The 71,428-nt window shown below is 48.7% G+C and overlaps 4 protein-coding genes across 4 annotated transcripts; all 4 read left to right on the top strand.

Annotated features, from left to right (window-relative positions):
* Positions 1–2,984: 2,984 nt before the first annotated feature.
* Positions 2,985–8,980, top strand: LOC147972541 (uncharacterized). The gene is made up of 3 exons (XM_087523148.1): positions 2,985–3,176; positions 7,527–7,597; positions 8,533–8,980. Exons 1-3 carry the CDS (start codon positions 2,985–2,987, stop codon positions 8,879–8,881), a joined length of 612 nt encoding a protein of 203 aa, XP_087379274.1. The 3' UTR covers positions 8,882–8,980.
* A 26,960-nt stretch (positions 8,981–35,940) lies between these two features.
* Positions 35,941–37,487, top strand: LOC147972540 (uncharacterized). The gene is made up of 3 exons (XM_087524373.1): positions 35,941–36,132; positions 36,269–36,339; positions 37,139–37,487. The coding sequence occupies exons 1-3, from the start codon at positions 35,941–35,943 to the stop codon at positions 37,485–37,487; spliced, it is 612 nt and encodes a 203-aa protein (XP_087380499.1).
* Positions 37,488–48,006: 10,519 nt separating this feature from the next.
* On the top strand, positions 48,007–51,023 carry LOC147972539 (uncharacterized). The gene is made up of 3 exons (XM_087524372.1): positions 48,007–48,189; positions 48,334–48,401; positions 50,663–51,023. The coding sequence occupies exons 1-3, from the start codon at positions 48,007–48,009 to the stop codon at positions 51,021–51,023; spliced, it is 612 nt and encodes a 203-aa protein (XP_087380498.1).
* Positions 51,024–54,665: 3,642 nt separating this feature from the next.
* LOC147972538 (uncharacterized) lies at positions 54,666–56,943 on the top strand. Its single transcript, XM_087524371.1, has 4 exons — positions 54,666–54,854; positions 54,995–55,065; positions 55,855–56,182; positions 56,683–56,943. The coding sequence occupies exons 1-4, from the start codon at positions 54,666–54,668 to the stop codon at positions 56,941–56,943; spliced, it is 849 nt and encodes a 282-aa protein (XP_087380497.1).
* The last annotated feature ends 14,485 nt before the right edge of the window (positions 56,944–71,428 follow it).

Raw genomic sequence — 71,428 nt, 5'->3', positions numbered from 1 at the left:
AATAGAACATATGAGTTCCTCGTCCCATTGACCAGTATGTGGGTTGATCAATTCTTCCACCTTCGATAGTAAAGTTTGTCCCATGGGTGTGACCACTTTCCTTGAAACACTACACAGAATCCAAGGATCTTGCCAAATATTGATCTTTGAGCCATTCCCAACTCTCCACAAACATCCCCACTTAAAAGTTTGGATCCCTGAGACTATATTTTGCCAAGTATATGAATAACCTTTCTTGGAGCCAACCGTTAATATATTTTCATCAGGATAATATTTGCACTTAGTACCTGTGCACACAATGAATCAAGGTTCTGGATAAGACGCCAACACTGCTTTGCTAACATAGCAAGATTAAAGTTGTGCAAGTTTCTAAAACCCATGCCCCCTTTCTTCTTTGGATGCACATCTTCCACCATGCATACCAATGCATCGTTTTCTTAGCTTCCCTATCTCCCCATGAAAAGCTTGGCATTTCATCCGTTATCGATTTGCAAATTCCTTTACGTAGTTTAAATACTGACATGGAATATGAGGGAATAGCTTGTGCTACTGACTTCAACAAAATTTCTTTACCTTGCATGGATAACACTTTTTCCTTCCATCCTTTCAACCTCTGGCATACTCTATCAATGAGGTGTTGGAAACAATCAGTACGGTCAACCCCAACCATAGTGGGTAGACCCATGTATTTGTTTGATAGAGCTTCTGTTAAAATATCCAATTCTCTACAAACATCCTCTCTGACTTGCAAGGTGGAGAACATCGCCCAGAAGTTCTGGTGGCGCCGGGAGCGAGAGAGGGAGGCGGCGGCAGCATCGCAGGGAGGTTCGGACATGGTGGAGCAGCTCTCGCCTCCACCACGCCCAGATCCCCGCACCCCTTCCATCCGAGCGCCAACGTGGATTACGCCGTCCGACCTTGTTGGGCAGAGGAGGATTCAATGGCCGCCAGGGCCATTCCGGAGAGCTTTCCGCCCACGCAGATGCCGGCGGTCGACGTATGTGACTCGCCGCAGCTCGTTCGGGCACGGATGAGCACAGGCACCGGCAGTGCCCAGGCTTCCCTTGACATGTTCGATGAAATGACCGAACAAGAGTCGGTGTGTTTTCTTTCCTCTTGTCTGATCAGATTTTTGCATAGACAAATTTCGGGCATGATGAATGTTTGCAAACCATAATCATGTAGGAGGCATTCTTGTCGAACGTAATCAACGACAATGAAGATCCGACCGAAATGTAGTATGAATTGTAGGCCACCACCGCATCTGAAGTTGGAACGACATCCGATCCTAATCCAAGCAAGATTGACGTGCATGGATTGGATGGATTTGAGGTATGTGGATATGCGGGGCAACACATAAGGGGCTGGCGGGCGCTCTCCGCGTACGCGCCCGCGAGCGTATAGGTGGCCGGATTTGCCAAGTCCTGCTGTAGATGCTCTAAGGGACTAAATTTTAAGGGATTTAGTGCTCTTAGACAATCATTTAGAAGGCCTAACATTTCGACAGTTATTTGGGGGCCCTGTTCCACACCCTCAAATACGGGCCTGTAAGAAATAGTAATCCCTCAAGTTTGATACTGCTCCCAACCCTAGTCGTCCCTCCTTCCAACCCTAGCTGTCACTCCTCCTCACCCCCCTCTTCCCTTCCTCGCCGCTGCCTGAGGCAGCCGTCGGGCAAGCCTGGGGCGCCAAGGATGCTGGCGGCGGGGCCTCGGTTGCCCTGCTTCTGCATGGGGAACCTCATATCTAGAGCGGCGGCTCCATTGGCAAGGCGCGGCTGGCTAGCGGCCGTGCGGGCGGTGGATTTGGTGTCCCGGCCGCGCGGGCGGCGGGATCCGGTGGTCATTGGCGGCCGGCGGCGGCTTCTGCGGTGGTCGGTGCGCAAGATCTAGCGCCTCCCCTCCCCTCCTGTTCAGCCTGCGGGCCAGCCTGGTCGGGTCGCGCTTCCTCTTGGTCACCGGTTCTATACAGGAGGCGTTGCTGGTGGCGGGGATCTAGTTCGGGCGAAATCCCTGGCCGACCGTCACCGGCCGTGCCGACGGCGACACCTGGGGGCGTCGTTCCCCTCCTTGGAGGCGTCGGTATGGACTAATCTCCTCACTTCACCTTCCCATAGGTATCCCGGGCGAAAGCCCTAACTTTGTTGGGCGGCGGCGATGCTCACTGCGTCGTTCCCTTCTTGAAGGCGCCGCTTTGGAAACATTGGGGTTGGGTGGCCCTTGTGGGTGGTGGGCAACGACGGTGGTGCGGCCCTGTCCTAGTATGGATTTACGTCCGTTGCTTGGAGATGGACTCGCGTAGGTGGAGGTCGTCGTCTAGCGTCGTGGTGGCGTCAATGGCGGAGGACCTGCCAAGGCTCGCGTAGGCTGAGGTCGTCGTTTGGCGTCGTGGTGGTGTCGATGGCAGAGGACCTACCATGGTTGTCACCTCAATCTGCTCTGAAGATGGACGAGTGGAAGATGGCGGCGACGACACATGTGAGTGTGTCGGACCGGTTTGAGCCCTGGACCCGGCAGATGGCTCGGTCGGGGTCTCCGGCTTTAGATGTTAGGCTTAGGTGAGAGGTCTGGGTATGTGGCCCAGCTTGCACCCCTTCATTATTTGGATAGAAGTAGCGGCAGATGTTGGCAAGATGGCGGATTCAGGCATTGTTCTATTTTGTAAGGTCCTCGAGAATAATCAATAAAATGGCCGCATGCATCTCCTAGATGCAGAGGCCGGGGGTCATCCTCCTTTTCTAAAAAAAGTTTGATACTATAAAATATGTGAAGCGTAAAAGGGGCAAGAAACGCGACCCAATTTCTCTATTTATGATAGGCTGGTCAGATGCAAGCTGTCACCTTGCCAACTCAGGCAAACATTTACTACACCAGCTATATATAAACAGCATAGGCCACGTCCCATACACCACCTCCAGCCCATCTCCGCTCCCGCTATCTTTCTCCTCGGATCTCATCGCACGACACCAACGAGCAATCTAGTAGATGGATCCCTCGTCCTCCCCTGCCACGCCGCCGGCTACCAAGCAAGCCCCACCCCTGCCTACTGAAAACAAAGTGGCAGAGTACCTGCTTCTGCTAGGGAAAACCGCAGGCCCTGAGGGCGAGAGCGCTCACCCGGAGGACTTTGATCTGGAGGGGGAACATAATCCAGTTCCAGATGAATCAACCGTAGAGGTAAGTAGAAACACCTGTCTCTAAACACTACCGGAATCGCCCCCTATGCCGACGGCCAGGGCCGTCGGCATAGGCCCGAGTCCCGTCGTGGTAGACCTATGCCGACGGCCCCCGTCGGCATAGGGCCGTCGGCAACATATGCGTCGGCACAGCCAGGGAGGCCGTCGGCTTAGAAAAGCCGTCGGCATATATGATACGCCGCCGGGGGCCGTACATCTATGCCGACGGCACCGGCCGTCGGCAACTATCACGCCTAACGCCGGCCGCCGTCAAGTCTGCCCAATGACTGATAGCCACGTGGCACCCCTATGCCGACGGCCTAGCCGTCGGCTTAGTCAAAACCTATGCCGACGGCTAGACCATCGGCATAGGGGTGCCACGTGGCGACCAGCCACTGCTCTAGGACCAGGTCTATGCCGACGGCCGGGCCGTCGGCATAATTTGAAACTAAGCCGACGGCCAGGCCGTCGGCATAGTTCTTCATACAGAGCTCCCAGTAGCTGACACGTGGGCGCCTATGCCGACGGCCTAGCCGTCGGCACAGTTTTAAGCTACGCCGACGGCCAGGCCGTCGGCATAGGAGCCCACGTGTCAGCTACTGGGAGCTCACGCTAGCCCTATGCCGACGGCCTGGCCGTCGGCATAGTTTGCTTTTTTTTTCTTTTTTCTGTTTGTTTTCAGATCAATTCAATTCAAATAGCAGCACATATCAGCAGATATATATGATGAGATAGACATATAAAACACAACGGGATATCATCCGGCACCATCACAACAATATATGCATAAGCATCATCACACACAAGTCTCTAAATTAACATCATCACAACCAACATAAGCATATAGAGAAGCACACAAGTCATCTAAATGATCATCACCACACACAAGTCATCTCAAGCATCATCGCCACACAAGGATCATCGAGCACCGCGGAGGTCGTCACTACCAAGACGGCCAAAGCCCAGGTCGTCAGTGCTAGCGGCAGCGCTACCGCCAAGACCGCCTCCGCCTCCGCCTCCGTGGATCGGAGTGGTCGGGCTCCGTGTCTCCGGAGTGCTGCGAAGACCACCGCCAACGGTAGATCCACCTGTTCCCTGGATGTTGAAAAGACATATGCACGGGATATATGACTGCGTTGAAAGGCATGACATGCTTTGGGTGAATAGATTGGGGATGAACTAACCGGCGAGGGGCCAGCGATCTGTGCCACAAACTCCTCAAAGCTCATCAGCACTGGTTGTGCTGGAGGGCATTGTGCTGGAGGAAACTGAGGACACCTGCCGGCCGCCATATCCTGAAAAGCCTGCTGCATCTGGCTATCCCTCTGCACTTGGTGTTCATAAAGCCTCTGATGCCACGCCATGGTCTCCTGGCGTGTGTACTCCATGTAGGCCTACGGTATGACATGATGGAGCTCATAAAACTACTAAATGCGGAAAATGAAGTGAGAAATGAAGATAAGAGGGAAAATACTTACAAATTGTTGCTCCTGAAAGAGGTACTGTGTACTAGTCACTGGCTGGCTCGTGCGCTGGCTCAGGCTCGGGTCGATCCGAGGAAGCTGTGTGTAGGAGATACTAGGAGTGATCACAGCATCGAGAACCGCCTCCCGACCGTGCTCCTTGGGCCCCATCCTCACCACCGCCATGTCGTCGAGAGGCGCCGCAATGGGGTCAGGTGTGTCAGGATGTAACTCCAGATACGCTTCAGAGTAGGCCTTCTTCCTCTCTGCGGTCTTCTTGCCGTAGTACTTGGGCTTGCCAGGCTTGGGGTCCTTCCGCGTATGGGCGATCTCCCACGCCTGCATGTGTGAGAGCGGCCGCTTCAGTTTCTCCTCCCGCACCACCAAACAGAGGTTAGTCATACATAAGAAAGTGATGGTAAATAGAAGAAGAAGAATGTTTAATGGGGTTAGTCATACATTAACTGCCTTGTGGAGATAGTGGTTTCGGTTTCCCTGAGCATGTACTCCCTCCGTCCCTCGGTTAGCCTTATTTTTGGTTCTCATAGCCGCCCAGGCTCCAGCCTCATCACACCAAAGATCCACCAGTGCCGCCCAGGACTCGTCTTTTCCATAACACCAATTTGGACACACCTACATAATAAAAGCATAATGGCATGTAGGTGTGTCCAAATTGGTGTTATGGAAGCATAAAGCATAAAGCATAATGTACCACAAGGTAATGAAAGCATAATGAAAGCATAATATATGAAAGCATAATGAAAAATCTTTTATACTTACCGCCAAGAACTCGGGCCTCTCCAAGGTAATGCCCATCCTCCGCGCTTCTTCCTTGGTCATCTTCACACCAAGATAGTCGTGGTAGTATGTGGAGATGGCCACATAGTGCACCTCGTACTGCATCTGGCGGGCCTTCTTCTTGCATTGGCGCAGCACAATCTGGTCCGCTCTAGCCCTGTGCTCCGGAAGAACTCGATAGAATTTCTACAATCATGCATGAAACAAGAATGGGAGAAGCCATGAGTTAAATCATTCATGAAACTAGTATGGACTTGTGCTTCTGACGTCCGCTATGTCTGAAGAGAACTCACCCAGAAAGTAGTGATCACGTCCTTGGCATGGGTCTCATGGTCCGCGTGACGGGCCGCTTCCCAGTGGTCCCAGCTCATGGCCAAAACCCGACGGTCCGGCTGCCTGACTGGATCAGGACAGTACAACCCTGGCGAATATAACTTCAGCAAGACGATGATGAGGCCGTTGGGAATACAGACCCCTTTAGAATATATCCAGTTGCTGCAAAAGAATGAACTATTAGCATGTCACAAGAAAAATAAATAACAACCGGAATAAGCATGTGACAAGCAACATAATGAACCACTTACTCTTTTCCCGTGGGCTCAATGAGCCACTTCTGCTCCTCAGTAGCAGGAACCTGCTTTGGTAGCTTTGCGTTGCCACGCAGCCACCCCTTCGTGTCAACCCCCTTCCCGTCACCACCATCATCCCCGCCACCACCCTCCTCCTCGCCTGCCTCCCCCTCCCCAACCTCCTCCCCAACCTCCTCCTCCTCCTCGCCTGCCTCCTCCTCCTCCTCCTCCTCGCCTGCCTCACTAGAGGAGGGTACCTCACTAGAGGAGGGCCTCAAAGACAACACCCCTAAGTCGGTGAGGGTGCGCTCTTTCTGGCCGCGACCCCCTGTAGTGGCTCTCCCCCCAGCACCTCGTCCTTTAGAGGCTCTCCCCCCGCCCCCTCCTCCTCTAGGGGCACCTCTCCCTCGACCTCCCTGTGAGGAGTCATCATCAAGTAGCCGAGGGGGAGGATTACGTGCTCGACCACTCCGACTAGGCAGGCCGACGACCTTGCGTAGGAAACCCACGCCGTCGGCCTTCCCCTTGCCCATGTTCCACGAACCTGCTAGTCTTAGACACCACATAGGGAGGAGAAGAGAGCAAGCCGTTCCCTTCTTCCTCCTCTCACCGAACAGCTCAAGGAGCATCGTGTAGCTACTTGTTCATCTAGTGATCATGCGGAGACCCCACAGAGCAGCAGTAGGAGTGTTATCTCCACGGAGAGCCCCGAAGCTGGGTAAGATTCGCCGGCGTGCATGTCTTCGCCTCATCCCGTTTTCAGGCACCGGCGACGTCTTACTGGCTCCCACAATGATAAGCTACCCGTTGGCATATGTCGCACCTACCACCCGTTGGCAAGATGGTGGATTCAGGCATTGTTCTATTTTGTAAGGTCCTCGAGAATAATCAATAAAATGGCCGCATGCATCTCCTAGATGCAGAGGCCGGGGGTCATCCTCCTTTTCTAAAAAAAAGTTTGATACTATAAAATATGTGAAGCGTAAAAGGGGCAAGAAACGCGACCCAATTTCTCTATTTATGATAGGCTGGTCAGATGCGAGCTGTCACCTTGCCAACTCAGGCAAACATTTACTACACCAGCTATATATAAACAGCATAGGCCACGTCCCATACACCACCTCCAGCCCATCTCCGCTCTCGCTATCTTTCTCCTCGGATCTCATCGCACGACACCAACGAGCAATCTAGTAGATGGTTCCCTCGTCCTCCCCTGCCACGCCGCCGGCTACCAAGCAAGCCCCGCCCCTGCCTACTGAAAACAAAGTGGCAGAGTACCTGCTTCTGCTGGGAAAACCGCAGGCCCTGAGGGCGAGAGCGCTCACCCGGAGGACTTTGATCTGGAGGGGGAACATAATCCAGTTCCAGATGAATCAACCGTAGAGGTAAGTAGAAACACCTGTCTCTAAAATATCACTCTGTTCTTTCCTTACGGGTGGTGCAAGAATTTCCAGACCCATCCATTTCATGGTTAGTATTTCGATTTGGAATTTAACGTGCATGGGCGTCCAATGTTTGCAGGTCGCCATGGATGGGCAGGATGATTCTTCTGACAGGACTCTGGTGGTGACTACTGGTCTGATAGAGTCCAGGTACTTGTGCTACCCGGCCCTAGCGTTTCATTTTGCATACATATGTTCTAGATTAGACATGGATTACAGAAAGGAAAGGTATGTATTAGGCCCCATAGACGTAAGCACGACCCTTACAAAATGATTAATCAGAATTGTCTGATTAGATGCATGCATAATCGTCTGCTTTAACTATATAGTATATTTCTTGTCAAATCATTGAATTTTGAGCTGTCCCTTGTATTCAGCTGATAGCTTTAGTAATCGCCTTAACTTGGGGTAATCCCATTAGCGATTCCGTTCGTACTAGTCCTATATATACTTAAGTAATTGATTCACACAACTTCTACTTATCTAAACATGCATACATGTCACCCCATCAAAAGCTCACGTTAACGAGCATAGATTTTTTTTCATTATTTAGTTGGTCCCCACTAAGATTTATTTTAGCATGCGCACATCGCATCACATTACACATGCCAGCTCATCAAATTTCCACCACAACATGCAGGTATTTTTTTTATACAATGCTACTTATATTCAATAAATATGTTTTTACAATACCATAAATATGTATTTTTAGTTTGAGTTCATATATTATTAATTCAAATATTCATGTTTCATACAACCAATTTTTTTTAAAAAAATATTGCAATCGATTTCCGCAGCAAAGCGCCGAATACCATCTAGCTTATATAAGTGTGGAAAAGTGTTCTGCATTGGTAGGAGTAGATCAATAAGTAGGATCATCTCCTTATAATCTTCAAGTTCTTAATCGACACAGAAACAACGAGTTGCTAATTAATTTCAGTGTCTAGCTTCCGTCCTGATGGCATCAATGGTATTTATGCATATGTTGTGAATTTCGGCACTTTAGCTTTGGTGTTTGGATATTTTTTTATATTTAGTGTGGATATTAAATATTGTTTATTTGGTTTTGTGCTTGGATACCATAGTGCTGATGAAGCGCAAGACATGGAAGAAGAAGTTAATATGCTGGACAACGAAGAAGGAGATGAACCACTAAAGGAATACTTTTACGGGCCAGTGATAATCACGGAACCAGTGCGGCGGTGTAACCGGAGAAATGGCCGTTGGTGGGTTTGCAGCAAGATTGCACACCCAGGCTGTACTATGTGCTTGCATCACATGAAGAACCGCCCTGAACACTTACATTCCAATGAGCTGCAAGCTAGCACTCTCAGGTCTGAAGCTGTAGACTGGGAGAAGACAGCCGGTCCATCTTCGCTGGAGGCACTTTCTGGCCCATCTGCTGTGCGAGATGACGATGTCGGCCCCGCTTAGCTCATTTTGACATTGCTCTTGCTAGTAGTGTTGCTTCTTAGCAACATGAGTAAATGTTGAACAGATGGTGGCATGAAATCTGATTGTGCGTCCCCCCACCCCCCCCTTGTTTCTCCTTGTTTCTTTTTTGTTTGTTTGTTTGTTCTGAACTAGTACTTCGTAATGGTTCCAACATTGTCATTACTAGTACAGACAACAACGAACTTGACAACATCACATGCGGACGAGAAAAAATAATCATTTTTGTTGTGGTATCTCATTGTAAACAGAGATTTACGACTCTCCATGTGTGTTGAGGTCCTCATTCCGCATATTCTTCTTCCTGAACTATGTGCCATGTGGGTCATATTCAACTAAACAAACAATGCTTCATGTCCAATATAACAATGTTTATTTATAAAGTACAACATCACATATGTTTACAAATATTCACAAATAGTTGTATGCTCTCGGCCAATATATAACATATTTAAAATCATAGCTATGAAAGAAACTTCCCAACAAGCATACATAAGATCGTAGCCATCTATGAAAGTTCAATGCCAACATATATAAGATCATAATCATATTGGAAAACTCACAGCCATATATGAACATGCCAATGTTCTAAAAATCTAATAAGTGGTACAAAGGAAAGAAAATAAAACTATTGCTTTGTTGGTTGTGTCATTGCCGTTGCAAGTATTAGATTCAAACTATTATTCTCGCCTCCCTCTTCGAAACGAGTCACGGGGTTGCAAAGCACTATGTCGCCCTAGCCCAATAGAGTATCTCAGCTCTATACCAGCTCAAATAAACATGGCCAAGAATATAATATATACGTGAAAATGAATAAAACCAGTGTGAAATGATTATATGGATAACATTCACTAGTAGAAAACAAGGCTTCGATCATAGCGCAATATACATATTAGTCCTGGTTGCATTACGAACCGGGACTAATGTGAGCATTAGTCCCGGTTCGAGCGGCTAAAGGCATTAGTCCCAGTTTGAGACACGAACTGGGACAAAAGGGCATCGCACCCTTTAGTCCCGGTTTGTGTCCCGGTTTTGAGACACGAACCGGGACTAAAGGGTGCGATGCCCTTTTGTCCCGGTTCGTGTCTGAAACCGGGACTCAAGGGCACATTTCTCAAACTCTAACCCCCCCCCCCCCCTTATAGCCATTTCAGTTTTGAAAAAAAAAGATAAAAACTTCAAAAAATAAAATCCTCCGTGATGTAGTTATATTACTACATCTACTAGTTAGGAAAATTAAAAAACTTAAATTTGGACATGTTTTGCAAAAAAGTGTAATGAAAAAGTAAAACGGCTATAACTTTTGCATACAATGTCGAAAAAATGTATAATATATCAAATTCTACATCCTGTTTGCAAATTTATAGAATCCTCAAATTCTAAAAGGAAAAAAAAAAGATATTCTCAAATTTTAGTTTTTTAAAATTCATTGGTCAAATCTGGTCAAACTATGATCAAACTACTTATTCAAGAAGTATTAGTGTTACTACATAATTATTCAAAAATATTAGTGTTACTAAATAATTATTTCATTTTTTTGAATTTTGGTCAAACTAGTTATTCAAGAATGAATAGTGTTACTAAATAATAATTATTTTTTAAATAATAGTTTCAAACTCATACAGTGAAATGTGTGAATTCATGTTCAAGCTAAACTGCTGAGGTTTAATAGTATTGACATCTTACTATTGTCTGGAAAATAACAAGTGCAGACTTGAAAACGAGGGGGAATAGAACCCGGTAGTTAAGCTTGCTCAGGCTGGAGTCGTGAGAGGATGGGTGACCGGCCGGGAGGTTAGATGATTTGGAATGATGAGGGGTGATTAGAGATTAGAGGTTAATTTAAGCAGTGATGAGGGATGATTAGATATTAAACTATAAAATAATTCAGAAATTTAAAAATTCAAAAAAAATTCAAAAAAAATCGTAAAATTTCCTTTAGTCCCAGTTGGTGTTACCAACCGGGACTAAAGGTGGAGCTCTAGATAGCAGCCACGTGGAGTGCCTTTAGTCCCGTTTGGTATAGAAACCGGGACTAAAGGGGGGAGGGGCTTTAGTACCAACCCTTTAGTTCCGGTTCCAGAACCGGGACTAAAGGCCCTCTAGAACCGGGATAAATGGCCCTTTTTCTACTAGTGATTGCATAGGCCGTGGTATAGGAGAGGGCGAGAGTGAAATCAACATATTAGCATCTGAAGACTGTTTATTCAACTTTTTATTGACTCGAGAGACCAAAAGGGAAATCCCTGTTAGAGTTGTGTCGAATATTGTGTACAAGTTAGGTTACAGTTGAACTCTGAATTGTATTGTGTTTGGATAGAAAATGGAGTCGTGTCCTAGTAGGACACTTGTATCCTAGGCCTCTCATATATATCGGGGCTAGACACACGATGTAACCTATGCCAACATAATAGCACCGGAACGTAGAGGAAGCCGGCGGCATGTGTCAGTGTCCAGGGCGACCGGGTGCGGTATTGTGATGGTGTCACGGGGAGGAGCGCCCGTAGTCAAGCCCCGAGAATGTAGCCATATCGGTGATCCTCGTTAACAAATCTCGGTGTCATGCTCGTGTGATTGCTTGGTCCTCGGATGATCGACGGTATGCCTCAGATTTATTCTAACAAGTGGTATCATGAGCAAGGTTACGAGGAGGCTGCGGATGTTGATCTAAAGGAAGTATCGAGTTCGAGATGCAGCCGGTTGCGGCGTGATTGTCGACGAGATTGGAAGAAGCAATTGAAAGCAGCGGCTTGGTTGATAAATCGCAGCAGTGGTTCTCAGCGGCGTCAGCGGGATTGGAGTCGCGAGCAGCGATCGGATCGAAGCAGGCAGTCGATGGCAGCAGACGTGTGGCGGCGGTAGAACCGAAGCGCAAGGGTTCGCTAGGGCGTCCTCAAGGGTTGGCCGACCCAGGCCAACGTGGATGCATGAGGCCCACGTGTAGGTGTGCCGCGTGCGTCGCGCAAGGAAGCTGCTAGGGCGAGATGCTGTACCAAGGCAACACGAGAGATTTGTTTTGAAGACAAAAAAAGAGAGGACCGGGTCCTCGTGTAGGACACGGAAAGAGGCAGCAGCAGAACGAATCGGCAAAGGAAATCCATTGATACATGATTCAGGTCCATTGGAAAATAGCAAGGCTGTGGCAAAGCAACTGTTCGCTAGCATTGGGAAGTTGAGCCAAGCGATATCACGTGAAGGCCAAAGTTTTGGTTGGGATTGCTATTAGTACGCGAAGATTCTGTTGGTGTACTTGGGGCATCGTGTGGAAAGGTTGGATAATTTTTTCATAAGGTCAGTCATATGAAGAACCATGGCGTCAACGGGTACCAGGTTTGAGGTGGAGAAATTCACGGAACTGAAAACCTTGGGTTATGGCAGATAAGGGTGAAAGTTTTGATGGCACAACAGTGATGCTTGAAGGCGTTGCAGGAAGTCAGGTCAGCTAAAATGGAATTATTATGTGATGGATGGAAATTCGGGGAAGACGGTTTGGGAGCCTCGAGCATGTCATGCAGTCGAACAAGTTCGGCTTGGTCGGACTAGACAGACTGACGGATCGACGTGAGTCGGTTGGTACAGAAGACGGTGATGGGATCGGCGACGACAACATAGGAGCGTGATGCTGATGGTGACCGACTTCTGGGGCGTGGAAACACGTGACGCGGGCCTAAGGGCTTGTGTGGCTTCGACAAGACTATGGCGGCGGGTTGATTCAAGACGGTGCACACGGAGCTTGAAGTCGACAGGGCGCGAGGGTGGAGTACTGATCATATACCATGGAGTCATATTGAAGGTGGAGCTGGATTGAGGGGCTACCATGTAAGGATCCAGGGAATCGAAGTCTATTCAGCAACAAGAAAAAGCGAGTGACACGTAGTTCGGACTGAAGCCCAGTGGTCTGATGGAAGCGTGAAACTCGTCATCGGCCAGCGATGACCGATGGTACTCTGCAGTGGAGGTTGAGTGGTGTGGGTTCGCGATCCTTGAGACTCGACCGGAACAGCAGAGGCTCGACGCGGTAATAGTGGCGAGGCGTGCGGTACGCACGGGACGTGGAGACGGGCCAGGGCTCTGGTGGTCATACATGTGGTGAGACAACTGCAAATTTGACTCGGGATGACTACATGCAATGGTGAAATTCCTTCAAGTTTCAGACAGGCGGTTGTCGGAGTAAATAACCATGGGTAGCCTAGCCGGCTCCCCTGGCCCTTCTAAAAAAATTACGAGCTGATTCGACCCTCAAGAATCCAAGACACGGGGCCGCCTTCCCCTTGCCGGCTGTCTCCCAGGCCGGCTGTCGGAAGGCGGCCCGACCTCAGCCCTCATGAAGAAAGCCGCGGGAGGGCCGGCTCCGAGAAGCCGGCCGCGAGAAGGCCGACTCCAAGAAGCCGGCTCCCACAAAGCGGTCAAGATCGTATCCTCGAAGTCTGCATCCACATAACGGCGATGTGACGGGGCGTGGCTACAGTGAAGCCTACCACCCCCGAATCCCGGAGCACGCTTGGCGCAGTGCGCCGTACGGGTGGCCATGACCCGTCCGGCGCGGCACTGTTGCCACGTTGACCCTGATGTCATCCATGACAGGCTGCCAGCGCGGCCCATGGGCGGTGGGCCCCTTCGGGCAGAGAGACACCCGAAGGCGGCCAGGCCTCCCCCAGTCGGCCCAAGATAGAGCCGGCTCCCCACAGCCGGCTTGCCACCTTCCTCGAAGAAGACGCCCCATTAAGGAGACAAGACGCGGTGAGGCTACAACGATCACCCACCGGACGGCGGCATTGTAGCCACGCCCACCTCGGCGAAGCCCACCAAGATTGAGCAACAGTAACCAGCCCCCGACAAGGCCCTGGACAGTGGGGCCTACCTGTCGACCAAGGAGCCGGCAGCCAGCGGGACCCACCAGCCGGCGGGCCCCAGCAGTCGGCGCAGAAGCCGGCGAGTGTAGACACAGACGGCTGGGCCCCACGCCCAGCCGGATTACCATTTTACCCCCGGGGGGTAGGCCTATATAAACCCCCCGGGGCACCCATGCAAAGGGTTGATCCCTGCTAGTCTTAGACACCACATAGGGAGGAGAAGAGACCAAGCCGTGCCCTTCTTCCTCCTCTCACCGAACAGCTCAAGGAGCATCGTGTAGCTACTTGTTCATCTAGTGATCATGCGGAGACCCCGCAGAGCAGCAGTAGGCGTGTTATCTCCACGGAGAGCCCCGAAGCTGGGTAAGAATCGCCGGCGTGCATGTCTTCGCCTCATCCCGTTTCCAGGCACCGGCGACGTCTTACTGGCTCCCACAATGATAAGCCACCCGTTGGCATATGTCGCACCTATCACCCGACATTTGGCGCCCACCATGGGGCCAGGTGCACCGTCGTCCGGAGACCTGCTCTGGACGGGAACCCTCTTCCTCCCCCGCGAGCGTAGCCAGCCCGGCACGCCCGATGGCGCTTGCCACGACGCGCTGCAAGGCGTCACCAACGTCTGTGCGGCGAGCGGCCTCACCGATCTCCTTGACAAGACCCTCATCTCTGACGAGCTCGCCTCCGACGCGGGCACCGACCACCTCGTCAACCTCCTCGGCCAGCTCCACGTATCCGGTGAGCCTGCTGTGGACTTGGAGTCGGTTGGCTCCACCGATCCGATGCCTGTTGACTCCGACACGGCCTCACTCGACACTTTCCCCACCGATGTCACGATCTACAACGTCCCGCTTCCCCGGGCCGATGGCTGCGACGCTTTCACCACCGAGGTGATGGTCATCGGCCACGGCGGCGCTTCTGACGAGAGCGCCCACGACGCCCCGCACGCGGCGGTCCACGACTTGTCCATCCCCCTCCCGGCCGATGCCGACGCTGAAGCACTGGAGGCTCGCCGCCTCGCCCTCCTCGCCGAGGGCCGGAAGTTGGTTTCCATGAGACGCCTCGCTGAGGCCCACCGACGCGAGGCCGACCGCGCCGCCTTTGGCACGCCGCCCCCAGGCGGGCCCAGCCGGGCCGGCGTTGTCAGACAGCGCGACGCTGTCGTCGCCGATACGCTAGGAGTCGACAGCCCAGTCTACGCCACTCCACTCGAGAACCTGCGCGCCGCCCAAGCGGCCATAGACGAGCTAGATGGACTGGGGGCCGAAGAACTCCCCCACATGACCCGACGCATCCAGCAGCTAATCGATGCAGCCACGCAGCGGCACGAAGCCGATGCCCCCGCGGAAAGCCCTCCCCCGCGCCGAGATCACGGCGTGACGTCCCGGACGCCAACTACGGGTAAAACCCGCGCGCGGCACGAGAAAGAGCCGACTGCCAGCCGAAGCCGAACCCGAGTCTCCATCGAGCGAGACGCAGAAGTCCACCCCCGGGGCGTGGAGTGGCGGGGAAACCCGCCTCCGCCTCGGCCCCGTGGAGAGAGATATCCCACCCCACCGCCTGTTGCGCATCCGACTTTCAGCGGCCGGCTAGGTCGCCGCGAAGGAGTCGGCGAGAACGACGCCCGCCATCGGATCGACCGCCTGGCGCGATCCCTGGCGCTGGAAGAAGAAGACGATGTCGGCCCGCCTTGCTTCGGCCCCCGCATCCGCGACGAGCCTTTCCCCAAAGGGTTCTCGCTCCCAAGAGACACGCCCAAGTACAACGGCTCCGTGAAGCCGGAAGATTGGCTGATCGACTACTCCACGGCGGTTAGCATAGCCAACGGCAACAGGCGCGTTGCCGTGAAGTACGTGCCCCTCATGCTACAGGGTATGGCGCGGACCTGGCTCAACAGCCTCAAGCCATACAGCATAAACAGCTGGCTAGACTTCACAGAAGCTTTTGTTCGCAACTTCACCAGCACCTACAAGCGGGCTCCCAAGCCCAGATAGCTCTCCTTGTGCGTACAGGGCCCCGCCGAGTCCACTCACGACTACCTCACGCGTTGGGCCGAGCTCCGCAACTCTTGCGAAGGGGTACACGAGGTGCAAGCCATAGAATACTTCACTGTCGGGTGCCGAGAAGGCACCCTCCTCAAGCACAAGCTCCTCTGCGACGAGCCGACTACCCTCGACGAGCTTCTGGTCATAGCGGGCAAGTACGCCACTGCCGACTCCTCAATGAAGACCGAACTCCGGGTAGACGCGTCCGGGAAGGTACTCAACCCGGCGCCCAAGACGCCGGCTGGGGACTCCAGCCGACGCCCACACGAGAACGACCACAAGCATAAGGGCCCCGTGCCGCCCTCCACCAGTCAGCAGGTGGCCACAGTCGAAGACGAGCAGCCCGATGGGTGGCCAACACCCAAGAAGCAGAGGGGCGGCAAGCCGGCTTGGCAGCCGGCCTTCTCCTACGAGCAGACTCTCGACGCCCCGTGCAAGTTCCACAGCAGCGCGAAGCCGTCCAACCACATGACCCGGAAGTGCCACTGGCTCACCCGAATCTCCAAAGGCGAAGGGCTCGCGCCGCCTCCGCCTGCCGGTCCGCCGCCTCCGGCTCCGCAGCCACCGACCGCTCGGCCCGCAGTCGGAGCCGTGCACGATGAGTTCCCCGACGAGCATGCCGCCTATGTCATCTTTACAAGCCAGCCCGAAGACCGGCGCAGCAAACGCCGAGAGCACGAAGAAGTCAGCATGGTCGCTGCCAACCCCGCCGAGCACATGCACTGGTCAGAAAAACCTATCAGCTGGAGCCAGGCCGACCACCCAGAGGCGATGCCGTCTCCCGGCTCTTATGCATTGGTTTTGGATGCCACCCTTGCAACGGATAGACGCGCTGCCCGTTTCTCCCGCGTGCTGATAGACGGCGGGAGCAGCATCAACATCCTGTACCGTGACACCCTGGAGAAGCTGAATGTCAAGACGAAGCAACTCATGCCTACTCGGACTGTGTTCCATGGCATCGTACCCGGCCTGTCCTGCGCCCCCATTGGCAAGATCAAGATTGATGTACTTTTTGGGGACAAGGAGCATTTCAGCCGGGAAGCGATCTGGTTTGAAGTGGTGGACCTGGAGAGCCCCTACCATGCATTGCTTGGCCAACCTGGCTTGGCCAGGTTCATGGCAGTTCCCCACTATGCATACCTCAAGATGAAGATACCGAGCACCAAAGGCATAATCACCGTAGCTGGCGATTACAAGAAGTCCTCTGAGTGCGCAGAAGCCAGCAGCCGGCTGGCCGAGTCCCTTGTGATTGCCGAAGAAAAGAAGATGTTGGACCGAGTCGTGGCCATGGCCGGCAAGCAGTCGGCCTTGTCCCTCGATCCCAAGGAGCATGATGCTCAAGGATCTTTCCAGCCGGCCAAGGAGACGAAGAAGATACCTCTTGACCCCGAGCACCCAGAGAGGTTTGCCGTCATCGGGGCGAACCTAAACAGCAAATAGGAAGGCGAGCTCGCCGATTTCCTCTGTGAGAATCGGGACATCTTTGCATGGTCCCCCAAGGACATGCCGGGTGTTCCGAAGGAATTCGCCGAGCACAAACTACACGTTCGAGAAGACGCAAAACCAGTCAAACAACCCCTCCGCCGACTGTCGGAGGAGAAGAGAAGGATTGTAGGAGAAGAGATAGCCCGGCTTCTGGCGGCCGGCTTCATTATGGAAGTTTTCTTTCCAGAGTGGCTCGCCAACCCGGTCCTCGTGTTAAAGAAGAACAACAAGTGGCGCATGTGCATAGACTACACGAGCCTCAACAAGGCCTGCCCCAAAGATCCCTTTGCCCTGCCAAGGATTGACAAAGTGATAGACTCCACGGCCGGATGCGAGCTGTTGAGTTTCTTGGATGCTTACTCAGGATACCACCAGATAAAGTTAGATCCGGCAGACCGCCTGAAGACCGCCTTCATCACGCCATTCGGAGCCTTCTGCTACCAGACTATGACATTCGGCTTGAGAAATGCCGGTGCCAGTTTTCAGCGTTGCATGCAGAAGTGCCTCCTCAAGCAACTCGGCAGAAATGCCCACGTCTACGTAGACGACATTGTGGTGAAGACGGAGAAGCTCGGCACCTTGCTGGAAGACCTCAAGGAAACATTTGAGAACCTACGCCGGTTCCAAATCAAGCTCACCCCCGAGAAATGTGTGTTCGGAGTGCCAGCCGGCCAGCTCCTAGGCTTCCTGGTCTCCGAACGCGGCATCGAATGCAACCCAGTAAAGATCAAGGCCATTGAGAGAATGGCGATTCCCACCAAACTTTGATACGTCCAGAAGTTTACCGGATGCTTGGCCTCCCTGAACCGCTTCATCAGCCGGCTCGGAGAGAAAGCTCTTCCCCTCTACCACCTCATGAAGAAGACCAACCACTTCGAGTGGAATGACCAAGCCGGCCAAGCTTTTCACGAGCTGAAGAAGATGCTGGCCACGCCGCCTGTCCTGGCGGCGCCGACTGAGAAGGAGCCCATGCTCCTCTACATTGCCGCAACCAGCCGGGTGGTCAGCACCGTCATCGTAGTCCAACGCCCAGAAGAAGGCCGAGCCCAGCCGGTCCAGAGGCCGGTGTACTATTTGAGCGAGGTGCTGTCTACCTCGAAGCAGAACTACCCGCACTACCAGAAGATGTGCTACGGCGTGTACTTCGCCGCCAAGAAGCTGAAGCCCTACTTCCAAGAGCATCCCATCACGGTCGTATGCATCGCCCCGCTGGCCGAGATCATAGGCAGCCGGGATGCATCCGGCCGGGTGGCGAAAAAGGCCATCGAGCTGGCCCCCTACACGATCTTCTACCAGCCTCGCACCGCCATCAAGTCCCAAGCATTGGCCGACTTCCTCGTCGACTGGGCCGAGACCCAGTACCTACCGCCAGCTCCTGACTCCACTCATTGGCGCACGCACTTCGATGGGTCCAAGATGCGCACCGGCTTGGGATCCGGCGTCATCCTCACCTCTCCCAAAGACGACAAGCTCAGATACACGGTGCAAATTCACTTTGCCGCCTCCAACAACGTGGCCGAGTACGAGGCGCTCATACACGGGCTCTGGCTTTCCAAAGAACTCGGCATTCGCCGTATCCTATGTTATGGCGACTCGGACTTGGTGGTCCAGCAATCATCCGGCGACTGGGATGCGAAGGACGCAAATATGGCAAGCTACCGCTTCCTCGTTCAGCAGATCAGTGGGTATTTTGAACGATGCGAGTTCCTCCACGTACCACGAGCCGACAACGAGCCAGCTGATGCCCTGGCTCGAATAGGCTCCACTCGGCAAGCAATACCAACCGGTGTCTCTCTACAACGCCTCCTCAAGCCGTCTATCAAGCCGTCTCTAGAGTCCGATTCCATCTTCCTGCCGCCTGACCTCGACGCAGCCGGCTCGAAGAACCAAGCAGGTGACCCGGGGACTTCGATAGTCGGCCGGGGGACATCAGCAAGCGGCTCGGGGACTTCCGTAGTTACGCCCAACCCGGGGACTGCCACACCCGGCTCGGGGACTGCGGTAGTCGTCCCGGAGACTACACCAACACAACAGGCGGCGGCCGACTCCAGCATTTCACCGCCCAGCCCGCCCGCCCTGGTCGCAGTAGCCGTGTTGGCAGTAGAAGAAGTCGCAGCTCCATCATGGGCTCAATCCATCCTCAACTTCCTAATAAACCAAGATCTGCCAGCTGACGAAACAGAGGCAAGACAAGTCCAACGCCGAGCCGGGGCATACACAATCGTCAACAGAGAACTCGTCAAGCGCAGTGTCACTAGAGTCCTCTGTAGGGGAATGTTGCAGAAAACAAAAATTTTCCTACTCGTTTCACCAAGATCCATCTAGGAGTTCATCTAGCAACGAGTGATCGGATTGCATCTACATACCTTTGTAGATCACGCGCGGAAGCGTTCAAAGAACGGGGATGAGGAAGGCGTACTCGACGTGATCCAAATCACCGATGACCAAGCGCCGAACGGAGGGCACCTCCGCGTTCAACACACGTACGGGACGGGAGACGTCTCCTCCTTCTTGATCCAGCAAGAGGGAAGGAGAGGTTGATGAAGATCCAGCAGCACGACGGCGTGGTGGTGGATGCAGGGCGTCACAGTAGCAGGGCTTCGCCTATACTACGAGAGGGAGACGTAACGGGGAGAGAGGGAGGCGCCAGGGGCTGGGGTATTAAGTCCCTCCTCTCCCCCACTATATATAGGGGTGCTAGGGGGGGCGCCGGCCCTAGTAGATGGAATCTACTAGGGGGGAGGCGGCGGCCTAGGGTGGAGGGCTTGCCCCCCAAGCAAGGGGCGCCCCCTCTAGGGTTTCCCCTCAACCCTAGCCGCATGGGCCCTAGGGGGTGTGGCACCCCAGCCCACTTTGGGCTGGGTTCCCTCCCACTTCAGCCCATGGGGCCCCCCGGGATAGGTGGCCCCACCCGGTGGACCCCCGGGACCCTTCCGGTGGTCCCGGTACAATACTGGTGACCCCGAAACTTGTCCCGATGGCCGAAACAGCACTTCCTATATATAATTCTTTACCTCCGGACCATTCCGGAATTCCTCGTGATGTCCGGAATCTCATCCGGGACTCCGAACAACATTCGGGTTACTGCATATACATATCTTCACAACCCTAGCGTCACCGAACCTTAAGTGTGTAGACCCTACGGGTTCGGGAGACAAGCAGACATGACCGAGACGACTGTCCGGTCAATAACCAACAGCGGGATCTGGATACCCATGTTGGCTCCCACATGCTCCACGATGATCTCATCGTATGAACCACGATGTCGAGGATTCAATCAACCCCGTATGCAATTCCCTTTGTCAATCGATATGTTACTTGCCCGAGATTCGATCGTCGGTATCCCAATACCTCGTTCAATCTCGTTACTGGCAAGTCACTTTACTCGTACCGTAATGCATGATCCCGTGACCAGACACTTGGTCACTTTGAGCTCATTATGATGATGTATTACCGAGTTGGCCCAGTGATACCTCTCCGTCATACGGAGTGACAAATCCCAGTCTTGATCCATGTCAACCCAACAAACACTTTCGGAGATACCCGTAGTCTACCTTTATAGTCACCCAGTTACGTTGTGACGTTTGGTATACCCAAAGCACTCCTACGGTATCCGGGAGTTACACGATCTCATGGTCTAAGGAAAAGATACTTTGACATTGGAAAACTCTAGCAAACGAACTATACGATCTTGTGCTATGTTTAGGATTGGGTCTTGTCCATCTCATCATTCTCCTAATGATGTGATCTCGTTATCAATGACATCCAATGTCCATAGTCAGGAAACCATGACTATCTGTTGATCAACGAGCTAGTCAACTAGAGGCTTACTAGGGACATGTTGGTGTCTGTTATTCACACATGTATTACGATTTCCGGATAATACAATTATAGCATGAATAAAGACAATTATCATGAACAAGGAAATATAATAATAATGCTTTTATTATTGCCTCTAGGGCATATTTCCAACAGTCTCCCACTTGCACTAGAGTCAATAATCTAGTTACATTGTGATGAATCAAACACCCATGGAATTCTGGTGTTGATCATGTTTTGCTCTAGGGAGAGGTTTAGTCAACGGATCCGCTACATTTAGGTCCGTATGTACTTTACAAATCTCTATGTCTCCATCTTGAACATTTTCACGAATGGAGTTGAAGCGACAATTGATGTGCCTTGTCTTCTTGTGAAACCTGGGCTCCTTGGCAAGAGCAATAGCTCCAGTGTTGTCACAGAAGAGCTTGATCGGCCCCGACGCATTGGGTATGACTCCTAGGTCGGTGATGAACTCCTTCACCCATATTGCTTCATGTGCTGCCTCCGAGGCTGCCATGTACTCCGCTTCACATGTAGATCCCGCCACGACGCTTTGCTTGCAACTGCACCAGCTTACTGCCCCACCGTTCAAAATATACACGTATCCGGTTTGTGACTTAGAGTCATCCAGATCTGTGTCGAAGCTAGTGTCGACGTAACCCTTTACGATGAGCTCTTCGTCACCTCCATAAACGAGAAACATTTCCTTAGTCCTTTTCAGGTACTTCAGGATATTCTTGACCGCTGTCTAGTGTTCCTTGCCGGGATTACTTTGGTACCTTCCTACCAAACTTACGGCAAGGTTTACATCAGGTCTGGTACACAGCATGGAATACATAATAGAACCTATGGCTGATGCATAGGGGATGACGCTCATCTCTTCTATATCTTCTGCCGTGGTCGGACATTGAGCTGAGCTCAATTTCATACCTTGTAACACAGGCAAGAACCCCTTCTTAGATTGATCCATATTGAACTTCTTCAATATCTTATCAAGGTATGTGCTCTGTGAAAGACCTATGAGGCGTCTTGATCTATCTCTATAGATTTTGATGCCTAATATATAAGCAGCTTCTCCAAGGTCCTTCATTGAAAAACTCTTATTCAAGTAGGCCTTGATGCTCTCCAAGAGTTCTATATCATTTCCCATCAAAAGTATGTCATCTACATATAATATGAGAAATGCTACAGAGCTCCCACTCACTTTCTTGTAAACGCAGACTTCTCCATAAGTCTGCGTAAACCCAAACGCTTTGATCATCTCATCAAAGCGAATGTTCCAACTCCGAGATGCTTGCACCAGCCCATAAATCGAGCGTTGGAGCTTGCACACCTTGTCAGCATTCTTAGGATCGACAAAACCTTCCGGCTGCATCATATACAATTCTTCCTTAAGGAAACCATTAAGGAATGCCGTTTTGACGTCCATTTGCCATATCTCATAATCATAGAATGCGGCAATCGCTAACATGATTCGGACGGACTTCAGCTTCGCTACCGGTGAGAAAGTCTCATCGTAGTCAACCCCTTGAACTTGTCGATAACCCTTAGCGACAAGCCGAGCTTTATAGATGGTCACATTACCATCCGCATCTGTCTTCTTCTTAAAGATCCATTTATTTTCTATGGCTCGCCGTTCAACGGGCAAGTCAGTTAAAGTCCATACTTCGTTTTCATACATGGATCCTATCTCGGATTTCATGGCTTCTAGCCATTTGTCGGAATCCGGGCCCGCCATCGCTTCTTCATAGTTCGAAGGTTCACCGTTGTCTAACAACATTATTTCCAAGACAAGGTTGCCGTACCACTCTGGTGCGGAACGTGTCCTTGTGGACCTTCAAATTTTAGTAGGAGCTTGATCAGAAGTATCTTGATCATTATCATTAACTTCCTCTCTAGTCAGTGCAGGTACCTCAGGAACATTTTCTTGAGTTGCGCCATTTTCCGGTTCAAGAGTTAATACTTCATCAAGTTCTACTTTCCTCCCACTTACTTCTTTCGAGAGAAACTCTTTCTCTAGAAAGGACCCATTCTTGGCAACAAAGATCTTGCCTTCGGATCTGAGGTAGAAGGTGTACCCAATAGTTTCTTTTGGGTATCCTATGAAGACGCATTTTTCCGACTTGGGTTCGAGCTTTTCAGGTTGAAGTTTCTTAACATAAGCATCGCATCCCCAAACTTTTAGAAACGACAGCTTAGGTTTCTTCCCAAACCATAATTCATACGGTGTCGTCTCAACGGATTTCGACGGAGCCCTATTTAAAGTGAATGCGGCAGTCTCTAAAGCATAGCCCCAAAAAGATAGCGGTAAATCGGTAAGAGACATCATAGATCACACCATATCTAATAGAGTGCGATTACGACGTTCGGACACACCGTTACGCTGAGGTGTTCCAGGCGGCGTGAGTTGTGAAACTATTCCACATTTTCTTAAGTGTGTGCCAAATTCGTGACTCAAGTATTCTCCTCCACGATCTGATCGTAGAAACTTGATTTTCCTGTCACGTTGATTTTCAACCTCACTCTGAAATTCCTTGAACTTTTCAAAGGTTTCAGACTTGTGTTTCATTAAGTAGACATACCCATATCTACTCAAGTCATCAGTGAGGGTGAGAACATAACGATAGCCACCGCGAGCCTCAACACTCATTGGACCGCATACATCAGTATGTATGATTTCCAATAAGTTGGTTGCTCGCTCCATTGTTCCTGAGAACGGAGTCTTGGTCATCTTACCCATGAGGCATGGTTCGCACGTGTCAAATGATTCATAATCAAGAGACTCTAAAAGTCCATCTGCATGGAGCTTCTTCATGCGTTTGACACCTATGTGACCAAGGCGGCAGTGCCACAAGTATGTGGGACTATCATTATCAACCTTACATCTTTTGGTACTCACACTATGAATATATGTAGCAATACGCTCGAGATTCATTAAGAATAAACCATTTACCATAGGAGCATGACCATAAAACATATCTCTCATATAAATGGACCAACCATTATTCTCGGATTTAAATGAGTAGCCATCTCGAATTAAACGAGATCCCGATACAATGTTCATGCTCAAAGCTGGCACTAAATAACAATTATTGAGGTTTAAAACTAATCCCGTAGGTAAATGTAGAGGCAGCGTGCCGACGGCGATCACATCGACCTTGGAACCATTCCCGACGCGCATCGTCACCTCGTCCTTTGCCAGTCTCCGTTTATTCCGCAGCTCCTGCTGTGAGTTACAAATGTGAGCAACGGCACCGGTATCAAATACCCAGGAGTTACTACGAGTACTGGTAAGGTACACATCAATTACATGTATATCAAATATACCTTTGGTGTTGCCGGCCTTCTTGTCCGCTAAGTATTTGGGGCAGTTTCGCTTCCAGTGACCCTTCCCTTTGCAATAAAAGCACTCTGTCTCAGGCTTGGGTCCATTCTTTGACTTCTTCCCGGCAGCTTTCTTGCCGGGCGCGGCAACGTCCTTGCCGTCCTTCTTGAAGTTCTTCTTACCCTTGCCTTTCTTGAACTTAGTGGTTTTATTGACCATCAACACTTGATGTTCCTTCTTGACTTCTACCTCCGCTGATTTCAGCATTGAGAACAACTCAGGAATGGTCTTTTGCATCCCCTGCATGTTGAAGTTCATCACAAAGCTCTTGTAGCTTGGTGGAAGCGACTGGAGGATTCTGTCAATGACCGCATCATCCGGGAGATTAACTCCTAGCTGAGACAAGCGGTTATGCAACCCAGACATAGTGAGTATGTGCTCACTGACAGAACTATTTTCCTCCATCTTACAGCTGAAGAACTTATCGGAGACTTCATATCTCTCGATCCGGGCATGAGCTTGAAAAACCATTTTCAGCTCTTCGAACATCTCATATGCTCCATGTCTCTCAAAACGCTTTTGGAGCCCCGGCTCTAAGCTCTAAAGCATGCCGCACTGAACGAGGGAGTAGTCATCAGCACGTGTCTGCCAAGCGTTCATAACGTCTTGGTTCTGTGGGACGGGAGCTTCACCTAGCGGTGCTTGTAGGACATAATCTTTCTTGGCAGCTATGAGGATGATCCTCAGGTTCCGGACCCAGTCCGTATAGTTGCTGCCATCGTCTTTCAGCTTGGTTTTCTCTAGGAACGCGTTGAAGTTGAGGACTACGTTGGCCATTTGATCTACAAGACATATTGTAAAATCTTTTAGACTAAGTTCATGATAATTAAGTTCATCTAATCAAATTATTAATGAACTCCCACTTAGATTAGACATCCCTCTAGTCATCTAAGTTTTACATGATCCGAGTTAACTAGGCCGTGTCCGATCATCACGTGAGACGGACTAGTCAACGTCGGTGAACATCCTCATGTTGATCGTATCTTCTATATGACTCATGCTCGACCTTTCGGTCTTCTGTGTTCCGAGGCCATGTCTGTACATGCTAGGCTCGTCAAGTTAACCCTAAGTGTTTTGCATGTGTAAAACTGTCTTACACCCGTTGTATATGAACGTAAGGATCTATCACACCCGATCATCACGGCGTGCTTCGAAACGACGAACTTTAGCAACGGTGCACAGTTAGGGGAGAACACTTCTTGAAATTGTTATGAGGGATCATCTTATTTACTACCGTCATTCTAAGTAAACAAGATGCAAAACATGATAAACATCACATGCAATCAAATAATAAACGTGACATGATATGGCCAATATCACATAGCTCCTTTGATCTCCATCTTGGGGCTCCATGATCATCTTGTCACCGGCTTGACACCATGATCTCCATCATCATGATCTCCATCATCGTGTCTCCATGAAGTTGCTCGCCAACTATTACTTCTACTACTATGGCTAACGTGTTTAGCAATAAAGTAAAGTAATTTACATGGCGTTTCTCAATGACACGCAGGTCATATAAAAGAATAAAGACAACTCCTATGGCTCCTGCCGGTTGTCATACTCATCGACATGCAAGTCGTGATTCCTATTACAATAGCATGAACATCTCATACATCACATATAGATCATTCATCATTCATCACAACTTTGGCCATATCATATCACAAACCACTTGCTGCAAAAACAAGTTAGACGTCCTCTAATTGTTGTTGCAAGTTTTACGTGGCTGAATTAGGGTTCTAGCAAGAACGTCTTCTTACCTATGTTAAAGCCACAACGTGATTTGTCAACTTCTATTTACCCTTCATAAGGACCCTGTTCATCGAATCCGCTCCAACTAAAGTGGGAGAGACAAACACCCGCCAGCCACCTTATGCAACTAGTGCATGTTAGTCGGTGGAACCGGTCTCATGTAAGCGTACGTGTAAGGTTGGTCCGGGCCGCTTCATCCCACAATGCCGCTGAAGCAAGAAAAGACTAGTAGCGGCAAGAAAGTTGACAAATCTACGCCCACAACAAATTGTGTTCTACTCGCGCAAGAAGAACTACGCATAGACCTAGCTCTGATACCACTGTAGGGGAACGTTGCAGAAAACAAAAAATTTCCTACTCGTTTCACCAAGATCCATCTAGGAGTTCATCTAGCAACGAGTGATCGGATTGCATCTACATACCTTTGTAGATCACGCGCGGAAGCGTTCAAAGAACGGGGATGAGGAAGGCGTACTCGACGTGATCCAAATCACCGATGACCAAGCGCCGAACGGACGGCACCTCCGCGTTCAACACACGTACGGGACGGGAGACGTCTCCTCCTTCTTGATCCATCAAGAGGGAAGGAGAGGTTGATGAAGATCCAGCAGCACGACGGCGTGGTGGTGGATGCAGGGCGTCACAGTAGCAGGGCTTCGCCTATACTACGAGAGGGAGACGTAACGGGGAGAGAGGGAGGCGCCAGGGGCTGGGGTATTAAGTCCCTCCTCTCCCCCACTATATATAGGGGTGCTAGGGGGGGCGCCGGCCCTAGTAGATGGAATCTACTAGGGGGGGCGGCGGCCTAGGGTGGAGGGCTTGCCCCCCAAGCAAGGGGCGCCCCCTCTAGGGTTTCCCCTCAACCCTAGCCGCATGGGCCCTAGGGGGTGTGGCGCCCCAGCCCACTTTGGGCTGGGTTCCCTCCCACTTCGGCCCATGGGGCCCCCCGGGATAGGTGGCCCCACCCGGTGGACCCCCGGGACCCTTCCGGTGGTCCCGGTACAATACCGGTGACCCCGAAACTTGTCCCGATGGCCGAAACAACACTTCCTATATATAATTCTTTACCTCCGGACCATTCCGGAATTCCTCGTGACGTCCGGGATCTCATCCGGGACTCCGAACAACATTCGAGTTACTGCATATACATATCTTCACAACCCTAGCGTCACCGAACCTTAAGTGTGTAGACCCTACGGGTTCGGGAGACAAGCAGACATGACCGAGACGACTCTCCGGTCAATAACCAACAGCGGGATCTGGATACCCATGTTGGCTCCCACATGCTCCACGATGATCTCATCATATGAACCACGATGTCGAGGATTCAATCAACCCCGTATGCAATTCCCTTTGTCAATCGATATGTTACTTGCCCGAGATTCGATCGTCGGTATCCCAATACCTCGTTCAATCTCGTTACCGGCAAGTCACTTTACTCGTACCGTAATGCATGATCCCGTGACCAGACACTTGGTCACTTTGAGCTCATTATGATGATGTATTACCGAGTGGGCCCAGTGATACCTCTCCGTCATACGGAGTGACAAATCGCAGTCTTGATCCATGTCAACCCAACAAACACTTTCGGAGATACCCGTAGTCTACCTTTATAGTCACCCAGTTATGTTGTGACGTTTGGTATACCCAAAGCACTCCTACGGTATCCGGGAGTTACACGATCTCATGGTCTAAGGAAAAGATACTTTGACATTGGAAAGCTCTAGCAAACGAACTATACGATCTTGTGCTATGTTTAGGATTGGGTCTTGTCCATCTCATCATTCTCCTAATGATGTGATCTTGTTATCAATGACATCCAATGTCCATAGTCAGGAAACCATGACTATCTGTTGATCAACGAGCTAGTCAACTAGAGGCTTACTAGGGACATGTTGGTGTCTGTTATTCACACATGTATTACGATTTCCGGATAATACAATTATAGCATGAATAAAGACAATTATCATGAACAAGGAAATATAATAATAATGCTTTTATTATTGCCTCTATGGCATATTTCCAACATCCTCCAGCGATGCGTCGAGCAAGAGAAGGGCATTGCAATTCTAGAGACATCCACCAAGGAGAATGCGGCCACCATACGGCCTCAAGATCACTCGTCGCCAAAGCTTTCCTCCATGGTTTCTTTTGGCCGACTGCTTTGGATGACGCCAAGGAGTTAGTTAAACATTGCAAAGGGTGCCAACTCTTCAGCTCCAAGCAACACATGCCGGCTTCAGCACTCAAGACCATTCCCCTCACTTGGCCCTTCGCCGTTTGGGGACTGGACATGGTGGGCCCATTCAAGACGGCGCGCGGCGGCATGACACATCTGCTTGTCGCCGTGGACAAATTCACCAAATGGATTGAGGCAAAGCCGATCAAGAAGCTAAATGGGCCGACTGCCGTGACATTTATCGCAGATATAACAACTCGGTACGGCTTGCCACACAGCATCATCACCGACAATGGCACGAATTTTGCCAAGGGAGCCTTGGCACGTTTTTGCGCGACGCAAGGCATCCGGTTGGACCTAGCGTCCGTTGCCCACCCGCAGTCAAACAGTCAGGTCGAGCGAGCCAACGGCCTCATCCTTTCCGGCATCAAGCCCCGACTGGTCGTACCACTGGAGCGTTCAGCCGGCTGTTGGCTCGATGAGCTGCCGGCCGTCCTCTGGAGTCTGCGCACTACACCAAACAAGTCAACCGGCTTCACTCCTTTCTTCCTCGTATATGGTGCCGAGGCGGTCATCCCAACTGACATCGCGTTCGACTCGCCTCGGGTAACCATGTACACGGAAACCGAGGCCAAGGAAGCACGAGAAGATGGCGTCGACCTGCTGGAAGAAGGCCGGCTGTTAGCCCTTAGCCGGTCCACCATCTATCAGCAGGGCCTGCACCGCTACCACAGCCGGAAGGTCAAGCCAAGATCCTTCCAAGAGGGCGATCTGGTGATCCGGCTGATCCAGCGAACAGCCGGCCAGCACAAGCTCTCGGCCCCTTGGGAGGGCCTCTTCGTTATCAGCAGAGCTTTAGGCAACGACTCCTACTACCTGATCGACGGCAGAAGCCGAAGGCATGAAAGAGAGACGACTCCGGCAAAGAGTCGGAACGACCATGGAACGCCAACCTCCTCCGAAGATTTTATAGTTGAAATGCAGTATGTATCACGCTAACTTTTGTACTAAGTACAAGACAATAGGGCCCCCGAGGAGAGCTCGGGGACTGCCATCTTTTATCTATGGATGAAGAGTATCATGCTCATGACCTTGTCATTACATTCACTTTTTCCGTCCGGCACCGGGTTCGACTAGTCGGCCCGGGGACTGGCCGCCTGGAGTTATATTAGAAGTCCTACCCGCAGTCAGACAAGTAGTGTGCCGGCTCCCAAGCCTTCTCTTGCCAAAAGTCACAGATCGAAGAACCGGCTGTCCGGCTGGCAAGAGTTAAAGGCAGGAAAGGACGCCCACACGAAAAACGGCTAGGGACTAAACGGACTAATATAACAAAAGCCGGTTTTTCTCCCACCACCGACCGACTACCAGAGTAGCCGGCCGGCCGGCTTCCATTCACCTCGCTTCAATCTAAGAAAGCTCGAGTACTTGCCTTCCCAAAAGGGGAAGGCGGCAAAGGAAACAGCCTAAGGATAAAAAAACATACATGAATGGAAACCAAACACGCACACAATATTTACATAAAAGACCTTCAAAAGGCCAGCATTCAACATAGTTCGAATACACCCCCAGTGGGTGGAACTGCGCAAGTTTAATAAAATTGTTCAAAAGACAACAAGTAGGAAAAAATAAGGACGGTAGACTAAGCCAAGGGAGCGACTAGCGAGTCGGGCAGGTCGGTGGAGACGGCAGTGCCGGCTGGAGGAGTGGCCGGCTAGCGAACCTCGGCATGATCACCGCCTCCCGCAGAGGGCGCGCTAGCACGCGCCTTGTTGCCGGAGGCACGATCAGGCTGAGGCTGGCTGCCCGCTTCACCAGTCGGCTCAACGTCTTCGCCTTCCTCTCCTTCGTCGTCTTCGCCTTCATCGCTGGAGGCGATCTCCTCTGCCGAGTCTTCACCCGCTGCCGGGTCCAGCCCAAACCACTCCTCCGGCTGGGCAACGCCGTCATCATTAATTTCAGGAGCGAAGACGCTGATGTCAGTACACTCGGCGATCGTCGAAGCGCGCTGGGCGATAGCTGGCCGCACCTCCTCCATCTCTTCTTCGGCCTCCAGCCGCCAGGTGCGCAGCTGGTCCAGGTTCAGCCCCGGATACCAGGCTCGTACGAACTCCAGCGCCTGCCCAGCTCCAAGCCGGGCTGCCGACGCCTTCCAGGCCTCGAAGCGGCCAACCGCAACCTCCAGCCAGTTGGCAGTCCGACTCGGGGTACGGGGAATCGTCTCGCTTGGCAAGAGGGCGGCCAACACTTGCGCCCCGGCGCGCTGGAGGCGGCGGAGCATATGGTGAGCCGGCTGCAGCCGGGCTTGGACCGCCAAGAGCTGCTCCTCAAGCGTCCGGCTTGCGTTCGGCGCGATTTCAGCCCCCGCCTGCCGGCGTGCCTCGCGATGGGCCTCGATGGATTGGGTGGCGAAGACGGAGTAGCCGGGAAAGTAGTCTGCACAGAGAACAAAAAGCATCATAAGTCAGAACACAAATCAGGGATCAAGGGGCAAGCAGGGAGTGAAGAAGGCGGCTTACCGTCGATCAGATCCTCGATACGACTGAAGCCCTCGCTCAGCGCCTGCTTCGCTTCAGCCCAGCCCGCCGCTTCGGTCTCGAACTCGGCCTTCAGGGCGTCCTCGCTGTCCTGCGCCTTCTTCAGGGCCGCCTTGTGGCTCTCCTCCTGGCCGGCCAACTTCTTGGCCAGGCGGTCACGCTCTAGGACCAAGGCGTTGTACTCGGCTTCCTTGGCGCGAAGGGCGGCCTGGGCCCCGCTGAGCTGCCCCCTCAAGTCGGCATTGGCTCCTGCAAGCATGAAGACAAAGGAAAAATTAATAAGGAAGAAGTCGTCAAGAAAGATACGACCGGCTGCTCAGCAGTCGGCCCGAATCTCGGGGACTACACCCAGTGGGTGCACTAACGCGCCCCCACAGGAGATGAACGAGACAAACACGCACTCCAGCTACTGGTCAGGTCCTCGGTTCTCCGGCCCAGCTCCTGAGCCTGGGAGTTGAAGGCGGCTGCGCGGAGGTTATGATACTCCTGGAAGATTATACAGGAGGCAAGGATAAGTTAAGTTGTCAGGACCTAGTAAGTTCCAAGCCGCCTGCGCAGCAGCCGACTCGGAACTCGGGGACTACACCCAGTGGGTGCGCTGACGCGCCCCCATGGAAGAAATCAAAAGAGCAAAATAACCAAGGCTAGAAAACTCACCCGGATGACGGCCCGCGTCGCGAGGAACTCCTGGGTGTATCGCTGCAGCGAGGCAGCCTGAGCTTGGAGCCGGTTCCGGACCTCCTGGGCCGCCGCGTTCAGCTTGCCCGTCCCCCCGCTGGGAGTCCACTCGGACGTGCTGGCGCTGGCCGCCTCCAGGGCCTCCGCCGTCTGGCTAGCGCCCGCTGCTCAGTGCGGTTCCGGGACGGAGGCGCCACCCCCTGCGTGCCGGCGCAATGCCGGCTGCACCTCGAGGCCGGCCCCTGCCTCCAGCTCACCCCCGGACGGCTGCTCTAGCACCGCAGCTGATTGGCCGCTTTGGCCCGCTCTAGTCGGCGCCGTCTGCGGCGCCCCCTCCACGAAGATCGCGTCGTCCTCCCTCCTCTCCATCACCGGCGGGCCTTGGTCGACCTCCTCCGACGGGGGCACGGGAATGTCGGGGGCCATGGCGCGGAGGGGAACGACAAGCAGCGGAGGCTGGTTGTGCGAGGCCTCCGCCTCCGTCTCCGCGGCTGCCGCCTTCGCCCGGGCCTTGGCCGCCGCGTCGGCCTGCTCCTTCGTCGCCTGGGCGGTCCTTCGTTCCGCCGCCTCCCGCTCCCCCCGCGCCTCCCGTGCGTTCCGCTCCGTGGCCTCCCTAAGGTCGGCGCGGGGATCCACGCGGCGGGAGCTTGAGGACCCTCTAGTCGGCCAGACTACGGAGCCGCCAGGACCTCGCTCAAGGGAAAGCGGCGCCCTGCCCGGCAAGCAAAGAAAGGTTTAGAAGAGCTTCAGTCGAAAAAGACAACAACAAAAAAAATATGCAAGACATTCGACGACTTACGCCGAGATCGCCTGCGGTTGTTTCACCGCCTTGCGGAAGCGGGCCACCTTCGCGGCCGCCTCATCCCGCTTGGTCGCCGCCGTGGAAACCTTGGATTTCTTCAGCCGGCTGCCGAAGAAGGTCGACGCGGCCCGGCGCTTCTGCGCGCCGCCATGGGCAGCCGACACGGCAGACGAACCCGCGCCTTGATGATCAGGCGCCGGCTGGCGGTGCGAGGCGGCTTCGACCTCGTCGTCATCCGGCCAGTCTTCGAAGCTGGCCCCGAGTCCCGCGCCTCCGGCCTCGTCGCCTTCCCCCACGATGGCGTCTTCCATGGCAGCCGCTCCCAGGTCGGGATCGTCGGTGTCGTTCACCGTGCGGTCGGGGAGGAGTTGGCGCTCTACCCCCGCGGCCCCGGCTGTCGGCAGAAGAAGAGGGTTCTGCTAAAGGCAAACCAATTGATCAAGAGTCGGCTATCATGAGGCCGGATACAAAAAGGAAGAAAAGAAGAAAGAGCTTACGGCAGGCGGAGGGTTGGCGCGGGAATATGTCTCCTTGCCGTATCGCCAATCCTCGGCGAGCTTGCATTTGGAGATGTAGTTCACCATGTAAGACACCTCTGCATGAGGCATCTCCCTGGTGCTCAGCCGGCACGGGTCAAAGCAGCCGCTCATCTGGCAAATCATGTGAGGCCGGCCTTGGAGCGGAAGTACCCGGCGCTCCACGAAGGCGGCCACCAAGTCGGCTCCGGTCAGGCCCTCCGACTGGATCATCACCCGAAGCCGGGAGACGGCTGCGTTCCCGGCCTGGGACAATGACCTGGCCCGGTAGCTCCACGAAGGTTGCCTCCCTGTCGGCGGGCCGGCTACGTAAGCCGGCAGGTTGACGTAGTCGCCTTGCTGGGCGACGTTCTTCACGTAGAAGTAGGACTTCTGCCAGAGCTTCACCGACTGGATCAGCGGGATGGACGGGAACGGATTGTTCTCGCTCGCCCGCCTCATGGCAATGAAGGCTCCACGGGGGGCGGGCACGCCCGCGACGACGGTGCCAAGCTTGCTTTGGAAGAATTCCCCCCCCCCCCCCGAGCTCGAGCGTGGGGAGAACCCCAAGAAAGCCCTCGCACAGGGTGACGAAAGCCGACAGCAGCATCACCGCATTGGGCGTAAGGTGATGCGGCTGGAGGTGGTAGAATTCGAGTAAGGCTCGAAGGAATCCGCTCGCCGGGAGGCCGAAGCCGCGTAGGCAGTGCGAGCGGAAGATCACCCGCTCGCCCTCCTCCGGTGCCAGCGAAATCTCCCTCGCCGGCGCTTGACGAACCCGCACTAAGTTCTCGCCCGGCAGGCGCCGCGTCCGGCGGAGGAACTCGACATGGTCCTCGTGGACGTTGGAGCCATCCCACGAGCTCGACAGTGCCATGGGAGCGATGCGGCGGGGAGCAAGACGAAGCGACGGCGGAACGGCGCGGCAAAGGGTTGCTGCGGCGGGGAGCAAGACGAAGCGACGGCGGAACGATGCGGCAAAGGGTTGCTGCGGCGAAGAGAAGAAGAAGGAGGGCAAGAAGGGGCGGAGTGAGGGAGGGCGTGCGAGCCTCTGCCGCTCCCCCTCCTCCTCCTACTTATAGACCCGCGCGGCGGAGCCGAGGAGGCGCGGCATGGGGGAGCGTGGGGATCAACTGCGCCCACACCCCCACGTCCCGCAATTATTATGCCCTGATGGCATAATAAAACCGCCGCGGGAAGGCGAGCGGTCCATGTGGGCCGCAGAAGATCTGCGCTCGGGCCGAGGCCTACGAGTGGCGGGCCCGGGCCTGCGGCGGCGTCCCGTCGCGCGCGTGCGTTGGCAGGATTTCCTTGCCACGTGACCCGTGTTCCCGCCTACAAGAAACGGAGCTTCCCGAAGACGGTGCGCACAAGCAAAGCTGGCCCCTCAGGATAGGAAGCTGACCTAGCTTCTCGTCCCTTTGTCAGCCTCGAAGCTTGATCAGCTTCGGGGACTACTGTCGGAGTAAATAACCATGGGTAGCCTAGCCGGCTCCCCCTAGCCCTTCTGAAAAAATTACGAGCCGATTCGACCCTCAAGAATCCAAGACACGGGGCCGCCTTCCCCTTGCCGGCTGTCTCCCAGGCCGGCTGTCGGAAGGCGGCCCGACTTCAGCCCTCATGAAGAAAGCCGCGGGAGGGCCGGCTCCGAGAAGCCGACCGCGAGAAGGCCGACTCCAAGTAGCCGGCTCCCACAAAGCGGTCAAGATCGTACCCTCGAAGTCTGCATCCACATAACGGCGATGTGACGGGGCGTGGCTACAGTGAAGCCTACCACCCCGAATCCCGGAGCACGCCTGGCGCAGTGCGTCGTACGGGTGCCCATGACCCGTCCGGCGCGGCACTGTTGCCACGTTGACCCTGATGTCATCCACGACGGGCTGCCAGCGCGGCCCATGGGCGGTGGGCCCCTTCGGGCAGAGAGACACCCGAAGGCGGCCAGGCGTCCCCCAGTCAGCCCAAGATAGAGCCGGCTCCCCACAGCCGGCTTGCCACCTCCCTCGAAGAAGACGCCCCATTAAGGAGACAAGACGCGGTGAGGCTACAACGATCACCCACCGGACGGCGGCACTGTAGCCACGCCCACCTCGGCGAAGCCCTCGTCACCAAGATTGAGCAACAGTAACCAGCCCCCGACAAGGCCCTGGACAGTGGGGCCTGCCTGTCGACCAAGGAGCCGGCAGCCGGCGGGACCCACCAGCCGACGGGCCCCAGCAGTCGGCGCAGAAGCCGGCGATTGTAGACACAGATGGCTGGGCCCCACGCCCAGCCGGATTACCATTGTACCCCCGGGGGTAGGCCTATATAAACCTCCCGGGACACCCATGCAAAGGGTTGATCCCTGCTAGTCTTAGACACCACATAGGGAGGAGAAGAGAGCAAGCTGTTCCCTTCTTCCTCCTCTCACCGAACAGCTCAAGGAGCATCGTGTAGCTACTTGTTCATCTAGTGATCATGCGGAGACCCCACAGAGCAGCAGTAGGAGTGTTATCTCCACGGAGAGCCCCGAAGATGGGTAAGATTCGCCGGCGTGCATGTCTTCGCCTCATCCCGTTTCCAGGCACCGGCGACGTCTTACTGGCTCCCACAATGATAAGCCACCCGTTGGCATATGTCGCACCTACCACCCGTTGGCAAGATGGCGGATTCAGGCATTGTTCTATTTTGTAAGGTCCTCGAGAATAATCAATAAAATGGCCGCATGCATCTCCTAGATGCAGAGGCCGGGGGTCATCCTCCTTTTCTAAAAAAAAGTTTGATACTATAAAATATGTGAAGCGTAAAAGGGGCAAGAAACGCGACCCAATTTCTCTATTTATGATAGGCTGGTCAGATGCAAGCTGTCACCTTGCCAACTCAGGCAAACATTTACTACACCAGCTATATATAAACAGCATAGGCCACGTCCCATACACCACCTCCAGCCCATCTCCGCTCTCGCTATCTTTCTCCTCGGATCTCATCGCACGACACCAACGAGCAATCTAGTAGATGGATCCCTCGTCATCCCCTGCCACGCCGCCGGCTACCAAGCAAGCCCCACCCCTGCCTACTGAAAACGAAGTGGCAGAGTACCTGCTTCTGCTGGGGAAAACCGCAGGCCCTGAGGGCGAGAGCGCTCACCCGGAGGACTTTGATCTGGAGGGGGAACATAATTCAGTTCCAGATGAATCAACCGTAGAGGTAAGTAGAAACACCTGTCTCTAAAATATCACTCTGTTCTTTCCTTACGGGTGGTGCAAGAATTTCCAGACCCATCCATTTCATGGTTAGTATTTCAATTTGGAATTTAACGTGCATGGGCGTTCAATATTTGCAGGTCGCCATGGATGGGCAGGATGATTCTTCTGACAGGACTCTGGTGGTGACTACTGGTCTGATAGAGTCCAGGTACTTGTGCTACCCGGCCCTAGCGTTTCATTTTGCATACATATGTTCTAGATTAGACATGGATTACAGAAAGGAAAGGTATGTATTAGGCCCCATAGACGTAAGCACGACCCTTACAAAATGATTAATCAGAATTGTCTGATTAGATGCATGCATAATCGTCTGCTTTAACTATATAGTATATTTCTTGTCAAATCATTGAATTTTGAGCTGTCCCTTGTATTCAGCTGATAGCTTTAGTAATCGCCTTAACTTGGGGTAATCCCATTAGCGATTCCGTTCGTACTAGTCCTATATATACTTAAGTAATTGATCCACACAACTTCTACTTATCTAAACATGCATACATGTCACCCCATCAAAAGCTCACATTAACGAGCATGGAATTTTTTTCATTATTTAGTTGGTCCCCACTAAGATTTATTTTAGCATGCGCACATTGCATCACATTACACATGCCAGCTCATCAAATTTCCATCACAACATGCAGGTATTTTTTTTATACAATGCTACTTATATTCAATAAATATGTTTTTACAATACCATAAATATGTATTTTTAGTTTGAGTTCATATATTATTAATTCAAATATTCATGTTTCATACAACCAATTTTTAATCGACACAGAAACAACGAGTTGCTAATTAATTTCAGTGTCTAGCTTCCGTCCTGATGGCATCAATGGTATTTATGCATATGTTGTGAATTTCGGCACTTTAGCTTTGGTGTTTGGATATTTTTTTATATTTAGTGTGGATATTAAATATTGTTTATTTGGTTTTGTGCTTGGATATCATAGTGCTGATGAAGCGCAAGACATGGAAGAAGAAGTTAATATGCTGGACAACGAAGAAGGAGATGAACCACTAAAGGAATACTTTTACGGGCCAGTGATAATCACGGAACCAGTGCGGCGGTGTAACCGGAGAAATGGCCGTTGGTGGGTTTGCAGCAAGATTGCACACCCAGGCTGTACTATGTGCTTGCATCACATGAAGAACCGCCCTGAACACTTACATTCCAATGAGCTGCAAGCTAGCACTCTCAGGTCTGAAGCTGTAGACTGGGAGAAGACAGCCGGTCCATCTTCGCTGGAGGCACTTTCTGGCCCATCTGCTGTGCGAGATGACGATGTCGGCCCCGCTTAGCTCATTTTGACATTGCTCTTGCTAGGAGTGTTGCTTCTTAGCAACATGAGTAAATGTTGAACAGATGGTGGCATGTAATCTGATTGTGCGCCCCCCCCCCCCCCCCCCCCTGTTTCTCCTTGTTTCTTTTTTGTTTGTTTGTTCGTTCTGAACTAGTACTTCGTAATGGTTCCAACATTGTCATTACTAGTACAGACAACAACGAACTTGACAACATCACATGCGGACGCGAAAAAATAATCATTTGTGTTGTGGTGTCTCATTGTAAACAGATATTTACGACTCTCCATGTGTGTTGAGGTCCTCATTCCGCATATTCTTCTTCCTGAACTATGTGCCATGTGGGTCATATTCAACTAAACAAACAATGCTTCATGTCCAATATAACAATGTTTATTTATAAAGTACAACATCACATATGTTTACAAATATTCACAAATAGTTGTATGTTCTCGGCCAATATATAACATATTTAAAATCATAGCTATGAAAGAAACTTCCCAACAAGCATACATAAGATCGTAGCCATCTATGAAAGTTCAATGCCAACATATATAAGATCATAATCATATTGGAAAACTCACAGCCATATATGAACATGCCAATGTTCTAAAAATCTAATAAGTGGTACAAAGGAAAGAAAATAAAACTATTGCTTTGTTGGTTGTGTCATTGCCGTTGCAAGTATTAGATTCAAACTATTATTCTCGCCTCCCTCTTCGAAACGAGTCACGGGGTTGCAAAGCACTATGTCGCCCTAGCCCAATAGAGTATCTCAGCTCTATACCAGCTCAAATAAACATGGCCAAGAATATAATATATACGTGAAAATGAATAAAACCAGTGTGAAATGATTATATGGATAACATTCACTAGTAGAAAACAGGGCTTCGATCACAGCGCAATATACATATTAGTCCTGGTTGCATTACGAACCGGGACTAATGTGAGCATTAGTCCCGGTTCGAGCGGCTAAAGGCATTAGTCCCGGTTTGAGACACGAACTGGGACAAAAGGGCATCGCACCCTTTAGTACCGGTTTGTGTCCCGGTTTTGAGACACGAACCGGGACTAAAGGGTGCGATGCCCTTTTGTCCCGGTTCGTGTATGAAACCGGGACTAAAGGGCACATTTCTCAAACTCTAACCCCCCCCCCCCCCCTTATAGCCATTTCAGTTTTGAAAAAAAAAAGATAAAAACTTCAAAAAATAAAATCCTCCGTGATGTAGTTATATTACTACATCTACTAGTTAGGAAAATTAAAAAACTTAAATTTGGACATGTTTTGCAAAAAAGTGTAATGAAAAAGTAAAACGGCTATAACTTTTGCATACGATGTCAGAAAAAATGTATAATATATCAAATTCTACGTCCTGTTTGCAAATTTATAGAATCCTAAAATTCCAAAAGGAAAAAAAAATATTCTCAAATTTTAGTTTTTTTAAAATTTTTGGTCAAATCTGGTCAAACTATGGTCAAACTACTTATTCAAGAAGTATTAGTGTTACTACATAATTATTCAAAAATATTAGTGTTACTAAATAATTATTTCATTTTTTTGAATTTTGGTCAAACTAGTTATTCAAGAATGAATAGTGTTATTAAATAATTATTATTTTTTAAATAATAGTTTCAAACTCAAACAGTGAAACGTGTGAGTTCATGTTCAAGCTAAACTGCTGAGGTTTAATAGGATTGACATCTTACTATTGTCAGGAAAATAACAAGTGCAGACTTAAAAACGAGGGGGAATAGAACCAGGTAGTTAAGCTTGCTCAGGCTGGAGTAGTGAAAGGATGGGTGACCGGCCGGGAGGTTAGATGATTTGGAATGATGAGGGGTGATTAGAGATTAGAGGTTAATTTAAGCAGTGATGAGGGATGATTAGATATTAAATTATAAAATAATTCAGAAATTTGAAAATAGGAAAAAAATTCAAAAAAATTCAAAAAAAATCGTAAAATTTCCTTTAGTCCCGGTTGGTGTTACCAACCGGGACTAAAGGTGGAGCTCCAGATAGCAGCCACGTGGAGTGCCTTTAGTCCCGTTTGGTATAGAAACCGGGACTAAAGGGGGGAGGGGCTTTAGTACCAACCCTTTAGTTCCGGTTCCAGAACCGGGACTAAAGGCCCTCTAGAACCGGGACAAATGGCCCTTTTTCTACTAGTGATTGCATAGGCCGTGGTATAGGAGAGGGCGAGAGTGAAATCAACATATTAGCATCTGAAGACTGTTTATTCAACTTTTTATTGACTCGAGAGACCAAAAGGGAAATCCCTGTTAGAGTTGTGTCGAATATTGTGTACAAGTTAGGTTACAGTTGAACTCTGAATTGTATTGTGTTTGGATAGAAAATGGAGTCGTGTCCTAGTAGGACACTTGTATCCTAGGCCTCTCATATATATCGGGGCTAGACACACGATGTAACCTATGCCAACATAATAGCACCGGAACGTAGAGGAAGCCGGCGGCATGTGTCGGTGTCCAGGACGACCGGGTGCGGTATTGTGATGGTGTCACGGGGAGGAGCGCCCGTAGTCAAGCCCCGAGAATGTAGCCATATCGGTGATCCTCGTTAACAAATCTCGGTGTCATGCTCGTGTGATTGCTTGGTCCTCGGATGATCGACGGTATGCCTCAGATTTATTCTAACAAGTGGTATCATGAGCAAGGTTACGAGGAGGCTGCGGATGTTGATCTAAAGGAAGTATCGAGTTCGAGATGCAGCCGGTTGCGGCGTGATTGTCGACGAGATTGGAAGAAGCAATTGAAAGCAGCGGCTTGGTTGATAAATCGCAGCAGTGGTTCTCAGCGGCGTCAGCGGGATTGGAGTCGCGAGCAGCGATCGGATCGAAGCAGGCAGTCGATGGCAGCAGACGTGTGGCGGCGGTAGAACCGAAGCGCAAGGGTTCGCTAGGGCGTCCTCAAGGGTTGGCCGACCCAGGCCAACGTGGATGCATGAGGCCCACGTGTAGGTGTGCCGCGTGCGTCGCGCAAGGAAGCTGCTAGGGCGAGATGCTGTACCAAGGCAACACGAGAGATTTGTTTTGAAGACAAAAAAAGAGAGGACCGGGTCCTCGTGTAGGACACGGAAAGAGGCAGCAGCAGAACGAATCGGCAAAGGAAATCCATTGATACATGATTCAGGTCCATTGGAAAATAGCAAGGCTGTGGCAAAGCAACTGTTCGCTAGCATTGGGAAGTTGAGCCAAGCGATATCACGTGAAGGCCAAAGTTTTGGTTGGGATTGCTATTAGTACGCCAAGATTCTGTTGGTGTACTTGGGGCATCGTGTGGAAAGGTTGGATAATTTTTTCATAAGGTCAGTCATATGAAGAACCATGGCGTCAACGGGTACCAGGTTTGAGGTGGAGAAATTCACGGAACTGAAAACCTTGGGTTATGGCAGATAAGGGTGAAAGTTTTGATGGCACAACAGTGATGCTTGAAGGCGTTGCAGGAAGTCAGGTCAGCTAAAATGGAATTATTATGTGATGGATGGAAATTCGGGGAAGACGGTTTGGGAGCCTCGAGCATGTCATGCAGTCGAACAAGTTCGGCTTGGTCGGACTAGACAGACTGACGGATCGACGTGAGTCGGTTGGTACAGAAGACGGTGATGGGATCGGCGACGACAACATAGGAGCGTGATGCTGATGGTGACCGACTTCTGGGGCGTGGAAACACGTGACGCGGGCCTAAGGGCTTGTGTGGCTTCGACAAGACTATGGCGGCGGGTTGATTCAAGACGGTGCACACGGAGCTTGAAGTCGACAGGGCGCGAGGGTGGAGTACTGATCATATACCATGGAGTCATATTGAAGGTGGAGCTGGATTGAGGGGCTACCATGTAAGGATCCAGGGAATCGAAGTCTATTCAGCAACGAGAAAAAGTGAGTGACACGTAGTTCGGACTGAAGCCCAGTGGTCTGATGGAAGCGTGAAACTCGTCATCGGCCAGCGATGGCCGATGGTACTCTGCAGTGGAGGTTGAGTGGTGTGGGTTCGCGATCCTTGAGACTCGACCGGGACAGCGGAGGCTCGACGCGGTAATAGTGGCGAGGCGTGCGGTACGCACGGGACATGGAGATGGGCCAGGGCTCTGGTGGTCATACATGTGGTGAGACAACTGCAAATTTGACTCGGGATGACTACATGCAATGGTGAAATTCCTTCAAGTTTCAGACAGGCGGTCAAGGAAGAGCGGTGATGTTGAGTTCAAGTAACTCTTATATGTGGCACCCAATATATGAGTTGTTCACTTTCACGCAGGTCAGTGATCAGTGTGTGATAATGTTGACGGATACTCTGGAAGTTAGGAGCACAAACTAAAGTAACAAGGAACTTAATTTTGCTCGAGTGTTGACAGCGGTCAAGAAAAGAAGGGACTACAAGTTGCAGGTGGAGTCATATGGAGTCTTTGGAGTAGCAGCGGTACTCATGGGATAAGCTCAAGTCCAATGTATATGGAAGTTTGACGCATTGACGAATTCAAGGTGGTGGAGAATATTCGCCAAGGTGGAGTTTGTTAGAGTTGTGTTGAATATTGTGTAGAAGTTAGGTTACAGTTGGACTCTAAGTTGTATTGTGTTTAGATAGGATATGGAGTCGTGTTCTAGTAGGACACTTGTATCCTAGGCCTCTCATATATAGCGGGGCTAGACACACGATATAACCTATGCCAACATAATAGCACCGGAACGCAGAGGAAGCCGGCGGCATGTGTCGGTGTCCAGGGCGACCGGATGCGGTATTGTGACGGTGTCACGGGGAGGAGTGCCCGTAGTTAAGCCCCGATGATGTAGCCATATCGGTGAACCTCGTTAACAAATCTCGGTGTCGTGCTCGTGTGATTGCTTAGTCCTTGGATGATCGACGGTATGCCTCGGATTTATTCTAACAATCCCTATGTTGTTCTTTCTTTAGTATGAGGAAAGGAGGAATGATTAAACATATTTAAAAGCACATATTGACAAAGTACAGGAAAAACTCCAAAGGTTAAAGTAAAAATAAATAAAAAGGTTATTTCTCATGAGAAAAGGAGCAAATCAATGAATCATATATAAAAACTAAAACCAAAGTAAAAGTTTAATGTCTTACACCTTTAATTAGAAATAGAATGGAGTTTATTTCATATAAAAAATAGCAATTATCTGATACACCAGTCAATTTTCTTGGGGTTTGTGACCAATTGAAGAGAGAGAGAGAGAGAGAGAGAGAGAAGTAGGTCGATTCGTTGTTGGATAATGCTCACACAAGAAATAGTACTAGTCTGAACTTTTCTAGGGGAATTGCTAGTGCTAGGATACTAGCTAACACTTAAAGCATCTCTAGACAATCCCTCAAACCCGCTAGAGAAGTAAAAAATTGGTTATAAGGGCCTAAACCGGACTTAGCTGATCTTTTAAAGGCTTTAGAGGAGTATATTTTGTACTCCTCCCGTTGGCTGGTCCTTAAATTTACTCGCATGTTGCCGTTTATCCCAAAACATATCCACATCTCCGAGCCACCCCTCTCCATTCCCCGCACCGCATCTTTGCCGCTGCCACCAAAATCCACTCCGCCGGCCCTCCCGCAGCCTTCCGGAACCCACTTCACCACCGCCACCGCAGCCAATGGCGATATCCATTTCTCAAAGGCAGCTACCGCCGATTTGCAACGCCCCCTCCCTATCATGCTCCTTCACCGACCTACCGCCACCGCCGCAGAAGAAGTACCATGGCATGTGATAGCGATCGTGGGGGACTTGGGTGTCCGAGATCAAGGAAACAGACACCGGTAGTAGGTACTGGCTAGGGTCCTTCCAATCGGCGGAGATGGCGTTGGGGGCATACTGCATCAAGGCATGAGGCCCTACTGCAGCAATGCGAACCCGAACTTCCCCTTTGTCTGCCCCAACATCCTGACGGCCGTAAACCTCGAACCTCGATTGGTCTCCCACCGCGTGTTGCGGGAAAACCGGGAGGCTTTCGAGGAGCTTGAGGCGGAATGCCCCGACAAAGCATACATGGTCGAGATCCATCGAAGGAATCTGGAGCTCGTCGCAAAGAAGCGCCAGTGTCTCAAACTTTACAATCAAGGGATGGCCGATGAGGACTAGGCCCGGCCGTCCATTCAGGGCGGCGGAGTGGACGTGTTCGACCTCTCATTACGACTTTGACTTCGGCAGAGATCGGGCGATGCTCGAGGCCAAAATAGCAGCGGAGGAGGGCATGTAAAATTATTAGTGTTTTTATTATTTTGTTGAATCGAGTAGCATAAATTCGTAATACGCAATTTAGTATGAACCTTATGCAATGTAGTATGTGGTATCTATTATGCAATGTAGTATGGTTTTGCAAGTCGTATTATGAAAAATTGTCTGGAACCTTTTTTAGGGAGCAAAATTTAGGAGATCGACTAGGATCCTTTTTTTAGCGGAGCAAATTTCAGGAGTTAAAGGATAGGTGACTTATATAAGAGTTTTATAGGGAAAGTAATTTTAATATTTTCACAAGTCAGGGATAAGCCAATGATCTTGGGCATATGGCTGACTTAAATCCCAAGAGCAGAGTTTGCGTCTTTTTCATTTCGATTTGAATCAAGTGTTCTCAAATAATTAGTATATTATTCTAAAGGAGTACTATATTGAGTCGTAATTAGCATCACTGGATACCAAGTAACATGTGTATGCTATACTCATCCTGATGTTTACTTATATATGTGATGATTCAACACGATTCTTTTGCCTCTGTATTCTTATCATACTTTCCATTTCACATTCTAAGTTGTTTACCGTTTTCAAACTTTCTGGAGAATGACATCTACAAATACTAAGTGATACTGTATATAATGTGCTCTTTAGTATGGCGTCAAAACAACTGAATTTTCGTTCATGAACTATTTTCTTTATTATACTTTTCTACTTGCTCACTAAACAATGCATTGACATCCAGTTTCTTTCCCATTTCTGTCCTTTCGTCGCTGATCCTTGGATTATTTTGTGCAATGTCCTTTTTTGTCATTTAGGCCTTGCTCGGTTCAGTGTGAATCCGAGTGGATTGAAGAGGTTTGAAGGGGATTTAAACCACTTGCAAGTCAAAATATGTCCCAATCTTTGCCAATCCCCTCCAATCCTCTTGGGGAGAGGATTAACCGAACAAGACCTTAAGAGTTCTATTTTGCTCTGTTCCTGTAGTAACCATTTGGGACTCGGATACAAAGTATTTGGCCTGGGAGGTTGAGTTTATAGGGACATGCTATCTTACTTGCCATTGCCAGCCTATACCATGCTTGTGTCATGGCAGTATTAACCCTCCATCAAAATTTGCTTAAAATGTAAATGGAATCAGCTCTAATATAGGGGGTTATTTTGAAAATAGAACATCTGGATATGAAATAGCGAATTTATCTTGTACTGATTTACAACATGTGATTCAGTACTTCCTCTATCAGGTGTCCATTTTATTTCTTCACATCTTTTTGGTTTTTGTGCTGCCCCGGTTTGAGCCAACAGGAAGAATAGGAAGCAGAGTGTGTAGGTCATGGATTTGTGCAGCTAGCTAGCATTAATAATCTTGTATTTCATGGATTTGTGCAGCTAGCTAGCATTAATAATCTTGTATGCCTGATGCTTAGAGAAGTAGTGTTCCATTCATCTAAAAAGAGATCGAGTAGTACTTTGATTTTTCTTCACCTAATGATTTGTTTTGTTTTTTTTCTTCTTATGAATACTTAGCTGGGCAGTGTTTCATTCATTTGAAACTCAAGATTTGATAGTGGCAACCTGAAAGAGGTAGCGTTGCATGGGCATAACTCACAATTTGACAAATAATTAAATTCCCTATATTTAAGTGTTTCTTTCTTATTTGTATGCCTAGTTCTTGAACTGAACCTCTATCCTTTTCTACAAATTAGGATAGTTAATAATCGGTTGCTTATTTATTTTCTGGGTTTTATATTACTAATGTGGAGAAATACTAGAATGCGAGGAAGTGAGATGTTTGGAACATGCCAATGGCCCTGCATAGATGTCCTGTTCCCCGGGATCTTCTTCTCAGCCATTCATCTATACATTAATGTGATGTTGATCTATGATTTGTTCGTCCAACAGAAATGGGAGTTGATGCGACACCATTTAGTATTCACCATGGGAACCTTATAGAGAATATGTGGATGCTGTTTATTTTCCCACTAGGTGATTTATCGTGTTCTTAGGTTAAAATCGATTCATAGAAGGGAAAGAAAGCTTCAACTGATTGCAAAGGTATGATTGGATTGAGCCTTGATTGATTTTTTTCAATAATATATGTGGCTTCCCTCTGATATATTGACCTTGGGAGGAGATGTTAATTTGCTGGTGTTAATGTTTGCAAAGATGCATTATGCTCTAAATTTTCAGTACAAATTTGGTTGATATTCAGACTCTTGCGTTGTTGCTATCTTACAAAAGGATCTAATTTTATTGCTTGAGAAGTCTTGAATTAGACAACTAGATCTTGCTTGCATTTTTGTTGCCATAGTTGTTGTCAAAGTCCTTAAATGCATATAAACAAAGAAATCTTATGTTTATGCTGGTATAACTAACGTGCACCAATTGATTTGGTACAGGAAGACCTATTCAAGGAATGACAACCAGAAAATACGCTGAGTACTATCTTTTGTCTACCATACTCTATGAGAATAGATTAGGATGAGCCAACTAAATCATGTGCTATGTATTTACTGGTGGTATACATATCCAGTCTATATCTGAATCTATGAACTATTATATCGCTGATGTCAGGTTATGCCTATATAGCATGCATTCGTATGCTTATTTATATAAGCTCAATGTATTCTGTGTATTCTTCTTCTTCTTTGACTTAGCACATCTGCTCATTTCCGAATACATTTTCATGTGACCACCAAATGTTATAAACCAGAATTCTCTTGTTGAGGATGCTTATGTCTGAGCTGTCCATCATCTTTGTCAATATATTCTACCCAATATGTTGTCCACGTCTAAAACCCATCTTAAATTTCATATCTTTTTTATAGATAATGAATTGGTGTATGGCACTGAAGTGAACAAATATCATTGTTATTTATTATATTTGCAATACTCCTTTGACTATATTTACTGGTGGTGTACATATCCGGATTGGATATGACAGTGCCCGGCAGCATCGCTGTCGGGTGCGGCAAGCCGCACTTCCTACCTAGTATTTAGCATAGTAAAACAAATTTGAGTGGCATAACCACAAATTTGGTGCACACAAACACAAATTGAATTTAACTGAGTATGTAAAACTTACTTAATTGAAGTTCGGTGCCGATTCAGAATATTTTACATAGAAATTGAGATGAACTTAACCAAAATTTAGACTAAACTAACCGAAACTTAATACTCGCTATCGTATCTTCCTCGATGCTCTTCCATGCCACTCCGCTCGGCTGAGCCCACTAATCATAGGGCCGGGGCTGTCATCGCCATCGTAAGAGGTAGAGTCGCCAGACAGAACGATGACCCCCCCCCCCCCCCCCCCCCCCCCCCCCCCCGCGGCCGCCCCCTCCCTTCCCGTCCACTAACTGCTCGAAGAGCTGACAGCCTGCCCTCGACTACCTCCGAGCAGCAGCAGTGGAGCTCCGCCATGTAGTTCTTGTCCGCTTGCTCATCCGCTATGCGCTAGTGGTTCTCACGGTCCTCCCTTCTCCCCCATGCGAAGACCACCCGCTGGTTGGCAGGCCCCAACCATAGCAGCTCCCCAAAACAAAAGTTCCGGCGACCGTCGGTTCCGTGCAGGTGGATTGACATTATGTCGTACTACCGGGCCGCCTGCTCAATGGACTGGAAGGAGCCGATCCAGATTTTCTTGTGGGTGTGCCATTCGTTTATCTCGGCCACCCAGGTTTCCTACGTCGAGGCACGCCGATGTACTGCCTCTGTGGCGGCGGCAGCGAGAGGTAGGGCCGGGAAGCCAGGCATGTGGCCGCGGGAGGAAGAAGATACGTCGGTGGAGCGAGATGAAGAGGCTGCGCCGACGGTGCGGGAGGAAGTAGTTGTCTGTTCTCAGGAGCGCTCGTGGCGGCACAGATCCGCGCCGCAAATGGGCGGTGGGGAGCGGCGGCGGTGGGATCCAGTCATATTGGCGGTGGGCCGACCCTGGAGTGGATGCGGGTGTGGTCGAGTTGCCGAGATTGAGGGAGGAGAGGCGGACTTGATATTACTTCGAGCCCTAACAATTGGACAGTTATTTGTGGCCCCGGTTCCACACCCTCAAATGCCGGCCTGTAAGAAATAGTAGTCCCTAAAGTTTGACATATAATATGAAGCGTAAAAGAGGCAAGAAACGCAACCCAATTTCTCTATTTATGATAGGCTGATCAGATGCGCGCTGTCACCTTGCCAAGCCAGGCAGACATTTACCACACCACCGTTATATGAACGGCACAGACCACGTCCCGTACACCACCTCCAGCCCATCTCCGCTCTCGCTGTCTTTCTCCTCAGACCGATCTCATCGCACGGCGCCATCGGTACTAAGCAGCAGTCGAGTAGATGGATACTTCCTCCCCTGCTACCCCGCCCGTTACACCCCTGCCTACTAAATACGAAGTGGCAGAGTACCTGCTTCTGCTGGGGGAAACCACCGGCGCCAAGCCCGAGAGCGAGAGCGCGCTCCCAGAGGACTTTGATCTGGAGGAGGAACATAATCCAGTTCCTGGTGAATCTACCGTAGAGGTAAGTAGAAGCACCTGTCCCTAAAATATCTCTCTGTTCTTTCCTTACGGGTGGTGCAAGAATTTTCAGACCCGTCCATTTCTTGGTTAATTAGGATGTCCATTTGGAGTTTAACATGCATGGGCGTCAATGTTTAATTTCCAGGTGACCATGGATGGAGAAAAGTCTTCCGGCAAGACTTTGGTGGTCACTACTAGCCTGATAGAGTACAGGTACTTGTGCTACCCTTAGCGTTTCATTTTGCATATATATCAGAATTGAGTTTTGATTTAGCTATATATATCATAACCGTCTGCTTAGATTAGACATGGCCACATGGATCAGAATTGTCATTAGATGCGTACATCATAACCGTCTGCTTTAGCGCTATATATATATATATATATATATATATATATATATATATATATATATATATATATTTCTTGAGTTTTGATTTGTCCCATGTATTTAGCCGATAGCTTTAGAAAATCTCTAGCCGCGTCCCTAACAGGCCCTCTCCATGAGTTTTTTTCGCGCCGGCGACCAAAAATCGGCCCAGTCATGCCTCCAGGAGCCCGTTTTTTACTGGTTTGGGCCGAAACTGGCACCGGCGGCCCCAGGCCAAACCCGGCGCGCTGGGGGCGCCTGAGGACGCCGAGGCGAGCGGTTTTGGCGCGAAAGAGCCGCGGGATCGCCGCGTCAGCGACACGCGTCTCGTCTTCCCCCAAAACGCCTCGGTTTCCCATGGGGAATCAATGGCAAGGCTGCCGCCGGTCATCCTTGCCATTGATTCATCTCAGGCGGCGCGTCACGGGCAGGCGCGGCGACGCCTCCCCTCCCGCCATGCGTACACACGGCGCGGGGCTATAAAACCAGCGGCTCCCTCTCGCCGCTGGACACACCAGTCCGAACCCAAACCAGCCGCCGAGCTCTGCCTCTCTCCCATCCACCGCCAAGATCTACCTATCTCCCCTTCCCTCCCCTTCCCTTCCCTCTCAGCGATGGCCGAACGCTTCCCTAGCGACGCGGCGGCGGCCAATGGCTTCGGCCGCCGCTCGCTCCACGAGTGGGAGGCATACCTCCTCTTCGAGGCCAACATCCAGACGCCGCCGGACATGCGCGCCGGGCCGACGGGGTGGAGCCTCAGCAACGGGGGCGTCCCCATCCCCCCGGTGCACGACGTCGACGCGCGCCCCGGCATCTTCGCCGCTGAGGTTGACCGCGTGCGTCAAGGAAGAGGAGCCCGGGCTCACCGGCGGCGTTAAGGAGGAGGAGCTCGACAACACGGCGGCCCTCAAATGGGCGCGTGAAGACTGGGCACGCACGGAGCTGGAGCGCCAACGCCTCGCCTAAGAGCGGTTCGAAGCTCGTCGCCATTGCCGAGACAAGGGAGGCGTCGTTGTCCTCGATGACAGTGACGACGACGCGCCGCCGCCACTGGTCCGCCAGGGCGACGCCGGGCAGGGGTCCAGCAGGGGCGACCACGTCAAGAAGGAGAAGGCCGCCGCCGCCGACGAGGATGGCGGCGACTTCATCGCGCTCAGCGACTTCTTCGCCTCTTAGTTGGGTTTTTTTAAATAACTTTATGTAACGTTGAACATGTCGAATATATGTCAAGTTTGCCGAACTTTAGCCGAACGTTTTGTTCAATTTGCCAAACTTTGCCAAATTTCATTTTTTAAACCCGCGTATGGGGGCAACCCTGCCGCTCGCCCCCACGCCGATTTTAGCGCCAGCTCGCCCCCAGGCGGCGATTTTACGCGCCCCCTGGGGGCCAACAGCTGGAGATGCTCTTAGTACTTCGCCTTAACTTGGGGTAGTCCCATTAGCGTTCTGTTGGTATACTAGTCCTATATATACTTAATTGATCCACGCTGCTTCTGCTTACCTAAACATACATGTTAACTCATCAAAAGCTCACCTCAGCAAGCATGGAAAAAAGTTTTTCAATATTTAGTTGATCCACACTACTATTTATTTTAAGATGCATACATCCCATCTCATAACACATGCCACCCCATCAACATGCCGGGAATTTTTCCAATATATAGTGCTACTTATATATGTTCTAACTATACAATAATCATGTGCAATATATGATATGTATTTCAGTTTGAGGTCATATATTATTAATCCAAATATTCATGTTTCATACAACCAAATTTTATTGGAAAAAAATATTGCAATCGATTTTTGCAGTAATGCACGGAATATCATCTAACTTATATGAGTGTGGAAAAATGTTTTGCGTTGAGTACAAGTCGATTAATATGTAGGATCATCTCCTTATAATCATCAAGTTCTTAATTGACATAGAACAGTGAGTCACTAATTAATCTATGCGTCTAGCTTCCATTCTGATGGCATCAATGGTATGCTTATGCATATGTTGTGAATTTCTGCACTATAGCTTTTGTGTTCGGATATATTTTTTATATTTAGTGTGGACATTATTATATTGTTTATTTGGTTTTATTCTCGGATATGATAGTGCTCATGAAGCGCAAGACATGGAAGAAGAAGTTGATACGCTAGACAAGGAAGAAGGAGATGAACCACTAAAGGAATACTTCTACGGGCGAGTGGTAATCACGGAACCAGTGTGGCGGTGTAACTGGAATAATGGCCGTTGGTGGGTTTGCAGCAAGATTGCACACCCAGGCTATGCCGTGTGCTTGCATCACATGAAGAACCTCCCTGAACACTTAAAAAAGGAATTACATTCAAGTGAGCTGCAAGCTAGCAGTCGGATGTCTGAAGCTGTTGATTTGAAGGACACAGCCGGTCCATCTTCGCCGGAGGCACTTCCGGGCCCATCTGCTGTGCCAGATGATGATGCCAGCCCCGCTTAGCTCATCTTCATTGATATTATGGTTGCTAGGAGTGTTGCTTCTTAGCAACATTAGTGAGATCGATCGACAAATGTTGAACAGATGGTTCCGTGTAATCTAATTGTGCTTTGCCCCCTTTGTTTGTTTGTTCTGAACTTGTACATCGTAATGTCGTTGCCACCATTGTCGTCACTAGTACAGAACACAAAACAAATGCAACAACGAACGCAACCAACAAAGCAATATTTGGTTATGTCATTGCCGTCACAAGTATTAGATTCAATATATCATTCTCGCCTCTATCTTCAAAGCGGGTCATGGGGTTGCAAAACAGTATGTCGCCCAAGCTCACAACAGTGTCTCAGCTCTATACCAGCTCAAATAAACATGCATGAGAATATAATATATACATGAAAATAAATAAACTGAATAAAACCAGTGTGAAATGATTATATAATAACATTACAGAGGCTGCGGTATAGGAGAGGGCGAGAGTGAAATCAATAGTAGTCATATATTAGCATCTCAAGACTGCTTATTCAACTTTTTATTGACTCGAAAGACCAAAAGGGAAACCCCTATTCTGTTCTTTCTTTAGTATAAGAAAAGGAGGATCAGTTAAACATATTTAAAAGCACATATTGACTAAGGACAAAAATAAACTCCAAAGGTTAAACTAAAAATAAGTAAAAGGTTATTTCACATGAAAAAATGAGCAAATCAAAGAATCATATATATAAACTAAAACCAAAGTAAAAACAAGTAAAATATTAAAAATTTACACCATTAATTATAATTAGAGTAAAGCTTATTTCACATGATAAAAACTATAGCAATTATCTGAGACACTAATTGTTTTTCTTGGGGCTTGTGACCAAATGCAATTTTGAGAGAGAGAGAGAAAGAGAGAGAGAGAGAGAGAGAGAGAGAGAGAGAGATGGATCGATTCGTTGTTGAAATTGCTAGTACTAGGCTACTACCTAACACTTACAACATCTCTAGCCGATCCCTAAAAAGGCTTTACAAAAGTAAAAATTTGGTTTTATGGGCCTAAACCAGACCTAGACGATCTCTTAAAGACTTTAGAGGAGTATATTTTGAACTCCTCATGTTGTCCCACCTTTAAATTTACTTGCCTGGTATCGTTTCTTCGGGAAAAAAAAGGTATCCACCCCCACACCGCATCTCTGCCACAGTCCCCAAAATCCACTCCGGTGGCCCTCCCGAAGCCACCGCTCCGCCACCGACGCAACCAATGGCGGGATCCATCTATCATAGGTTGCTGCAGACGATTTGCTGCGTGATCCACGACATAGTGCCCGGTGTAGCCAGGGCAACGACAGCACCCCCTCCCCTTCTCGCTCCGTCACCCACTTACCACCACTATAGAAGAAATACCACAACGTGCGATAGCGACTATGGGGGATTGGGTGTCTGAGATCAAGGAAACGGACATCGGTACTAGGTACCGGATAGGGTCCTTTCAATCGGCAGAGCTGGCGGTGAGGGTGTACGACATCAAGGCGGTGACACTCTACAACAACAACGGGAATCTGAATTTCCCCTTCATCCGCCCCAACATCCCAACGATCGTCAACCTCGAGGCCCGATTTGTCTCCTGCCGCGCATTGCGTGAGAACCGGGAGGCCTTCAAGCGGCTTGAGGCAGAGTGCCCCAAGGAAGCGTACATGGATGAGATCCGCTGGAAGCATCTGGAGGTCGTCGCCGAGGAGTGCCGATGTCTTGAGGTTTAAAAGCAGGGGATGGTCAATGAGGACGAGGCCGTGCCATCTAGTCGGGGCGGCAGAGTGGATGTGATTGAGCTCTCGTCATATGGCTCTTGCTCCGGCATGGATTGGGTGATGCTCGAGGCAGAAATTGCATTGGAAGAGAGCAAGTAAAATCAGTAGTTTGTTTTTATTATCTCATTTGAATCGAGTAGCTTAAATTTGTATTATGCAATGTCGTATGAACCTTATGCAGTGTAGTATGAACCTATGCTATCTATTATGCAATGTAGTATAGTTATGCAATTTGTATTATTCAAATTTGTGTGGAACTGTTTTTAGCGCGTGAAATTTAAGAGATCGACTAGGAACCTTTTTTTTAGCGGAGCAAATATAAGGAATTAAGGGATATGGTGCCATATATAAGGGCATCTCCAATGCTGACAACCAAATCGGATACCGTATCCGTCCGTGGACCGGAGTGACCAGTCCACGGACAGTGATGTTGTAGCCGGCTATCCAAAGCTAGCCGCAAAACTTCTGCCTCTTTTGTAAGTTCGCGAGCTCAAAATAACCACATACCAAATAGTAGTTCTAATTTAAATATTAGAATTCATTTTTTTAAATTAACGTAGTTTCAACTTGAAATCAACTAATACGTTTTCCACGAATCTGCGGCCGTGTCATATGCAAGCATCGGCAATGCATCCGTGCACTTCTAGTAACTAGATAATCTAACCCTTCCTACGGCATCCTTCTTCAAGATGTAGTCATCAAAGGACCAGACGCCATGGTAGAGGTGATCAAAGACATCTTTTTGCATCCGAAAGCTCCGACAAAAATTGTCAGTGAATAGGACACTGGGGCAAAATAGTCAACTACCAACGTCAAATGGCCCGTGTCTGATTGAACACTCGATGAACCTTGATGGATCCCTTGAAATTGAGAACATGCTCTTCTGCTTGCTCCGCGTCTGCAAGGACCACCTGCATCATTATGATTTCATCCATGCAGTCTTGCTCGTCGGACGACTCAACGTAGTGCTCGTATATGTACTCCATGTCCGAATCCATTGCTGTAAACAAGGGACAAGAAAATTAGCGCGAGTGTTTCAGCAAACACTTGCCGGGCGTGGTGACTTCCATAGGGGCGGACGGTACCTACATGGTGGGCGGACAAGAGGTGTGGACTGGCGGCGGAGGACAGAAGACATGGAGGCCTGGTGTAGTGTTGGAGATGTCGTGGATATTGCGGAGTTCTGGTAGGTGCTTGGCAGACGACCAAGTGAAAGAGCATCGGCGTAGGCAACAGAGAAAGAGGATATAGATAAAGAGGGAAGGATGGAGACATGGGGTCCGGGCTGGGTTTTGGATGGGCGGGGGTGTCAGTGTCCTACATGGCTAGTGTCCAGACTCCCGCAAAGCACCCTAATTTGCTTTCGGTCTATAGAAAAACGGACATCCAGGCTGGTCCGTGAACCGATGCGGGATGCCGTTGGATAGCAAATTGCGTTCGGACAGCTCGGTCCGGAGTCTGGATGATTGTGGGAGATTTGAAGATCCGCTTTGGACATGACCTAAGGGCCTAAATTTTGAGGGACCGATTAGAGATGCCCTTAGACAATCATTTCGAGCCCTAACACTTGGACAGTTATTTGGGCGCCCTGTTCCACACCCTCAAATACGGGTCTGTAAGAAATAGTAATCCTTAAAGTTTGATATAAAATATCGGAAGCGTAAAAGAGGCAAGAAACGCGGCCCAATTTCTCAATTTATGATAGGCTGATCAGATGCGCGCTGTCCACCTTGCCAACTCAGGCAAACATTTACTACACCACTGTTATATAAACGGCATAGGCCACGTCCCATACACCACCTCCAGCCCATCTCCGCTCTCGCTATCTTTCTCCTCAGATCTCAAACGAGCAATCGAGTAGATGGATCCGCCCTCCCCTGCCATGCCGCCGGCTACCCAGCAAGCCCCACCCCTGCCTACTGAAAACGAAGTGGCAGAGTACCTGCTTCTGCTGGGGGAAACCGCCGGCCCCGAGGGCGAGAGCGCGCACCCGGAGGACTTTGATCTGGAGGAGGAACATAATCCAGTTCCAGATGAATCTGCCGTCGAGGTAAGTAGAAACACCTGTCCCTAAAATATTACTCTGTTCTTTCCTTACCGGTGGTGCAAGAATTTCCAGACCCATCCATTTCTTGGTTAATTAGGATGTCGATTTGGAATTTAACATGTATGTGCGTCAAATGTTTCCAGGTGGCCATGGATGGGGAGGAGGACTCTTGTGACAAGACTCTGGTGGTGACTACTGGCCTGATAGAGTCCAGGTACTTGTGCTACACCACCGTTATATGTTCTTGATTAGACGTGGATTACAGAGACCATGTACATGCCTAGCTAGATATTAGGCCCCATAGACATAAGCACGACGTCACAAAATGATTTATCAGAATTGTCTGATTAGATGCCTACATCATGATCGGACCCTTGTATTCAGCATATAGCTGGGCACTAACACTTCCCTTTAACTTCGGGTAGTCCCACCCATTAGCCATTGTGTTATTGGTACTAGTCGATATCTCTGCAGAAACATGTTTTGGCGTTGGTAATCTGGCATAATTAAACACCGTGTTTCGGCATGCTTGTATGTGCGGCTGCATTGTTAATTTTGCAGTAATCAGTAACTAGATCTGCGTCGTCAACCCAGATTGCAAAATTGTAGGATGCTTCTTTCAGTGTAGTTTTTTTTTCTGTAGGCATATACGATTCCGTTTGTTGCAAACTTAAACCTTCCTATTTCATGGTTGCTGGTAGATACGCTATCCGCTATGCTGCAGAAACATTTTCAGTGCAATTATATATAGGAGTGGATCAACATACAGGATCATCCCTTTATAAATATCAAGTTATTGATCAACTTATAGACATAGAGACATACTAACTCATCTGAACCTCTAGCTTCAATCCGTCGTGACGGCATCAATGGTATGTTTACGCATGTGTTTTGAGTTTCTGTAATTTAGCTTTTGTGCTTGTTGGATATGATATGTATGTACATTTCATGTTGATTATGTATTTTTATACTGTTTCTTTGGTTTTGTGCTTGGATATGCTAGTGCTCATGAAGCGCAAGATATGGAAGAAGATGTTGATGTGCTAGACAACGAAGAAGGTGAGCCACTAGAGGAGTTCTTTTATGAGCCAGTGAAAATCACGGAAGGGGTGCGGCGGTGTAACCGGAGTAATGGCAAAGGGTGGGTTTGCAGCAAGCTTGCACACCCCGGCTATGCTATGTGCTGGGATCATGTCATGAACCGCCGTAAATACTTACAAAAGAGATTTTACCCAAATGAGCTGCAAGCTAGCACTGGCAGGTCTGAAGCTGTAGACTGGGAGGAGACATCCGACCCTTCTTCGCCAGAGGCACTTTCGAGCTCGCCTACTGTTCCAGAAGATGATGCCAAGCCCTCTTAACTCATCTTCATTGATATTATTGATGCCAGATGTGTTGCCACCGAACAAAAGGAGTGAGATCGACAAATGTTGAACATATGGTTGCTAGCTTGTAATCCGATTTTATTTTTTACATACCTATTTGTTATGAACTAGTACGTCGTAATGTTGCTGCTACTGGGATTGTACCATCTAAGAAAGTTGAGAACAAGCATATATAAGATTGTAGCCTGCCCGGAAAAAAATGAATTAATTATCCTTTTGCCCTCGGGGGTGTCCATGTGCTTAATTTTGCCCTCATATACGAATTGTGCTCAGTTTTGCCCCTAGTCTATGCACAACTACTATGACGAGGCCAAACGGCCGGATTTGAGTCCATTCCGTCCGCCGGCGTTAGTGGTTGTGGGTCCGGAGCTCACACATGGGACCGCGTGGACGTGGGTCTGGAGCTGACAGTTGGGCCCGTGCAACAAAATCCACAAATCATTCAGCCGGCCAAATCGACGCCCACTCTATCCATCCGCCGGCCGGCCCTCCTGCGCCGCCACCACCACCTGCGCCGCAGCCAGCACCTGCCCCGCCACCAGCTGCACGACCTGCTCCGCCGCTATCGTCCTGCGCCGAGGCTCCGCCTGCCACCTTCCTGCGACGCCATGGGTGGGGCGCCCGCCACCTGCTCGACCCGCGGCGCGGCCTCCTTCCGTGCGCCCGGTCGGAGCGCTCAAAGGTGGGGGGCTGGTGACGCTGTTTGAACTAGGAGGAAGAACCCCAGGGCGAAATGGCGAGCATCGATGACCCCGGAGTATTTGGCGAGGCAGGCATCGGGTCGGAGATCCACCGCGTCCACGACTGGGTTCCCGAGGGGTAAGTCATGCCTCCTATTTAGATTGAGCTTAGTTGTGCATTTGAACAGTCGGTTCGAGTAGGCTTGCCCGATAAGTGTGCTGATTGCGTCTCTGTTTTTCGTCAGTTAGGATGGAGTTGCGGTTTGCTTTCTTGGTGCACATTAGAAGGGACCGGTACATGTTCGATGCAAAGGATAAGAAAAAATACCAAGGAGGTTTCGATTATCGGTTGCCAATGGCTAGTAATTGGAGTTTCAGACAATTGTTGGGGAACGTAGTAATTTCAAAATTTTCCTACGCACACGCAAGATCATGGTGATGCACAGCAACGAGAGGGAAGAGTGTGATCTACGTACCCTTGTAGATCGCAACGGAAGCGTTGACACAACGTAGAGGAAGTAGTCGTACATCTTCTTCCCGATCCGACCGATCCAAGCACCGTTACTCCGGCACCTCCGAGTTCTTAGCACACGTACATCTTGATGACGCTCCCCGGGCTCCGATCCAGCAAAGCTTCGGGGATGAGTTCCGTCAGCACAACGGCGTGGTGACGTTGATGATGTTCTACCAACGCAGGGCTTCGCCTAAGCACTGCAACGATATGACCGAGGTGGAATATGGTGGCAGGGGGCACCGCACACGGCTAAGGAACGATCACGAGGATCAATTGTGTGTCTAGAGGTGCCCCCCTGCCCCCGTATATAAAGGAGCAAGGGGGAGGCCGGCCGGCCCTTGTTTGGCGCGCCAGGAGGAGTCCTCCTCCTAGTAGGAGTAGGACTCCTACTAGGAGGAGGGAAAGAGGTGGAGTGGGAGAGGGAAAAGGGGGGGCGCCGCCCCCTTCCCCTAGTCCAATTCGGACCAGGGAGGAGGTGGCGCGCGGCCCACCTCTGGCAGCCCCTCGCTCTCTCCACTAAGGCCCATATGGCCCATTACTTCTCCCGGGGGGGTTCCGGTAACCCTCCGGCTCTCCGGTTTTCTCTGAAATCACCCGGAACACTTCCGGTGTCCGAATATAGCCGTCCAATATATCAATCTTTATGTCTCGACCATTTCGAGACTCCTCGTCATGTCCGTGATCACATCCGAGACTCCGAACAAACTTCGGTACATCAAAATGCATAAACTCATAATAACTGTCATCGTAACGTTAAGCGTGCGGACCCTACGGTTCGAGAACAATGTAGACATGACTGAGACAGATCTCCGGTCAATAACCAATAGCGGGACCTGGATGCCCATATTGGCTCCTACATATTCTACGAAGATCTTTATCGGTCAGACCGCATAACAACATACGTTGTTCCCTTTGTCATCGGTATGTTACTTTCCCGAGATTCGATCGTCGGTATCCAATACCTAGTTCAATCTCGTCACTGGCAAGTCTCTTTACTCGTTCCGTAATACATCATCTCACAACTAACATATTAGTTGCAATACTTGCAAGGCTTATGTGATGTGTATTACCGAGAGGGCCCAGAGATACCTCTCCGACAAATGGAGTGACAAATCCTAATCTCGAAATACGCCAACCCAACATCTACCTTTGGAGACACCTGTAATGCTCCTTTATAATCACCCAGTTACGTTGTGACGTTTGGTAGCACCCAAAGTGTTCCTCCGGCAAACGGGAGTTGCATAATCTCATAGTCATAGGAACATGTATAAGTCATGAAGAAAGCAATAGCAACATACTAAACGATCGGGTGCTATGCTAATGGAATGGGTCATGTCAATCAGATCATTCAACTAATGATGTGACCTCGTTAATCAAATAACAACTCTTCTTTTCATGGTTAGGAAACATAACCATATTTAATTAACGAGCTAGTCAAGTAGAGGCATACTAGTGACACTCTATTTGTCTATGTATTCACACATGTATCATGTTTCCGGTTAATACAATTCTAGCATGAATAATAAACATTTATCATGATATAAGGAAATAAATAATAACTTTATTATTGCCTCTAGGGCATATTTCCTTCAGTCTCCCACTTGCACTAGAATCAATAATCTAGATTACACAGTAATGATTCTAACACCCATGGAGCCTTGGTGCTGATCATGTTTTGCTCGTGGAAGAGGCTTAGTCAACGGGTCTGCAACATTCAGATCCGTATGTATCTTGCAAATCTCTATGTCTCCCACCTGGACTAGATCCCAGATGGAATTGAAGCGTCTCTTGATGTGCTTGGTTCTTTTGTGAAATCTGGATTCCTTTGCCAAGGCAATTGCACCAGTATTGTCACAAAAGATATTCATTGGACCCGATGCACTAGGTATGACACCTAGATCGGATATGAACTCCTTCATCCAGACTCCTTCATTTGCTGCTTCTGAAGTAGCTATGTACTCAGCTTCACATGTAGATCCCGCTACGACGCTTTGTTTAGAACTGCACCAACTGACAGCTCCACCGTTTAATGTAAATACGTATCCGGTTTGCGATTTATAATCGTCCGGATTAGTGTCAAAGCTTGCATCAACGTAACCATTTACGATGATCTCTTTGTCACCCCCATATACAAGAAACACATCCTTGGTCCTTTTTAGGTACTTCAGGATGTTCTTGACCGCTGTCCAGTGATCCACTCCTGGATTACTTTGGTACCTCCCTGCTAAACTTATGGCAAGGCACACATCAGGTCTGGTACACAGCATTGCATACATGATAGAGCCTATGGCTGAAGCATAGGGAACATCTTTCATTTTCTCTCTATCTTCTGCAGTGGCCGGGCATTGAGTCTTACTCAACTTCACACCTTGTAACACAGGCAAGAATCCTTTCTTTGCTTGATCCATTTTGAACCTTTTCAAAATCTTGTCAAGGTATGTGCTTTGTGAAAGTCCAATTAAGCGTCTTGATCTATCTCTATAGATTTTAATGCCCAATATGTAAGCAGCTTCACCGAGGTCTTTCATTGAAAAACTCTGATTCAAGTATCCCTTTATGCTATCCAGAAATTCTATATCATTTCCAATTAGTAATATGTCATCCACATATAATATCAGAAATGCTACAGAGCTCCCACTCACTTTCTTGTAAATACAGACTTCTCCAAAAGTCTGTATAAAACCAAATGCTTCGATCACACTATCAAAGTGTTTATTCCAACTCCGAGAGGCTTGCACCAGTCCATAAATGAATCGCTGGAGCTTGCACACTTTGTTAGCTCCCTTTGGATCGACAAAACCTTCTGGTTGCATCATATACAACTCTTCTTCCAGAAATCCATTCAGGAATGCAGTTTTGACATCCATCTGCCAAATTTCATAATCATAAAATGCGACAATTGCTAACATGATTCGGACAGACTTAAGCATCGCTACGGGTGAGAAGGTCTCATCGTAGTCAATCCCTTGAACTTGTCGAAAACCTTTTGCAACAAGTCGAGCTTTGTAGACAGTAATATTACCGTCAGCGTCAGTCTTCTTCTTGAAGATCCATTTATTCTTAATTGCTTGCTGATCAATGGGCAAGTCAACCAAAGTCCATACTTTTTTCTCATACATGGATCCCATCTCAGATTTCATGGCCTGAAGCCATTTTGCGGAATCTGGGCTCACCATCGCTTCTTCATAGTTCGTAGGTTCATCATGATCTAGTAGCATGACTTCCAGAACAGGATTACCGTACCACTCTGGTGCGGATCTCACTCTGGTTGATCTACGAGGTTCAGTAGTATCTTGATCTAAAGTTTCATGATCATCATCATTAGCTTCCTCACTAATTGGTGTAGGTGTCACTGAAACAGTTTTCTGTGATGTACTACTTTCCAATAATGGAGCAGGTACAGTTACCTCATCAAGTTCTACTTTCCTCCCACTCACTTCTTTCGAGAGAAACTCCTTCTCCAGAAAGTTTCCGAGTTTAGCAACAAAAGTCTTGCCTTCGGATCTGTGATAGAAGGTGTATCCAATAGTTTCCTTTGGATATCCTATGAAGACACATTTCTCCGATTTGGGTTCGAGCTTATCAGGTTGAAGTTTTTTCACATAAGCATCACAGCCCCAAAATTTCAGACACGACAACTTTGGTTTCTTGCCAAACCATAGTTCATAAGGCGTCGTCTCAACGGATTTTGATGGTGCCCTATTTAACGTGAATGCGGCCGTCTCTAGAGCGTATCCCCAAATCGATAGCGGTAAATCAGTAAGAGACATCATAGATCGCACCATATCAAGTAAAGTACGATTACGACGTTCGGACACACCATTACGTTGTGGTGTTCCGGGTGGCGTGAGTTGCGAAACTATTCCGCATTGTTTCAAATGTACACCAAACTCGTAACTCAAATATTCTCCTCCACGATCTGATCGTAGAAACTTTATTTTCTTGTTACGATGATTTTCCACTTCACTCTGAAATTCTTTGAACTTTTCAAATGTTTCAGACTTATGTTTCATTAAGTAGATATACCCATATCTGCTTAAATCATCTGTGAAGGTGAGAAAATAACGATATCCGCCACGAGCCTCAATATTCATCGGACCACATACATCTGTATGTATGATTTCCAACAAATCTGTTGCTCTCTCCATAGTACCGGAGAACGGTGTTTTAGTCATCTTGCCCATGAGGCACGGTTCGCAAGTACCAAGTGAATCATAATCAAGTGGTTCCAAAAGCCCATCAGTATGGAGTTTCTTCATGCGCTTTACACCGATATGACCTAAACGGCAGTGCCACAAAAAAGTTGCACCTTCATTATCAACTCTGCATCTTTTGGTTTCAACATTATGAATATGTGTATCACTACTATCGAGATTCAATAAAAATAGACCACTCTTCAAGGGTGCATGACCATAAAAGATATTACTCATATAAATAGAACAACCATTATTCTCTGATTTAAATGAATAACCGTCTCGCATTAAACAAGATCCAGATATAATGTTCATGCTCAACGCTGGCACCAAATAACAATTATTTAGGTCTAATACTAATCCCGAAGGTAGATGTAGAGGTAGTGTGCCGACCGCGATCACATCGACTTTGGAACCGTTTCCCACGCGCATCGTCACCTCGTCCTTAGCCAATCTTCGCTTAATCCGTAGTCCCTGTTTCGAATTGCAAATATTAGCAACAGAACCAGTATCAAATACCCAGGTGCTACTGCGAGCATTAGTAAGGTACACCTTAATAACATGTATATCACATATACCTTTGTTCACCTTGCCATCCTTCTTATCCGCCAAATACTTGGGGCAGTTCCGCTTCCAGTGACCAGTCTGCTTGCAGTAGAAGCACTCAGTTTCAGGCTTAGGTCCAGACTTGAGTTTCTTCTCTTGAGCAGCAACTTGCTTGCCGTTCTTCTTGAAGTTCCCCTTCTTCTTCCCTTTGCCCTTTTTCTTGAAACCAATGGTCTTGTTGACCATCAACACTTGATGCTCCTTCTTGATTTCTACCTCCGCAGCTTTCAGCATTGCGAAGAGCTCAGGAATAGTCTTGTTCATCCCTTGCATATTATAGTTCATCACGAAGCTCTTGTAGCTTGGTGGCAGTGATTGGAGAATTCTGTCAATGACGCAATCATCTGGAAGATTAACTCCCAATTGAATCAAGTGATTATTATACCCAGACATTTTGAGTATATGCTCACTGACAGAACTATTCTCCTCCATCTTGCAGCTATAGAACTTATTGGAGACTTCATATCTCTCAATCCGGGCACTTGCTTGAAATATTAACTTCAACTTCTGAAACATCTCATATGCTCCATGATGTTCAAAACGTCGTTGAAGTCCCGATTCTAAGCCGTAAAGCATGGCACACTGAACTATCGAGTAGTCATCAGCTTTGCTCTGCCAGACATTCATAACATCTGGTGTTGCCCCAGCAGCAGGCCTGGCACCCAGTGGTGCTTCTAGGACGTAATTCTTCTGTGCAGCAATGAGGATAATCCTCAAGTTACGGACCCAGTCCGTGTAATTGCTACCATCATCTTTCAACTTTGCTTTCTCAAGGAACGCATTAAAATTCAACGGAACAACAGCACGAGCCATCTATCTACAATCAACATAAACAAGCAAGATACTATCAGGGACTAAGTTCATGATAAATTTAAGTTCAATTAATCATATTACTTAAGAACTCCCACTTAGATAGACATCCCTCTAATCCTCTAAGTGATCACGTGATCCAAATCAACTAAACCATGTCCGATCATCACGTGAGATGGAGTAGTTTCATCGGTGAACATCATTATGTTGATCATATCTACTATATGATTCACGCTCGACCTTTCGGTCTTCGTGTTCCGAGGCCATATCTGTATATGCTTGGCTCATCAAGTATAACCTGAGTATTCCGTGTGTGCAACTGTTTTGCACCCATTGTATTTGAACGTAGAGCCTATCACACCCGATCATCACGTGGTGTCTCAGCACGAAGAACTTTCGCAACGGTGCATACTCAGGGAGAACACTTCTTGATAGTTTAGTGAGAGATCATCTTATAATGCTACCGTCAATCAAAGCAAGATAAGATGCATAAAAGATAAACATCACATGCAATCAATATAAGTGATATGATATGGCCATCATCATCTTGTGCCTGTGATCTCCATCTCTGAAGCACCGTCATGATCACCATCGTCACCGGCGCGACACCTTGATCTCCATCGTAGCATCGTTGTCGTCTCGCCAATCTTATGCTTCCACGACTATCGCTACCGCTTAGTGATACAGTAAAGCATTACAGCGCGATTGCATTGCATACAATAAAGCGACAACCATATGGCTCCTGCCAGTTGCCGATAACTCGGTTACAAAACATGATCATCTCATACAATAAAGTTCAGCATCATGTCTTGACCATATCACATCACAACATGCCCTGCAAAAACAAGTTAGACATCATCTACTTTGTTGTTGCAAGTTTTACGTGGCTGCTACGGGCTTAAGCAAGAACCAATCTCACCTACGCATCAAAACCACAACGATAGTTTGTCAATTTGACTCCGTTTTAACCTTCCCAAGGACCGGGCGTAGTCACACTCGGTTCAACTAAAGTTGGAGAGACTGTCGCCCGCAAGCCACCTATGTGCAAAGCACGTCGGGAGAACCGGTCTCGCGTAAGCGTACGCGTAATGTCGGTCCGGGTCGTCTCGTCCAACAATACCGCCGAACCAAAGTATGACATGCTGGTAGGCAGTATGACTTATATCGTCCACAACTCACTTGTGTTCTACTCGTGCATATAACATCAAACCATAAAACCTAGGCTCGGATGCCACTGTTGGGGAACATAGTAATTTCAAAATTTTCCTACGCACACGCAAGATCATGGTGATGCACAGCAACGAGAGGGGAGAGTGTGATCTACGTACCCTTGTAGATCGCAACGGAAGCGTTGACACAACGTAGAGGAAGTAGTCGTACGTCTTATTCCCGATCCGACCGATCCAAGCACCGTTACTCCGGCACCTCCGGGTTCTTAGCACACGTACAGCTCGATGACGCTCCCCGGGCTCCGATCCAGCAAAGCTTCGGGGATGAGTTCCGTCAGCACAACGGCGTGGTGACGTTGATGATGTTCTACCGACGCAGGGCTTCGCCTAAGCACTGCAACGATATGACCGGGGTGGAATATGGTGGCAGGGGGCACCGCACACGGCTAAGGAACGATCACGAGGATCAATTGTGTGTCTAGAGGTGCCCCCCTGCCCCCGTATATAAAGGAGCAAGGGGGAGGCCGGCCGGCCCTTGTTTGGCGCGCCAGGAGGAGTCCTCCTCCTAGTAGGAGTAGGACTCCTACTCCTACTAGGAGGGGGAAAGAGGTGGAGTGGGAGAGGGAAAAGGGGGGGCGCCGCCCCCTTCCCCTAGTCCAATTCGGACCAGGGAGGAGGTGGCGCGCGGCCCACCTCTCACAGCCCCTCTCTCTCTCCACTAAGGCCCATATGGCCCATTACTTCTCCTGGGGGGGGGGGGGTTCCGGTAACCCTCCGGCTCTCCGGTTTTCTCTGAAATCACCCGGAACACTTCCGGTGTCCGAATATAGCCGTCCAATATATCAATCTTTATGTCTCGACCATTTCGAGACTCCTCGTCATGTCCGTGATTTCATCCGGGACTCTGAACAAACTTCGGTATATCAAAATGCATAAACTCATAATAACTGTCATTGTAACGTTAAGCGTGCGGACCCTACGGTTCGAGAACAATGTAGACATGACCGAGACAGATCTCCGGTCAATAACCAATAGCGGGACCTGGATGCCCATATTGGCTCCTACATATTCTACGAAGATCTTTATCGGTCAGACCGCATAACAACATACATTGTTCCCTTTGTCATCGGTATGTTACTTGCCCGAGATTCGATTGTTGGTATCCAATACCTAGTTCAATCTCGTCACCGGCAAGTCTGTTTACTCGTTCCGTAATACATCATCTCACAACTAACATATTAGTTGCAATGCTTGCAAGGCTTATGTGATGTGTATTACCGAGAGGGCCCAAAGATACCTCTCCGACAAATGGAGTGACAAATCCTAATCTCGAAATACGCCAACCCAACATCTACCTTTGGAGACACCTGTAATGCTCCTTTATAATCACCCAGTTACGTTGTGACGTTTGGTAGCACCCAAAGTGTTCCTCCGGCAAACGGGAGTTGCATAATCTCATAGTCATAGGAACATGTATAAGTCATGAAGAAAGCAATAGCAACATACTAAACGATCGGGTGCTAAGCTAATGGAATGGGTCATGTCAATTAGATCATTCAACTAATGATGTGACCTCGTTAATCAAATAACAACTCTTTTGTTCATGGTTAGTAAACATAACCATCTTTGATTAACGAGCTAGTCAAGTAGAGGCATACTAGTGACACTCTGTTTGTCTATGTATTCACACATGTATCATGTTTCCGGTTAATACAATTCTAGCATGAATAATAAACATTTATCATGATATAAGGAAATAAATAATAACTTTGTTATTGCCTCTAGGGCATATTTCCTTCAACAATATGGGGAGGTAATTTGTAGCCAATATCCTTGGGGTTTGCTTGATGATGTGGTATACAGATACTATGATGGGGAAAAGAAATGGGTGACAATTAGTATGATAAAGAGCTGGCTACCATGTTTGCTAGGCATAAAGACAAAGATAATTTTCATGTAAGGCTGCAAATTAATGTGCTTGAGCAGGCATTTGGACCTAGGATGGCGAGTGCAACATCTCGGGGAGAACCAAGTCGACATAATGGCATCTCTAGCCAGAACAGTTCAGTTAGTGCACGGCGACGTGGTAGCTCGACAAGCGTGGGCAACGGCAGTAGGGTCCGCCTTGAAGTGGAGCCTGATGACTAGAATTCTGGGGTTGATGAAGAGAAGGTATATTCTGACGTTATTCAGAATTTACGACGGGCACCTTGGGCTGAAAACCAAGATGAGGCTCACAATGCAGTCCGTGGGGATGATGACGCGGTGGGTGAGGACGAAGACCTTGCAGCTGTTGAATGGGACCCTTTGAAGCATCATATGGAAGAAGGTGTCGTTTTTGCATCCATGACTGAGTGTAAAAATGCACTTGTGACATATTGCATCAAGGTAGAATGTACTTTCAAAGTTGACAAGAGCGATCAAGTACGTTACAGAGTGCACTGTCCGACTGAGGGTTGTCCATGGAGGCTGCTCGCATCTAAAATACGAAATAGCACTAATGTTCAGGTCAAAGTGAACCCTTTTAAGCACACATGCCAGGAATCAACCCTTAGGAAGAATACAATCAGTAGAGCCAAGTCAAGATGAGTGGCAGAAGAAGTAAAGAAGTGGGTGAAAGAAAACCAGCAAGTGGGTCCAAAGGAATTGCAGAAGAACATCAAAGATAAGTTCAAGATAGATTAACCATACATGAGGTTGTTCAATGGTAAACAACATGCTATGGATTCTATTTATCTAGTAGAAAAAGGGGCTTTTGTCCCGGTTGGTAAGGCCCTTTAGTCCCGGTTTTTGAACCGGGACTAAAGGGTCGGTACTAATGCCTCTCCCCTTTAGTCCCGGTTCTTACACGAACCGGAACTAAAGGGTGCGGCCACGTGGAGCTCCACCTTTAGTCCCGGTTGGTAACACCAACCGGGACTAAAGGAAATTCTATGATTTTTTTTTGAAAAAAAAATTTGAATTTTTTTTAATTTTTTTATTTTCAAATTATTTTAACCTCTAGTGTGTAATCATTACCCCTCATCACTGCTCAATTTATCCTCTAATCACCCTTCATCATTCCAAATTATATAACTTCCCGAATGGTCACCCATCCTCCCACTCCCCCAGCCTGAGCACGCTTAACTTCCGGGTTCTATTCTCTCTCGTTTCCAAGTCTGCACTTGTTGTTTTCCTGACAATAGTAAGATGTCAATCCTATTAACCTTCATGAATTTTGCTTGAGCATGAAGTGACACATTTCACTGTTTGAGTTTGAAACTATTGTTTTAAAAAACAATAATTATTTAGTAACATTAATATTTCTTGAATAATTAGTTTGACCATTGTTTGACCACAGTTTGACCAGAGTTTGACCAGATTTGACCAAAACTCAAAATAACTGAAATAATTATTTAGTAACACTAATATTCTAGAATAATTAGTTTGACCATTGTTTGACGACAGTTTGACCACTGTTTGACCAGATTTGACTAGTAATTTTTTCTATTTTTTCCACTCTAGATCTTAAAAGCCCCGTAACTTTTTTTCTGTTAGGTTTTTGAGGATTTTGAAAATGTTTAACAGGGTTCCCCCGATTAAATTCGGATGTAACTTTTCGAGTAGATGATTTTTCATATAAAAAACTTTTTAATCTGAGTTCGTATGCAAAAGTTATGCCCATTTTACAAATTCCAGAGAGATTTTGCAAATAAAGTCGAAATTCATATTTGTAAATTTTCCCAACAAGTAGACCACATATCACATGGGAAACTTATTTTATTTTATTTTATTTTTTTTGACATTTCCATCATTTTCTTTTGTTTTTTCTAAAATTGAAAAGGCGGTCCAGGGGGGGGTGTTGAAAATGGGACCTTTAGTACCGGTTCGTGCCATGAACCGGTACTAATGCCTCAAAACCCATTTGTACCGGTTGGTGCCACCAACCGGGACTAATGGACATCGCACCCTTTAGTCCCGGTTCGTGGCACGAACCGGGACTAATGCCTTAGCCGCACGAACTGGGATAAATGCTCACATTAGTCCCGGTTCTTGACTAAACCGGGACTAATGGGCTGACCCGGCCTGGACCAAAGCCCTGTTTTCTACTAGTGCTGGCAGAAAAGTTTTCAATTGTTGTATTCATTCAAAGGTGAAGTGGAGAGGACCAGCCTAGGTAGTATTGTAGATATTGACCACCACACCGTGGAGTACAAATTCAGGGGAGTGACAAAGACCAAGGAATGCTTTAGGAGGGTTTTTGTCTGCTTTGAGGCTTGTCGCCGGGGTTTTTTGGCAGGCTGCACACCTTATTTGGCTATTGATGCTACTTTTCTCACATGGAGGTTTAAAGGACAGTTAGTAGCAGCTTGTGCAGTTGATGCACACAATTTTGTATTTCCAGTTGCCTACGGTGTGCTGGAGACAGAGTCTGAGGAGAGCTGGGCTTGGTTTTTGCATAATCTGCACCGGGCTAGCTATTGCACATCCCAATGGGTTGGTCATTCATACAGATGCCTGGAAAGGTTTAGGAGTGGCCGTGGACAATGTTCCCTGGAGTAGAGAATAGGGAATGCATGTGTCACCTTGCTGCCAATTTCATGAAGAAATTCAAAGGAAAGATGTATACCGACAATTTATGGCCAGCATCTTTGACTTGCAACGTGAAGAAGAACAACTACCACTTGAGGCAGTTATACATGAATCCCAAAGTGAAAGAATACTTGGAAGAACACCACTCCAAGTTATGGGTCAGAAGCCAATTCAGTGAACCGAGCGAAGTTGACTATGTGCAAAATAATCTAGCAGAGTCTTTCAACTCAACGATCCGGAAACTAAAGAGTCATTATGTGGTGGATTTGTTTGACAGGATAAGGATAGAATACATGCAGAAATTTCATTATCGTGCAGGAATAGCTTAGGCAAAATTCATGGGCCACATTATCATCCCTGCTGTGATGAATGAACTGAAGCAGAAAACAACAGGCTTGGAAACAAACATGACTCTTTGCTCGGGTACCACAACAGAGATATCATATTTGGATAAAGAGAAGAGGGAATGGAGATATCCAGTGGATTTAGAAGTTAGAACTTGCAGTTGTAGGCAATGACAGATAACTGGGTTGCCATGCATTCATGCCTTGTTTTTCATCACTTCTCTCCCAGGTCCAGTAGGGAACATACAGCAGTACGTGCATGATTACTACTCTGTTGCAAGGTTCAAAAGCCACATATGCTTATGCCTTGCCTGCTATGGAGGGAAAACAACAATGGGACATGGTGGACCCTGGATTCAAGCTTTGCGCTCCAGTTCTGAAGAGAGTAGCAGGTAGACCAAGGAAGAGTCGAATCAGACCTCGCAGTGAAGGAGCTGGACTTGGAGCGAGGAAGCGTAAGTGCACAAGGTGTGGTGGGTTTGGTCATTTCGGTAAGTATTGTGATAACACAGTAGATCCAGTGTTCGGAGAGAGTTTCAATGAAGGCTTCGATGAAAATGTTGGTCAGCAGCCGGTTGCCTCAACAGATGATGAAAATGATGGTCAATAGCCGGTTGCACCAGATGAGGATTTTGACGAGGTTCCAAATGATGATGGTCAATAGCCGCATGATTTTGACGATGATCCAAAATATACTCCAAATGATGATTCAAATGAGGCTCCAAATGGTGATCCAAGTGAGGCTCCAAATGGTAACCAACCTTCTGTTGTTGTGAGTTCTGCTAGGTATGTAAATCTTGCAAGGGTCAAATACTACTGTACATTTATCACTTGAAATGATTTCATTACCCTTTATGTTTTGCACAGCTCTATGGTAGGTTTGAAGAAGACGTGCAAGGTACCGACAACCAAGAGGAGAAGAGAAGAAGCAATGAGCATAAGGTGCACGAGGAGCAAAGTGATGGCAAGAAACTCAAGGAACAGACAGAAGCCCCAACGCTATTTATGAATAATTATGAAACATTATGAATAATGTTGTATTTCTGTTGGATGATGTTGGATCTATGTTAGAACTATGTTTGAATGATGTTGGACCTATGTTAGAACTTCAAATTTGACATGCTATATGGATGTTGAAATTCTTTCGAAACTTTGGTAAACTCACATTCATGAAAAATGTGCTAAAAGAGCTCCAAAGTAGGGTAAACGGCCTCATTTTTAAGCAAGATTTTGTTGACCTTGTCTAAATGAGTCAAATAACTTTCCTACACATATATTCTATATACATAGACTATGTGCGCTGGTTTTCCCTTTTTTGATTTTTTTGAATTTTGTTTTGCTCATTTGAATTCTTGTCAAACCTAACTTTGACCAAGATTTAAACAAGTCTAAAACATCAAGATGAAAAACTAGCTAAGCCTGGATCCTTCTTAGTCAATCCAAAATGAAGCTGTGGTGAGGTTTTTGAAATTTTCATGAAAAATCTGCTAAAAAAGAGGGGTCCAAAGATAGGGTAAACGGCCTCATTTCTAAGCAAGGTTTTTTTCGACCTTGTCTAAATTAGCCAAATAACTTTCCTACACATATATTCTATATAGGCATACTATGTGCGCTGGTTTTTCCATTTTTTGATTTTTTAATTTATTTTGCTCATTTGAATTCTGGTCAAACTTAACTTTGACCAAGATTTAAACAAGTCTAAAACATCAAAATGAAAAACTAAGCCTGGATCCTTCTTAGTCACTCCAAAATGAAGCTGTGGTGAATTTTTTGAAATTTTCGTGTTCATTTTCCCAAAACACTTCTCTTCACTTTATACAAGAGAGTTTGAGATACTCGAGATATCACATAATACTTTTCGTTTAAATGTATGTAAATCTTGTTTATCAACTTAAATCGTTAGTATATGACATAAGAAGACCATGTGCACAGGTTTTTCATTTTTTTCATTTTTATTTAATTTATTATGCTCATTTGAAATCTGGTTAAACCTATCTTTGACTGCTCCAAACCCCGCTAACCCTAGAGCTGAACAAGGACCGTCCATCTAACCCTAGCGGCGATCAAGGGCCGCCGATCTAACCCTTCAAGAAGGAATCTGCGGGGAAGAGGGGGGCGATCCGCGAGATGCAATCTGATTGGCTGGGAGATTGTTTGTTCTCAACAAGTACCGGACGCGCTGGATGGACCGTTGGGCTGTCTCACTGTCTGGGCCTGAGACCGCAGTTAACAGGCCATCTCAACCTTTCCAGGCCTACATGCATGGGAAGGGCGGCGACGTGGGTTTGCATGCGTGGGAGGCGG

This window comes from Triticum urartu, chromosome 5A (assembly GCF_056163025.1).
Source record: "Triticum urartu cultivar PI428250 chromosome 5A, HENAU_Tu73, whole genome shotgun sequence".
Classification (NCBI taxonomy): Eukaryota; Viridiplantae; Streptophyta; class Magnoliopsida; order Poales; family Poaceae; genus Triticum; species Triticum urartu.
Note: the sequence above shows the minus strand (reverse complement) of the source record. Positions and strands in the feature narration are given on the sequence as shown.

Excerpts from the sequence above, each read along its gene's own strand:
- LOC147972539 (XM_087524372.1), top strand. The coding sequence starts at position 48,007 with ATGGATACTTCCTCCCCTGCTACCCCGCCCGTTACACCCCTGCCTACT. Across the intron at positions 48,190-48,333 it reads CTGGTGAATCTACCGTAGAG|GTGACCATGGATGGAGAAAA; the intron begins GTAAGTAGAAGC and ends TTTAATTTCCAG. Across the intron at positions 48,402-50,662 it reads ACTAGCCTGATAGAGTACAG|TGCTCATGAAGCGCAAGACA; the intron begins GTACTTGTGCTA and ends CGGATATGATAG.
- LOC147972540 (XM_087524373.1), top strand. The coding sequence starts at position 35,941 with ATGGATCCCTCGTCATCCCCTGCCACGCCGCCGGCTACCAAGCAAGCC. Across the intron at positions 36,133-36,268 it reads CAGATGAATCAACCGTAGAG|GTCGCCATGGATGGGCAGGA; the intron begins GTAAGTAGAAAC and ends CAATATTTGCAG. Across the intron at positions 36,340-37,138 it reads ACTGGTCTGATAGAGTCCAG|TGCTGATGAAGCGCAAGACA; the intron begins GTACTTGTGCTA and ends TGGATATCATAG.
- LOC147972541 (XM_087523148.1), top strand. The coding sequence starts at position 2,985 with ATGGATCCCTCGTCCTCCCCTGCCACGCCGCCGGCTACCAAGCAAGCC. Across the intron at positions 3,177-7,526 it reads CAGATGAATCAACCGTAGAG|GTCGCCATGGATGGGCAGGA; the intron begins GTAAGTAGAAAC and ends CAATGTTTGCAG. Across the intron at positions 7,598-8,532 it reads ACTGGTCTGATAGAGTCCAG|TGCTGATGAAGCGCAAGACA; the intron begins GTACTTGTGCTA and ends TGGATACCATAG.
- LOC147972538 (XM_087524371.1), top strand. The coding sequence starts at position 54,666 with ATGGATCCGCCCTCCCCTGCCATGCCGCCGGCTACCCAGCAAGCCCCA. Across the intron at positions 54,855-54,994 it reads CAGATGAATCTGCCGTCGAG|GTGGCCATGGATGGGGAGGA; the intron begins GTAAGTAGAAAC and ends AAATGTTTCCAG. Across the intron at positions 55,066-55,854 it reads ACTGGCCTGATAGAGTCCAG|TGCTCATGAAGCGCAAGATA; the intron begins GTACTTGTGCTA and ends TGGATATGCTAG.